Here is a 72,089-nt window from a genome sequence, read left to right as displayed (position 1 = left end):
ATACCTCTACCTATAGAGGCATTGAAGAAAATTCTCCAATTAGTTAATACCTCTTCAATGTGTGCTATACACTCTCTAATACAGTTTAAGGTGTTTCATAGGACCCATATGTCTAAGGATAAGTTAGCTCGTTTTTATAGTTATATAAATCCGATCTGTGATAGATGTAATTCTGAGGTGGCTTCCCTGGTAAATATGTTTTTATCCTGCCCTGTTTTGGAGAAATATTGGAAAGACATTTTTGATATCATTTCACTGGTAACGAGTATTGCTTTACAGCCACGTCATATTACTGACATTTTTGGGTTACCAATGATGGATTCTGGCCATTCATCTTCCTCACTTTGTCGTATGATTGCATTTGCTACATTAATAGCCAGGAGATTCATTCTATTTAAATGGAAAGATCCTATACGTCCTACTACATTTCAATGGTTTTCCCAAAATATGACATGTTTAAACTTCGAAAAGATTAGGAGTGGAACGATTGATCCTTCGGTTAATTTTGAAGAAACTTGGAGCCCATTTATCCAGCATTTTCATATGATGCAAGCTTTTCCGAACCCTTCTCAATAACTATAGAGGAGCGGAGTTAATGACATAATAATTGTTTTTAATCGATGAAATACGACAGCCCAGTTTTTGCTTAGTACTTGGTTAGTTTTTGTTTATTATTACCATTCATTTTGCTTTGTTACGTTTTTCAGTTTGTTTTTTTTGTTTCATATAATCAAATTTCTTTTAAATCTTTTTCATGTTCAATTGTTAAGAGATTGGGAGGTTCAGATTACATATTTTACTCTTTGTGTCTGTACACGTTAACTGTTATCATTGTAATCCCGATCTCTTTATATCATGTGCATAATTACTAATGTTATGTATATTAATTTGAAATTTAATAAAAAAGATTGAAAAAGAAAGAAAGAACATTTATCTGGTAGTTTAATTCGCACAAGTTACTCATGCTGTATTTATTACTTTGGCATTGCATTATCCATCATCAGCATAATTTATGTGTCCCACCTTTTCGGTCTCTGTACTTTCCTTGATGGTGATTTCGGGGAAGGATATGACGACACTAGATAATGTTGCATGGAGTTCTGAGAGTTTCTGTCATTTGAATTTATCTCCGGAATGAGTTATAAATACTCCTGCCATTGATTTATTTTGTTTTCAATTTTATTTGCTCGGGATACCACTGTTGTAATTATAAATTAATATCCAGTCGGTTTGACGGCCTGAATGTTCAGTGAAATAAAAAAAAATGACAATCTCTACTGTACTGTAGAGTAGATTGAAACTTTCTGAAAGCTCATTCGCTGGTTCGAAATTCAAACTATCTGAAGTAGAATTTAACTTCCTTTGTGAATGTCTCATATGTTTAATGTTTCGTAGAAACATGGAATTTGCAGGAATAGATTCATTAAATGTCCCCATTTTACTGTGAGAGCTGTTCGTTTAGATATAGAACAGAGCCAAATACAACATAGTAGGGGCTCTTCGGCCCGCGATATAAATAAACTTACTCCACGATCAATACGAATCCTTCCCTCCGACACAGTCCATAACTCTCCATTTTGCTTGCATCCATGTGCCTATCTAAGAGTATTTTAAATGCCTTATCGTATCATCCTCTACTACCACCACCGGCAGTGCGTTCCAGGCTCCCAGTACTCTCTGTGTAAAAAAACCTAACTGAAATATCTTCTTTAAAGTTTCCTCCACTCACCTTAACTGATTTCCTCTGGTATCGGACATTACCGCCATGAGAAAAAAGGTGCTATGTGCCCACATTATCTATGCCTCTCTTAATCGTATACACTTTTATGAACTCGCTTCTCATTCTCTCACGCTGCAAAGGGAAAAGTCCTAGCTCATTCAACATTTCCACATAAGACAAGTTATCTCATCCAGGCAGTATACTGGTAAATCTCCTCTGCACCCTCTCTAAAATTTCAAAATCCTTCCTGCAATGAAGCGGACAGAACTGAACACAATCATTTAAGTATGGTCTGACTAGAGTTTTATACAGCTGCAACATTACCTCGAGGCTCTTGAAATCAATCCCCCGATTAATGACAGTCAGCACAACATACGCCGTATTAAGCGCCCTATCAACCAGCGCGGCAACTTTAAGGGATCCATGGACTTGTACCTCAATATTCCTCTGTTCTTTCATACTGCTAAGAATCCTTCCCATTGACCTTGTACTCCACCTTCAAGTTCAATCCTCCAAAGAGCATCATTTTCCACGTCCGGATTGAACTCCATCAGCCACTTCTGCCCCCAGCTCTGCATCCTGTCCATATCCCTTTGTAATCGACGACAACCTTCTACACTATCCACAGCACCACCAACGGCGGTGTCATCTGTAAATTACGCTTGGTGATATTTTGCCCTGCATGCTCATATATTGTGTTTTATTTTGTGAAATGGGAAAAACAAAAGATGCATCATTAACCTGAGTTCGGTCCATCCGAAGGATTGATAGGACTGTCATTCGTCCAGACAATCACGCAAAGAAGTTCGGAACTAACAGATGAATGTGATTCTCGCTACACAGCTGTTCATGCCTTTCGCAGTTATATCAGCAGAATTTACGATTCTTCTTTAGGAACCAAAAAAAAACAAAGATTTCGCAAATTGTTTGATAATTAGTTCTTAAGTCGGATCTGTTCTGTAAAAAGGGTGCTTGCTTAGTCCTGTGATTAACAAAGGTTAACACAGTTGGAACCAGCCTTGACAAATCTATTGACTAAAAATGAAACGGTACTTCACGCGAAATCTATTTCTTCAGGTTCAAGCACATTACCGTCGGCTGAGCATCTTTGGACTTAATGGATGAACGTCGACACACGATTCTTCGCACATTATCACGCTGTATATTTGCATCCGACAATCTAGAACGCAAAGAACGGTAATTAAAATGGGAATTCCTTCCGATTCTTTCATTCTTCTTACTTGAGGATACTTTCCCCCAGAAATTGGTTTCTTTATACACTTCATCTGATCCATTTCAGTCACAATTTCTACTAGGGCTGCTTTTTTTACGGCCGTTATTTTAAGTAACAAAATAATGCAAGTAACGTCGATGGGATCGAATGCCGATAAATCCTAACGACCTTATTATCTACAACATAATATTTTGAAAGTTGGAATTGATTGGCTATTTAACAGCAGTGAATAAAACGAAATAGGTATAAGCGGAGCGGCCATTTTGGGAGCGGCCCTTCTTGGAGTGGACCAGTGTGAGAATGGGGCACTCGAGGCTTTGGCTCAAAAGGCATTAGGGAGAAGTGGCGGAAGCTCAGATAAGTCTCTGGTGAGTTTACTTCTGTCTTTTTTCTCTGATTTTTCCTTTAGTGCCAAGCTGGAAGAGTTAGAATGGTTCCAGAGTCAGCAGTGCGTTCACCTTGTGAGATGTGCGAGTTCTGGGAGAACTCCAGTCTCCCTGATAGCTACATCTACAGGAGGTGCATCCAACTGCAGCTGCTTGCAGACCGTGTTAGGGAACTGAAGACGCAACTGGACAACTTTCGACTCGTACGGGAGAACAAGGATTTCATAGATAAGAGCGACAGGGAAGCAGGAGGCAGGTAGCTGGGTGACTGTCAGGAGAAGGAAGGAGAATAGTCAGGAAGTGAAGAGTACTCCCGTGGCCGTTGCCCTGAATAACGCTTTGGAAACTGTTGGGGTGGGAGGAACTAACTACCAGGGTAAAATCGCAGTGACCAGGTCTCTGACACTGAGCCTGGTTGTGTGGCGCATAAGAGAAAGGAGGACAAGAGCAGAGCGGTAGTGATAGGGGATTCCAGAGTAAGGGGGGGCAGACAGGAGATTCTGTGGACGTGAAAGAGACTCTCGGATGGTATGCTGCTCCCGGTTGCCAGGGTTACGGATGTCTCGGATCGGGACCACAGCATTCTGAAGTGGGAGGTAGAACATCCAGAGATCGTGGTACATATTGGTACCAATGACATTGGTAGGAAAAGAGACGAGGTTCTGAAGAGGGGGCGATGTAGGAAGCTGAAAAGCAGGACCTCAAGGGTAGTAATTTTCTGGATTGCCGACTGTGCCATGCGCCAGTGAGGGTAAGGATAGGTTGACTTGGCAGATGAATGTGTGGCTGAGGGGGCAGGGGTTTAGATTTATTGATCATTGGGATCTCTTCTGAGGAAGTTACGACCTGTACAAAAGGGACGTGTTACAACGGAACTGGGGGAGGGGGCAGTATTTTTGCAGGCAGGTTTGCTCGGGCTGTTGAAGACGGTTTAAATTAGTTTGGCAGGGGGATGGGAAGCAGAGTGATAGGTAAGAGCATGGTGCATGTAGTTTACAAGTAGATGCAGCGTGTAGAAAGACTGTGAGGAAGGATAGGCAGTTGAAAGGGCAAAATTGCGGTCAGTTGAATAGGCTGCAGTGTGTCTACTTTAATGCCATACGTATCAGCAACAAGGGTGATGGAACTAGAGCGAGAAAGACATGGAACTATGACCTGGTGGCAATTACAGAGAGGTCTCTGTCACAAGGGCAGGAAATGCTGTTGGATATTCCGGGTGTTATATGTTTCAATGTGGACAGGGACTGAGGTCAAGGAGGTCGGGCAGTGCTTTTGCTGATCAGGGAGGGTATCACAGCTGTAAAAAGGGAGGATGTTCTGGAGGGTCGTCGACTGAGTCAGTGTGGGTGGAAGGCAAAAACAGGAAGGGAACGATCACTATTTGGAGCATTCTGCAGACACCCTTCCTCACCACCCACCCCCGACCCCAATAGCAGCAGTGACACTGAGGAGCAGATCGGGAGGCAGTGTAAGGGAGATAGATGGGGCAGAGTTTTTTCGGTGTGTGCAGGAAGGATTCCTGACATAGTATGTGGACATGCCGACTACATGAAAGGCCAGAATGTACCTGGCACTAGGCAATGACCCTGATCAGGTTTCAGATCTCTCGGTGGGAGTGCATTTTGGAGACAATAATCCAACCACATTGACCATTACCATAGCTTTGGAGAGGGATAGGAGCACACTATATGGGAAAGTATTTAGTTTCGGGGGGGGGGGGGTGTTATTATGATGCATAAATTGCCAATAGATGCTTTTGTGGAAGTGAACAACGGAAATGTGGAGGTTGTTTGGGCAATACCTGCATTAGGTTCAGGAGAGAAGGTTTTAGATTTTTGTATCATTAGGATCTCTTCAGGGGAAGGTGGGACCTGTACAGAGAGGATGGCTTACACCTGAATCCGAGGGGTGGGGGCAATATCCGTGCAGCCAGATTTTCTAGGGTTGTTCGGGAGGGTTTAAACTAGTTTGTGAAGGGGATGGAAACCAGAGGGGTAGGTCAGTGGAAGAAGTGGATGTGGAAAAGTCAGATCTAACATTTAGAAAGGGTTTGAGGAAGGAGGAGCAGAGTACAGGGTATAAAAGTAAAAAGGTGGATGGCCTGAAGTACATTTACTTAAATGTAAGAAGTATCAGGAATAAGGGTGATGAACTGAGAATACGATATCGTGGCTCTTGCAGAGACTTGGCTGACACAAGGGCAGGAATGGATATTGAATATTCCTGGACTTCCGTTTTTTAAAAGGGATATGGAGGGGGAGAAGAGGAGGAGGGGTGGCGATACTGGTCAGGGACACAGTTACAGCTGCAGAAAATGTGGATAATGTAGAAGGATCCTCTGTAGAGTCAGTATCGGTGGAAGTTAGGAACAGGATAGGAGCAGTTACTCTACTGGGAGTATTCTATAGAGCCCCACCCCCCATCCCCCGGCAGCATGGAGCTGAGGAACCGATTGGGAGGCAGATTTTGGAAAAGTGCAAGAATAACAAGGTTGATATCATGGGAGACTTCAACTCCCCAAATATTGATTGGCACCTGGTTAGTGCCAAAGGTTTAGACGGGGCAGAGTTTGGTATGTGTATTCAGGAGGGATTCCTGTCAAAGTATGTTGTCAGGCCGAATAGAAGCAATGCCATATTAGATCTAGTATTAGGTAATGAATCGGGTCAGGTGACAGATCTCTCGGTGGATGAGGATTTGTAGGACAGTGACCACCGCTCGCTAATATTTAGCATTGTCATGGATAAGGATAGGAGCAAAGAGGACGGGAAGATATTTAATTGGGGAAGGGAAAATTATGAGGCTATGAGGCTATAACTTGAGAGTGTAAATTGGGATGACAATTTTGAAGGGAAATGTCCTATGAAGATGTTGTCGATGTTCAAGGATCTCTTGCAAGATGATAGGGATAAATTTGTCCCGGTGAGGCAGAGAAAGAATGGCAGTGTGAAGGAACCATGGGTGACAAGAGTGGTAGAACAACTCTTTAGGAAAAAGAAGGCAGCATACTTAAGATGTAAGCAGCAAGGATCAGATAGGGCATGTGGAATATAAAGTAGCAAGGAAGGAACTTAGGAAGATGTTGAGGAGAGCAAGAAGGGGACATGAAAAGGCTTTAGCGAGTAGGGTTAAGGAGAATCCCAAGGCATTTTTCGTGTACGTGAAGAGCAGAAGGATGAAGAGTGTAAAGGTAGGACCGATTAGAGACAAAGGTGGGAGGATGTGCCTGGAGGCTGTGGAAGTCCGTGAGGTTCTCAATGAATATTTATCTTCAGTATTCACCAAGGAGAGGGGACTTGATGACGCTGAGGACAGTGTTGGTGAGGTTAATGTTCTACAGCATGTCGATATTAAGAGAGAGGATGTTTTGTAGCTGTTAGAAAATATTAGGACAGATAAGTCCCTGGGGCCTGACGGAATATTCCTCAGGCTGCTTTCCAGGCGAGGGTGGGGATTGCTGAACGTTGGCTCGGATCTTTGAGTCATGTCCACGAGAATGCTACTGGACGATTGTAGGATGGGAAATGTCCCTTTATTCAAAAATATTCGTAGATATAGTCCAAGGAATTACAGATCAGTGAGCCTTACGTCTGTGTTGGGCAAGCTGTTGGTAAGGATTTAAGAGGTAGGATCTATGAGAATTTAGAGAATCATGAAACTGATTAGGAACAGTCAGCATAGCTTTGTGAAGGGAAGATCATGTTTCACAAGCCTGATATGGTTCTTTGAGGAGGTGACCAGGAAGACTGATGAGGGTAGTGCAGTAGATATGGGCTACGTGGATTTATTAAGGCATTTGACAAGGTTCCACCTGGTAGCCTTCTTCAGACGGTCAGAGGGCATGTATTGGAGATTGGAGAGTATGGATTATGAGGAGATACTTAGGGAGCTAAGGCTTTAATCTTTGGAGAGAATGAGGATGGGGGAGGCTTGATAGAGGTATACAAAGTATTAAGAGGAATTGATAGAGTAGACAGACAGCGCCTCTTTCCCAGGGCACCAATGCTCATACAAGAGGGAATGGCTTTAAAGTAATTGGTGGGAAGTTCAAGGGAAATATCAGAGGGAGGTCTTTCACCCAGAGAGTGGTTGGTGCATGGAATGCGCTGCCTGGGGTAGTGGTGGTCAGATACGTTGGTCAAGATCAAGAGATTGTTAGGTAAACACATGGAGGAATTTAAAATAGGGGGATATGTGGGAGTAAGGGGTTAGATAGTCTTGGGCGTGGTTTAAAGGACGGCACAACATGGTGGGCCGAAGGGCCTGTATTGTGCTGCATTTTTCTATGGTTATATGGTCCTATAGGTTCTGGATAAGTTTGTCCCATTGAGGCAGGGTAAAGATGTACAGTAAAGGAACCATGGTTAACAGTAGACATAGAATATCTTGTCAAGAGAAAGAAAGAAGCTTGCCTCAGGTTCAGAAAGCAAGGATCAGACAGAGCTCTGGAGAGTTAGAAGGTAGCCAGTAGGGAGTTCATAAATAGACTTATGAGAGCTGGAGGGGGTATGAGGTCTTGGAGAGTAGGATTCGGGAAATCCCCAACACTTTGTTTCAGTATTCACCAGTGAAAGAGACCTTGATATTTATGAGGATTGCATATAACCGGCCGATGTGCTAAGGTATGTGGACGTGAGGAAAGAGAATTTGCTGGAACTTCTGAAAAGAATTAGGATAGATAAGTCACCAGGCAGTGCGGGATATATCCAAGATTATCACAGGAAGCGAGGGAAGATATTGTTGCTCCTTTGACGACAATATTTGCGTCCTCATTGACTGGCCACAGGAAGTAGTGACAGATGATTGCAGGGTGTCAAGTGTTGTTGCTTGATTAAGAAAGGGAGTAGGGACAACCCTGGGAATTACAGAGCAGTGAGTCTTCTTTCACTGGTCGGCATTACCGGAGAGGATTCTTAGAAACAGGATTTAAGGACATTTGGAGAAGCACAAGCTGATGAGGGACATTCAGCATGGTTTGTAAGGGGCAGGCCGTGACTCACGAAGCTGATTGAATTCTTCGAGGATGTAGAAATGCACATTGATGAAGGTAGAGCAGTGGACTTGGTTTACATGGAGTTTAGAAAGGCATTTGATAATGTTCCTCATGGAAGGGTCATCCAGAAATTCAGGAGGCATTGGATCCAGGGAAACTTGGTTGTGTTGATTGAGAATTGGCTCACACATAGAACACAGGGGGTGGTTGTAGACGAAGTGTTTTCTGACTGGAGGTCAGTGACCAGTGGTGTTCCACGGGGATCTGTTCTGTGACCCCTGCTCTTTGTAATTTTTATAAATGATTTGAGTGAGGATGTGGAAAGGTTAGTTTGTAAGTTTGCAGATGACACGAAGATTGGTGGTGTCGTGGATAGTGTAGAAGTTTGCTCTAGGTTACAACGGGGCATTGGTAGTATGCAAAGCTAGGGTGAGAAGTAGCAGATGGAATTCAACCCGGAAAAGTGCGAAGTAATACACTTTGGAAGAGCGTATTTGAAGGCAGAATACAAGGTTTCTTGCAAGACTCTTAACAGTATGGAGGAACGGCGGGATCTTGGGGTGCATTTCCACAGATCCCTGAAGGTTGATAGGATTGTACGGAAGGCGTATGTTGTGTTGGCCTTCATTAATCAGGATAATGAGTTCATGAGCCGCCAGGTATTGCTGCAGCTCTACTCTCGTTGGACCACACTTGGTGTTCAGTTCCGGTCGCCTCATTATAGTAAGGATGTGAAAGATTTAGAGAGGGTGCAGAGGAGATTTCCCAGGCTGCTGGAGAGCATATTTTATGAGGATAGTTTGAGCGAGCTAGAGCTTTTCACTTCAGAGCGAAAGGAGAGGAGAGATGACTTCATAGAGGTGTACCAGTTGATAGGAGGTATCGATCGAGTGGACAGTCAGAGACTTTCTTCCAGAGCGAAAATGGCTAACACGAGAGGGCATAATTTTAAGCTGAATGGGGGAAGGTATATGGTGTCCACAAAGATAATTTTTTTGCACAGAGAGTCGTGGGTGCTTGGAACGCACTGCCGGCAGGTGGTGGAGATATCACTTGGGCACATTTAAGAGACTCTTAAATAGCCATATGAACGGTAGAAAAATGGAGGGCTATGTGGGAGGGAAGGGTTAGACAGATCTTAGAGAAGGATAAAGTGTCGGCACAACATCTTGTGCCCAAGGAACTGTACGGTGGTGTAATATTCTTTTCTTTATCGATGCAATGATAGGTTATAATCCTTCTAACGTCAAAGAATTGTGGAGTTGCCCTGCTTATTGCAGCAAAGTAAACGTGAACTTACTTTTCAGAAATCTGGGAGTAAAACATCAGGAAATTACCAACATTTGCTTACTGTGATGAACAGAGAGATTGTTTCAATTTGTAAAGAGTTATGTGGTTATAAAACACAGTAGAAACATAGAATTGAGCAGTGTCAGCATCAATTAATGAAAGAGGAATCATCGTTGACCAATATTTCTTAGTTCTTCAACGACATGTCCAGATAAAGATAGGGAACGGAGAAGGTCCATTTATTGTATTTAGCTTCTAAAAAGGCGTGTGATAATATCCCACATAGCATGTTGGAGAAAAATGTTAGAATACATGGAAATAAATGTACAATATGAACATGGATGGAGAAGTGGTTCGAAGACAGCAGGCAAAGAGTGAATAAACATGTCTTTTTGAGGTTGGTTGGCTCTGATGTTCCAGGTACTACATGCCACAATTCCTGGAAACCTGCTATTCAAAATCTATTTCTAGCTGCCAAGTTTTATGTTATATTTCCAAATTCGCAGATGATGCAAACTTCGACGGGATTTTATGTCAAGAATTGAATATAGACGAGTATTATGAAGTTATAGAAGTTAAATAAATATACGGCAGATTCAGAGAAATATGGAAAATCTGAGGTCATCCACTTCAGTGGAAAGCAGAGAAATTAGAAATTTTGTTAATGGTAACAGTCATATAATCATGGAGTTAAACAGAAACAGCCCCTTCGGATTAACTTGTTTAGACCAACCGAGATCCCTCCCTTAATGAATCTTATTTGGCTGCATTGGCCCATATGCCTCTAAACCTTTTCTATCCACGACCCGTCTAAATATTCTTTGACGCTGTAATTTTACCCACCTCTACCACTTCATCTGGCAGCTAGTTCCATATACCCACCACCTGCTCTGTGAAAGGCTTGTCCTTCAGTTCCACACTAAAACTTTCACTGTAACCTTAAATGCATGACCTCCATTTTAGACTCCAGTGCCCTGTGAAAAAGACTGTGACCGATTTATAAATATGTATAAATCACCTCTCAGCCTCCTGGGCATCAGAGAAAACTGTCCCAGCCTATCCAATCTTTCATCATAACTTAAGCCCTACAGTCGTGGTAATATCCTTGTGAATCTTGTCCCCCTAGCTTAATTAAGTCCTTTCTATACTACGACGACAAGACTGAGCACAATATTCCAGGTAGAGTCTCACCAGCTTCCTATACAGGTGTAATGTGACTCTTATACTCACTGCCCTGTCTGATGAAGGCAAGCTTGCCATAGGTCTTCTGCCCCACTTTGTCTACCTGTGTCGCAAGTTTCAGGGAGCAATGTGCTTGTGCCCCCAGCTTTCTCTGTTCTACTGCCCTCCTCATTGCCCTGCCATTTATTGTGTTCATTCAGCCTTGGTAATGTCCCAAAATCATCACTGTGCCTGAAGACCTGGCGGAAGTTGCGGTTGGCGAAGACGTACAGAAAGAAGTTGAGGGCTCTGTTGGAGGAGGACAGGCCAATGATAACGTACCTGCAGTCCCAGAGCATGTATTTTTGGAAGGCCCAGACTGGACCACAAACATTTCTGGGTACACAGCAGATGACAAAGTTCAGATTAAAGAAGATGGGCCAGTGACACCAGAAGATAACACTGAACTTACTCATCAGAGAAATACAAAATATTTCGCTTATTTCTGATAGGTAACATGGAAAATGAAGCATTACGTATAATCCATGCCCTGGGAGTGTGAATGAGACGGCGTGGAGGGAACTTCGCTCTGTGTCTAATTCTGCGATTGTGTGATGAGACGGTCGAGAGGAAGCTTCACTCTGTGTCTGCCCCTGGGAGCGTATTATGAGACAGTGTAGAGAGAGCTATTTTACCGAACCCTTATATTGTATATTAAACTCTTTATTCCCAGTGAAAAACCAGAGAGAACTTTAATCAGGTACTGAAGACATCATTAATACAACAACACTAATTTATATTTGTCTCTGAGCCCTACTGAAGGATTATTCTCTCCAAATTTCCTGCAGGATTGCACTCAGGTATCCCATGATGAGACTGTGTGGAGATGCCCTCAGTTTAAACATTCACTATTGAAGAACTAGTTTCGGACACCAGATGGCGCCAGTGCAGATGGATATCTGCGCAGAACACGGTGCCGAATTTAACTATATCCTTTCTGTCTTCGCATGATCCATATACCTCCATTCTCTGCATATTCATGTGTCTAACTAACAGGCTCTCAAACACTACTATCGTATCTGCCTCCATCTCCTCCGCTGGCAGACTGTTCCAGAAACCCACTAATCTTTGTGTAAAAACTTACACCTTACACTTCCTTTAAACATTCCCCCTCTCACCATAAAACTATGCCCTCTAGTATTTGACATTTCTATCCTGAGAAAAGACTCTGTCTACCCAATGTATTCAAGAACATAGAGAACTACAGCACAATTCAGGCCCTTCGGACCACAAAGCTGTGCCGAACATGTCCCTACCCTAGAAATTACGAGGCTTACCCATAGCCCTCTATTTCAGCTCCATGTATCTCTCCAACAGTCTCTTAAAAGACCCTATCTTAACCGCCTCCACCACCTTTGCCGGCAGCCCATTCCACGCACTCACCACTTTCTGAGTAAAAACCTTACCCCGACATCTCCTCTTCATCTACTCCCCAGCACCTTAAACCTATGTCCTCCTGTTGCCACTATTTCAGCCCTGAGGAAAAGCCCCTGAGTATCTACCTGATCAATACCTCTCATCATCTTATATACCTCTATCAGGTCCCCCCTCATCCTTCGTTTCTCCAAGAACAGGCCGAGTTCCCTCAACCTACTTTCATAAGGCATGCTCCACATTCCAGGCAGAAGCCTAGTAAATCTCCTCGGCACCCTTTCTATGGCTTCCACATCCTTCCTGTAGTGAGGTGACCAGAACTGAGCACAGCACTCCAAGTGGGGTCTGACCAGCGACCTATATAGCTGCAACAATATCTCTCGGCTCTTAAATTAAATTCCACGATTGATGAAGGACAATACACTGTATGCCTTCTTAACCACAGAGTCAACCTGCTCAGCAGTTTTGAGCGTCCTATGGACTCAGACCCCAAGATTCCTCTGATCCTCCCCACTGCCAAGAGTTCTACTATTAAGACTATATTCTGCCATCATATTTGACCTACCAAAATGAAGCCCTTCCCTCTTATCTGGGTTGAACTGCATCTGCCACTTCTCAGCCCAACTTCGCATCCTACCTATGTCCCTCTGTAACCTCTGACAGCACTCCATATTATCCACAACACCCCCAACCTTCATGTCATCCGTAAACTTACTAACCTACCCCTCCACTTCCTCATCCAGGTCATTTATAAAAATCACAAAAAGCAAGGGTCCCAATACATATCCCTGAGGTACACCACTAGTCACCGACCTCCACGCAGAATACGACCCTTCAACAACCTCTCATAATTTTATTAAAATCTATAATATTTTCCCCTCAGCATCCCACGCTCCACAGAATACAACCCGAATTTATCCAAACTCTCCTTCCAGTTCACACCGTCTAATCCAGGCAACATCTTGGTAAATCTCTTCTGCATCATCTCCATTGCCTCCACATCCTTCATGAAATGGGGTGACCAGAACTACACACGATGCTCTAAATGGAGCCTAAACGTGGTTTTACACAGTTGCAACATGATTTCCTGACTCTTGCATTGAAAACACCGACCAATAAAGGCAAGCATTTCATACACCCACTTCACAACTACAATTGCTTGGCCACTTTCAGAGAACTATGGACATGGACCCCAAGATCCACAATACAAATGATTAGGGTCCTGTCATTAATTATGCATTTCCCCCTTACATTTGACTTCCAAAAATGCAACACCTCATACTCGCCTGGATTAAATTCTATCTGCCATTTCTCCACCCATATCTGTAACTGATCTATATCCCGCTGAATCCTTTGACAACCTTCTTCACTGTCCCCAGGTCCACCAATCTCCGCATCGTCTGCAACGTTGCTATTCCACCTATTTGCATTTTAATTAAAATCATTTTTTTATATCAGAAATAACAAAGGTCCAGCACTGAATCCTGCGGAACACCACCGGTCACAGAATTCCAGCCAGAATAACACCCCTCCAGCACTACTCTCTGTCTTCTATGGGCAAGCAAACTGTGAATAAAACTGCCAAATCATCGTGGATCCCAATGCATCTTAATCTTCTGGGTCAGTCTACCATGAGGGACCTTGTCAAATGCCTCACTGACAACATCCACTGCCGTACCCTCATCAATCGCTTTCGCAAACTCCTCAGAAACTTAAAAGACATGACCTGGCTCCCACCAAGCCATGCTGACTCTCCCTTCTCTCTTGCCTCTTTCACTAAGCTTCTGTAGATTGTATCAGGTTCTGGGGTCTTATCCACCTTATGTTCTTCAATAGACGCAAAACCACGTCCTCCTTGATCTCAGCATAACCTAGCACATAACGATGCCCAACGCCGGTCTCACTATCCTCTACTTCCTTCTTCTTGTGGAATGCCGACGCAATGTGCACATTTAGTACCTTACCTGCGTCCTCTGACTCAGTCTCAATTTCCTTCCTTATCCTTGAGTGGTTCTACCCGCTCTTTAGTGAGGCTCTAGTTTTTAATGTAAGTATAAAATGTTTTGGGATTCACTTAATCCCACTCACCAAAGACATATCATGAACCCTTTCCTCCCACAGGTGCTGCATAACCCGCTGAGCTTTCCAGCACATTGTATGACAATAACTTGTGTAATCACTATGTAAATTTTGACTGCAGTGCTAAATAGTCTTCATAACTTTGCAATAATCTAAACATGTGCTTTGTAATGGGGGTCCACGTGGAACGTTGTTGATAAGCTTATTCGTCCGCAGTGCTACGGACTGGGTTACTTTTAGTGAATGTCCCTTTAAGATAGAGCATAGTGATGTGTGTGTGTGTGTGTGTGTGTGTGTGTGTGTGTGTGTGTGTGTGTGTGTGTGTGTGTGTGTGTGTGTGTGTGTGTGTGTGTGTGGCGTGCTTATGTCAACAGAAGATAAAGGACGTAATGACGTTTTTGAAGCAGTCAGTTGGAGTCAGTCTGAAGGAGAGAGAGAGAGATAGCAGCCTTCTAGTCTCTATTGATGGATGAAAAACAGTAACTGTGGAGTCCACTTTCTCGTTAACCAGTAGGGGGAAACAGGTATTTGTCTGGGCGGCCACGTCTTGGATGCCTTTCGGGGTGGAAGATACTTCGGAACAAAGCAGTGGAGTTCACTTTGTTGTTGACCTATAGAAGGAAACAAGTATTTGTGTGGACGACCACGATTCTAGAGCCTTTCGGGGTGAGGAAGATGCGGTGGACTAGTCACTGCTGAGTAAACACTAAGGTGTCGTTTGGGTTCCAAAGTGGAACATATGGATTTCATAAATACACTCTATTTTCTCTCTACATCTCCGTCTTATCTTCAGTCAACGGTGGTTGTTGAAGAAGCCTTTGCTCAAGTTTCACCTTATAGCTTGTGGAACTGAAATGTAAGAATCATTCCTGGACTTGGAGTTTGGGAATTTGCCACACACACACGACGAGTTTAGTTTTTGCGATTAATATTTAAGGTTTAACATTTTTACTTCTAACATTTTTACTTTTATTTTTTCTTATTATGATAAGTAGCTATTAATAAAGTAGTCTTTAACACTGAATCATGACGGTGTGCTTCTTTTGTTGCTGGCTCGTAACAGCAATAAAACAAGGGAAGAAACACGTTCCGTTAAGATGTTTCTATCAGGGAAAGCAATATGGCCTTTGGCGCACGTTGGGAAATTTTCCCAAAGATAAATAAGGAATAGTTCCTTCCCCTTGTCGGGGAACGGAAGACCAAATCTAAGCTGATTGTCCTCGCAATTTGACCTCGTAGACTGTGAGAAGTTCTGACATATATCTGGAATTTGGAGCTATAAATAACCCCCTGGAGGAACTCGGTGGGTCAGTCAACATTTATGGAGGGAAATGAACAGATTACGATTCGGGTCCAGATACTTCATCCGGATTGAAGCAGTAGAATAGAGATATTCACTGTAAAGGAGTGAGCGAAAGAGGTGGAGCAAGAGCTGGTAAGAGATCAGTGAAACCAAGTGTGGTGGAGCCATGGGCAGATGGACGATGGAAGAGTGGAAATCGCGACAAACGCTAGGCGCTGATAGGTGGAGGCAACGTGGCCACTATACATTATGGAATCTGATAGGGAAGGAAATTGGAAAATGGAACCAAATAAGGAAGGTGAATGTATTTGGGTTGGAATACTTCAAGTCCGTCAACAAGTATAGCAACAGCACTCATGGACCTGACAGTAACCTGAAGAACAGAAATGGCAGATTGTTCCTACATTTTGGAATATGCCACAGGTCCACTGAGACTTCATGTTTGAACATGAAAATAACAGAGGCGATCTTGGCCTCAACTTGCGTTTCTAATTAGTTTCTACTACCACTTTTCCACAGATTGTCTAAAAGCTATCAGTTTTGTATGTCAGTAAGTTAATCTACTTTCACTGCCATCTGCCGGTGGAAATTAGTGATTCTTTGGGAGACGATATTCCTCTGGATCTCGGTGGTAAATGGTGACAATTTGTCTGAGTTTGTTCTCCGTCAACTCTATGTAAGTCTCCAAGAGGAAACATTCTAATCGTCTGCGATTTCAATCTTCTTCAGCTTCTTTATCACTTAATAAAATGACCTCTCATTCTTAAATCCGATCAATAACGTCGCCATGTGTACCTCAAGAAGTAGGACATAGAACATAAAACATAGAACAGGCCCTTCGGCCCACAATGTTGTGCCGACGTAGATAATCCAACCTACAGAATGCCATATCCTTCCATTTTCCTCTCATTCATGTGCCCATCCAAGTCCCTCTTAAAAGCTGCCAATGAATTTGCCTCCACCACCCAATCAAGCAAATTATTCCAGGCATCCTCCATTCACGAAAAAAAGTACCTCTCACGTTTCTTCTAAACCTACCCTCTCTCCCTTTAAATGCATTCCCTGGTATTGGATCGCTCAATAATGGGAAAAATATAATGTTTGTCCACCTTATCTATGCCCCTCATAATTTTATACATTTCCAACAGATCACCCCTCAGCCTCCGCCGCTCCAGAGAAAAGAACCCAAGTTTGTGGAGCCTCTCCTGATAGCACATGCCCTCTAATCCAGGCATTCTCCTTGCAAACCTCCTCTGCACCCTCTCTAAAGTCTCGACATCCTTCCTATAGTGAGGTGACTACAATTGCACGCAATACTGTAAATGCGGCCGAACCAGATTTCTGTGGAGATGCATCATTACTTCTATACTCAGTACCTCGATTAATGAAAGCAAGCATTCTATCAGCCTTCTTAACCACACTATCTACCTGTGTACTCACGTTCAATAAGCCATGAACTTACACCCCAAGGTGTCTCTGCTTTTCAACACTGTTAAGGGTCTCGACCTTCAGAGTGTACTGCCTCTTGACATTCGTCCTACCAAGGTGAAAAAGCTCACATTTATCCGGGTTAAACTCCATTTGCCATTTCTCACATCTGCAACTCACGCTATATCCTTCGCCAGTCTTCTACACTAAATCTACTAACCCACCCATCAACCTACTCATCCAGGTCATTGATGTACATCACAAACGGCAGAGGTCCCAGTATAGACCCTTGAGGAACATCACTACTCACAGGCCTCCAGTCCGAATAAGTCCCTTCAAGCACCACCCTCTGTCTTCTGTGGGCAAGCCAGTTCTGGATCCACACAGCCAATTCTCCACTGACCCCATGAATCCGGATTTTCTTGATTAACCTATTATTTGGGAGCCTATCAAATGCCTCATTGAAGTCCATATAGATGACACCCACAGTTCTACTTTCATCAATCTCTCTCGTCACCATGTCAAAAAGCTCAACCAAGTTAGTAAGACACGACTTGCCCCTGAAAAAACCCTGCTGGGTTTCCCTAATCAAGCCGTTGTATTCCAGATGCTGGTATATCCTACCTCTAAGAATATTCTCCAGCATTTTCCTTATATCTGACGTGAGACTCACCGGTCTATCGTTCCCTGGCTTTTCCCTTGTTCCTTTTCTTAAATAGAGGAAAAACATTAGACACTTGCCAGTGGTCCCAGACCTCACTAGTGGTAAAAGAGGACACAAAGATACTGGCCAAGGCCCCAGTAATTTCCTCCCTCACCTCCTTCAGTAACCCGGAGTATATTCCTGGGACATCCACCTTAATACTGTTTTGGAGACTTAACACTACTTCCTCCTTGACCTCTAAATGCCCTGACCTGTTTACGCCGTCAGTTCCAATTTCTGCGAACTGCATATCCCCTTCCTGGGTAAATAATGAAGAGAAATACTCATTCAGAACCTCACTCACATCCTTTGCATTCAAACATAGATTCCTTACTTTATCCTACCCTTTCCCTCGTTATCCTCTTATTACTTAAGTAGGTATAGAATGCCTTTGGATATTCCTTAATCCTCCTTGATAAAGACTTTTCACTGACCCTCCTGGCATTCCTGATTCCTTTCTTTAGTTCATTTTGGTCCTCACGTGCTCCATCTGATCCTAACATCCGAAGCTTTACATGCTGGTCCATTTTCTTCTTAACTAAGTTCATCGTTTCTCTGGACATCCAAGGTCCAAGGTTCCCTTATTTTGCCATTCATGTTCTTCCTTATAACCGGGACATACCTATTCTATATATTATCTATTTGATCCATCAACAGTTTCCATACGTTCGACGTGGATTTGCCAGCAAAAAAGGTGCTCCGAATTTACTCTGCCTTGTTCCTGCCTTATTCTTTATAACTAAACTTACTCCAATTTAAAAAAAAAGCCTCCCACTAGCTCCATACCTATCCTCATCATTTGATATCCCGAGAGTTAATGAGCTGTGGCCACTGTTTCCCAGTTGCTCACCCACTGATAGGTGAGTCACCTGGCCAGGCTCATTACACAACACCGTTCATCATAGCCTATCTTTCAAAATATTGATTTAAGAATTCCTCCTGGATGGACCTACCAAATTCCGCCCCCATCTATCCCTCTTGCTCTAAAAAGCTCCCAAGTTATATTAGGGAAGTTGAAGTCTCTCATGAACGCAACCTTGTAATTTTTACTAATTTCCCTAATGTGTTTGCATATCCGTTCCTCAATGTCCCGCTGGCTCTTGGGAGGACTATAGTACACCACCAAGAGAGTGATTGCACCCTTCGTATTCCTGAGTTTTAACCACATAGACTCTGTGTCCGAGCCCTCCACTATGTCTCTCCGGGGTGCAGCTAATATATTATCTCTCATTAGTATTGCAACTCCCCTCCCTAATTTACCCCTCTCTATTCTTCCTCAGACTTCGAAACCCTGGTACATCGATCACCCACTCCTGTTCCTCCCTCAACCAAGTCTCTGTATTGGCCACAACATCATAGATCCATGTAATGATCCATGTTCTTAGTTCATCAATCTTGCCCATAATACTCCTAGCGTTAAAGTGAAAACATTTGAAACCATTCGTACCATCAGATATGTTGTTAGGAAACTGCCTAATACTACATTGCCTGACATCAGCCCTCTTGCCCTTTCATTCACTTTCTGACCTGTTGGTTCTGTTCCCACCCCCCGCGAAGTTAGTTAACACCTTCCTCAGTAGCATTAGCAGACCTCCTGCCAGGATATTGGTTCCCCTCCAGTTCAGGTGCAACGCGTGACTCTTGTACAGGTCACCCCTTCTTCTGAAAAGGTTTCAATGATCAAAGAACTTGAAGGTCAGCCTCCTGAACCATCTCCCCAGCCACTCTGGTCTGTGCTACCATCCTGTTATTTCCTTCACTACTTCGTGGCACTGGGAGTAACTTCGAGATTACTATCTTGCATGTCCTGCTCTTCAGCGTCCTTCCCGATTCCCTGTACTCATTGCGCAGGACCTCTACCCCTCTCCTGCCTATGTCAATGGGACCAATATACACTGGGACCTCCGGCTGCTTACCATTCCCCTGAAGAATATTCTGCAACCGCTCCGAGACATCCAGGACCCTAGCACCCGGGAGGCAACACACCACCTGGGGTCTCTTTTTCGGTTGCATAATCTCCTATCTATCCCGCTAATTATGGGGTTACTTAAGCCTATCGCTCTGCCTGACTTCACCGTTGCCTTCTGGGCCTCAGAACCGACCACAGTGCTACTGGCCTGGCTGCTGCTGCCTTGCTCAGATAGGTCAAACCCCTCAACAGTATCCAAATGGGAATGTCGTTTTGAAACTTTTCTTAAGTTCATCCTTCTTCTAATTATCCCTTCATGACTTGCGTATTTCTGAAATGTTGTTTTCTTCGATCTCCGCTTTAACGTCCTGTGTCGTGTTTACCTTTCCCCCTGAATATTCTCTTTCTGATGACAAATCGTTCATGATTCTGATATGGTAGTTTCAGGTCTCTTGCCAAATATTTCAATTTAGTGGTCAACGCAGACACTTCAGTGCAGGGTCGAAGTAATTATGCCTTGTTGAATGTGTCGTATTGGGATAAAACTTAACTGCCTGCTCTCTCCGTTGGCTTTGAAACACCCATGGCATTTTAAGGAAGCTTGAGAAAGTTATAAACGGCTGAAATTTATCCAGCAAAGATAATCAGTAAGATATTTATCCAGTACTGAAAGCTTGCGCTGCAGAAGTTGATGGTGCATGGCGTGTGACCTTGAGAGATCTTTGCAAAAACCATTGTTCCTTCTTTCTAAATAAAAGTGCATGGAATGCATTGACGATTAGTTGCTTTTGAGTTTAAATGCGTTTTAAACACGAGTAAACACTAAAGTTAACACTCAGATTTATTCCTTGATCTTCGGCTCACAGGCAAATAAGGCTGGTGAATGGGAAGAACGATTGTCAGGGCAGACTTGAACGGCACATGTGGCACTGTTTGCTCTGATTCTTTTGTCTCGGAGAATGAAGAAGTGGTTTGCACCCAGCTCAAGTGCGACTGAGAAATACTGGTAGAAATTGGCACTTGGAGAAGGATCTGGATCGATATCGCTCGATGATGTGAGATGTCGATTGGCCGACTCCATTGAATGGCATTGCCCATATTCACCCTGGGGCCAACATAACTGCAACCACGAAGACGTCGTTGGTATCACTTGTTCAGGTAATAATCTGCAAAATGGAGCCGCTTGCATTTGGAATATTTCACTTTAGTGATGTGTGGAATTTGATTTACCGAAACACAATCGGCAAGAAAAGGCGAATTGAGGAGAACAGGAAGAAAAATAGAATCCACCCTTTCCAAGAAATTCTGGTAAATACTGATATGTTAGTTATTAAAATTGCGTTATGTATGCATTGACATACTTTATACAGCTGGTTTTAATGCATTTTCTTTATTTGTAGACTCAGAAGGATGAAAGCTGTCCGTCGCCACGTTGCTTCATGTATTGTCAGCATATGCGCATTTCTCAGTACAATATAGGGCACTTAATGGCCAAATCGGCTGCTTTGAATGAAACAATGATACGATGTCAGTGCTTGTTTTGCAATCAGAATTTGCCGATGGACGGAATTTGGAGAATATCAGCATGTTTAGCTGCAGAGGGACAGACTCTTATGTGTCATGCGTTACCAGAATAAGGATCAGGTGTCAAAAATAACTTGAAGTTTGAATAAAAACTGCAGAATGACATAATTTCCGGTCTGTTGTATGTTATTTTTATGCTCTGAGCTCTAGCGTGATGGGTCTTGATTAACATTTGCTGCGCAATGCGGGATATCACGTCTGTATACAGATTGCCTTTCAATAACATCGATCCATATTTCTATCATGTCCAAACATTGACAAAATCAGACTGAATAAACATCTTCTACCGAACATGCTTACTGTCCACTTTGTAGAACAAGGGAATGTGTACAGGAAACTCTCCCGCAACGTCCAGACCTACCCTTATCTATAGCCACTTGATAACGGCAGGCGTTATGGTCACTGTTCCCTCAATTTTCTCCAACTGAAAGGTTAGTCACCTGACCCGGCTCATTTCCCATATGTATGAATCAGTATGAATATATATATATATATATATATATATATATTCATACTGATTCATACATATGTATTGTGGCTACAAGAGTAAGCCAGAGACTGGTAATCCTGCAGCGATGAAACCCTAAAATTCTGTCCACCATCTTAGAGTCATGAGCATGACTGGTACATTCCATGTGCCTGAATATCAGTAGCTCTAACAATGCGGTAAAATGTCGACACCATCTTGTTCATAGCAGCGCGTTGATTGAGTCCAGCCATTCTCAACATTAATTCTTAACACCAGCATTATGCAAAGATTGCTTTGTGTGCGATCTGTAAGATGAATTGAATTTCTCGCCAAAGTTACAGCACATGTCAAACAAAGAAAATATATCACCAAGTCTTAGAGGTGCTGATACACGGTGCTCTCACCATGACAGTTTTCCTCCAAGTCGCGTTCAATCCTGTCTTGAACTTGATTGTTCAATAGCCTATGGACAAAATCCCAGAACATGCTTCGGAACAGCAGTTGGGCAACAGTTTCACTAGCAGGACCCATATCTATCTAAATATTTCCTGTCCGTGTACTTGTCCACGTATCTTGTAAATGGCGCACAGGCGGACTGACCTCAACATTGCCGAGGGCAGAGGGCATCTCTCGGACACTTTCTCTTACTTACGCTTGAACTAGGACCCCACTGAGAAGCATCAGGCCACTGTCTCCCGCAACATCACCGACGACATCACTTCCACAGATCTCCCCTCTACAGCCTCCAACCTCATTGTTCTCCAACCCCACCGTGCCCATTTCTACCTCCTTCCCAAGAAGCACAAACTAAACTGCCCCGGTAGGCCCATAATTCATTCCTGTTCCTGTCCTACTGAATTTGTATCCTTGTATCTCGACTCCGTCTTCTTCCAGTTGGTTCAGTTACTTGTCACTTATATCCGTGACATCTCGCATGTTCTCGCCACTTCAACAAATTTTACTTCCCTGGCACTGACCGCCTCATTTTCACCATTGAAGTCCATTCCCTGACCATATCTATCCCCCATCAGGAAGGCCTCAGGATTCTCCGCTTCTTTCTGGGTAACAGAACCAACCAGTTCCCCTTCAACAGAACCCTCCTCCGTCTGACGGAGCTGGTACTAACCCTCAATAGCTTGTCTTTCTGCTGTTCCCACTTTCTCCAGACCAAAGATGTAGCCATGGGCACTCGCAAGGGCCCCAGTTATGCCTGCATTTTTGTTAGCTACGTGGAGCCATCTATGTTCCAGATCTAGATAAGATAAGATAAGATAAGATAAGATAAGATAAGATATCTTTATTAGTCACATGTACAGCGAAACACAGTGAAATACATCTTTTGCGTAGAGTGTTCTGGGAGCAGCCCGCAAGTGTCGCCACGCTTCCGGCGCCAACATAGCACGCCCACAACTTCCTAACCCGTACGTCTTTGGAATGCGGGAGGAGACCGGAGCACCCGGTCCATCCAGAGGTCATCAATTCCATCAACTTTGCCATCAACTTCCACCTCGCCCTCAAATTGACTTGGTCCATTTTTGACACTTCTCTCTACTTTCCTGATTTCTCTTTCTCCATCGCGGGACACAGATTATCCACCTACATCTTCTACAAATGCCCTGAAACCCACAGTTACCTCGACTACACATCTTCCCACTCCGTCACTTGCAAGGACGCTATTCACTTTTCTTAGTTCCTCTGTCTCCGTCGCATCTATTCTCATGACGAAACGTTCCAGTCTAGAGAATCCAAATGTCTTTTGGCTATCAATGCAACCTTCACCGGCATCTGGTGTATTTCCCGCACGTCTGCCCTTACCCCGTCCTCCTCAGTTATAACAGGGAAAGAGTTCCCCTTGCCCTCACCTACCATTCTACGAGCCTCTGTGTCCAACATATCATTCTTCGCAACTTGCACCTTCTCTGTGGATCCCACTACCAGGCACATCTTCCCCTCCCCTCTCCGCTTTCCACAGGAATTTCTCTATCCATGAATCACTTGTCCACTCGTCCCTCCCCACATGAGAATCCATTGGTGTCCTTTATTGCATCCAGTGCTTTCGGTGCGGCCTCCAATCTGCGTGAGACCCGATGCAGATTGTTGACCGTTTCGTCTAGCATCTCCGTTCCATCCGCCATAAGAGCCAGGATCTCCCGGTGGTCAGCCAATTTATTTCCACTTACCATTCCCACACCGACATGTCTGTCCACAGCCTCCTTTACTGCCAAATGAGGCTTGACGTAGATTAGAGTAACAGCGCCTTAACTTCCACTGTGGTAGTCTCCAACCTGAAGGCATGAACATAGATTTCTGCATCTTCCGATAACCACTCTCCTCTGCCATACCCTCTTTGTTTACCCTTGTCCCACCGGCCCCATCACCCCTTCTTTTTCCCCATTCCCTCCCTCTCGATCTGCCCGTCACACACGCATTCCTCCCTCCGGTTCACCTCCTCACCTTTATCCCATTGTCCACTGTCTTCTCCTATCAGATTCCATCTTCTTAGGGCCTTTGTCACTTCTACCTATTGACTCCCATCATCTTACATCAATATCACTCTCCCCCTCCCTCACCTGCCGATCATTCCCCTCTCACCTCGATCAACCTATTATCCGGCAGCTCTTTCTCCACCCTTTCTCCTACTTTTTATACTGGCTTATGTTCCCACTTTCTTCTCAGTCTTGATGAAGGGTCTCGACCTGAAACGTTGACAGTTCATTTCCCTCCACTGATGTTGCCTGACCCGTTGAGCTCTTCAGGCATTTTGGGTGTTGCACCATATTTCCAGCATTTGCAGTCTTTCTTGTCTCCACCTTGTAAATGTTGTTAATGTACCTGCCTAAACCAATTATCATGGCATCTGATTCCATTTACTGACTATTCCCGGATGAAAAAGTTGCCCCTGAAGTTCCTATTAAATCTCTCCCCTCTCACTTTAAACTATACTCTCAAGTTCTTGTTTCCCAACCTTGAGAAAAAGACTGTGTTCATTCATCCTATCTTTGCCCCTCATAATTTCATACATCTCTATAACATCACCCCTCCTTCGCCTACGCTCCAATGAGTGAAGTTCAAACCTGCTCAATCTATCTCCATATCTCAGTCCATCTAGTACTGGCAATATCCTCGTAGTTTTCCTCGTTGCTCTTTCCAGCTTAGTGGCATCTTTCCTCCATCAGGCTGATCAAAACTAAACACAATATTCCTAATTCCTCCTGTGACCGGATATTTTTGTGTCTTCCCAAATCACAAAGACTTCCGTGTTAGTAAATGGACAGTGGAGATAATGACCGGGTGATTGAAAATAAGTTACATTGAATATGCAGTGGAAAGGCGCTGTACTGGGAACAGCCATAGATTCGAGAGATCGAACAACCTCCGTCTATGTTGTATGAAATATGAAAATGCGAGTCACTGGATAACAAATGTATTGGGAAGTGCTCTCCGAAATCTTGAAAATGACTACTTCAATAACTTGAGTACTCACTACTTAAATATTGACTCTCGTACTAAATGATGTTCAAAAATGAGCAATAATCCAAACATGTGATTATGGAAACATTTTCCATGATGTAACGTCATTTCAGTCAGCGTAAATCTGGCAGGAATATTGACAATAAGCATAGTAACTGAATTAATAATGAATGGTTAACATTGAATTAACATTGAATGGTTAATTAGAATGCAGTTAGTTCCTTCATGCTCGAGAGAGGTGGCCTGCGTGTACTGCCTGAATCCAACGACAAACATTTCAAATATGGAGCACTACCTTAGCACTATACTGAAGGGTCAGTTTATGAAGAATCATGAGTGGGTCTTGACAGGAGAAGCGACATTATCACCAATTAAACTGCGGCTGAACCTAGCTGAAACCATCTTACTGATATACAACCAATTGATTAGCCCATGGTATATAAGGTATGTAGTACACATGTGTTCTATGACGCAATAATTATTTGATTGAAAAGAATAGAATGATCAGTAGTCAAAGAAATACAACTGGAAAATGAGACTGGAACTGAGCATTAGAGAATCGGAATCAGAATCAGGTCTATCATCACGGACATACTGTATGTCGTGAAATTTGTCTTTTTTTGTGACAGCAGTGCAGTTCAAGACATAATGACATAAACATTGCTATAAGTTACAAAAATCAATAAATAGTGCAAAAGAGAAATAACAAGGTAATGTTTATGGGTTCATGGACTGTTCAGAAATCTGATGGCGAAGGAGAAGATGCTGTTCCTGAAACAATGAGTGTGGGTAATCAGTATCTTCTACCTTCTCTCCGGTGAATTCTTACCTGGAACACATTCTTAATCTTTATGAAGTCGCCGACACAGTCCACTGTGTTCGAATGCCGTTTTCTACCGCAGTAAAACGAGAGCAACAACAGGTTCCTTTAAGTTATCTATGTCAGGGCAAGCCATATGTCCTTTGTTGCATGTTGGGAAATTTTCCAAAAGATGCAGCCGGAATAGTTCCTTCCCCTTCTGGCGGATCGGGAGACCAATCAAAGCTACTTGCCGCATTTAAGCTCGTAGACAGTGAAACGTTCTGACACGTTTCTTGAATTTGGAGTTAAAACAACCTGCTGGTCAGGCAGCATTTATGGAAGGAAAGAACAGTGGATGCTTCGGGTCTGGATACTTGATCCGGACTGAAACAGTAGAATATAGATAGCCAGCGTAAAGGAGTGAGGGAAATGGGTGGAGCAAGACATGGGTGGAACCAGGTGAGGTGGACTGATGGGCAGATGGATGAGGGTAGAGTGGAAATAGTGGCAGAAGCAGGACGGTGATAGTTGGAGGCAACAAAAGGCCACGATAGATGATGGAATCTGATAGGAAAGCAAGGCGGAACATGGAACCAAATCGCGTTGGATATTCTTTGTTCTTTGGGAGGCAGAATTCCTCTGCATTTAAGCGTTAAATTGTGACAATTTATCTGAGTTTGTGCTCCGCCAACTCCATGTAATTCGAAAAGAAAAAGCACATTTTAAACGTCTCGTATTTCAAGCTCCTTCAGCTTCGTTATCATTTAATAAAATCACCTCTGATTCTTAATTCCAAACAATAAAATGACGATACGCATCTAAAGAAATCAAGCTGATGCGATTGTGTTTAGAGGCCGAGAGTCATAGAATCATAAAGCATGGAAACAGGCCCTTCGGCTCATCTTGTCCATGCTGACTGTGTTGCCCAGCGAGCTAATCCCATCTACGCGCGTTAGTCCTAGAGCTCTTGAAGCCACACCTATCCATTCGATGCATTTGGATCAAATTAATCGATCATGCTCTATATTGGTTGGCAAAGTATCCATTTCTTTCTGGGAAATCAATTACACGTTTTCTGTCACGACCATGCCCTCTTCTGGTAACATTAATCTGATCTTGTTTGTTTGTGTTTGTTGTCATGTCGTGTTGAAATCGTTCTTGGCTTCACCCTGCTTCTAATTGTACCTTCATGTCTTTTGTATTTCTGACATGCTCTTAGTTTGGTCTCCGCTCTGACCTCCTTTGTCTTGTTGACTCTTACTTCCTAATATTCTCTTCCTGAAGACAAATCTTCCGTGATTATGAATTGTGAGGCCGGTAGTTCCCGCCGTCTGCGATAAAGTCACTTCTTGTTTCTTGTTCTGTTTCAAAGTGGGCGGGTGAACAGCCACACTGGGGAGAACGCAAATGGTGACTACCCGGTCTCGGCCATTTTTGGGGTCAGGATGCCGACCGAATCACCAGGAACAAATTCATTTTTTATTGCTGTGATCGGAATAGACGCGCCTACCGCTTGCATTGTGTTAGAGTTTAGCCTGAATATTCCAGAGAAAAAGGCAACTCCACTTTATCGAAACAAAGATCTGTGGAGCTCCCTGTCGTAATTTTCTGAAGTTCAAAAAAAAACCTGTACAAATGCAAGTTGTCGTTGTATAAATGAAGCCATATTTCGCGTTCGGTGCAACATAAAAGGCAGAAAAATGTCAACTGATGTTCGAAGAGAAATGTTTCAAGAAAACTTTAAAGTGACATTTCTTCAGATTTTCTCAGTGTCATATGAATCTGAATTTTGAATTGCATAATTTATGTAAACCTTGTCGGAAATCAGATTAGAACTTGAATCCAACGCATGGGCCTGCACTTATGCGCCAACTGCACCATGAATCCCCTTTACAGATCTTGCTTGAGAAAAGTCACACCGACCCCAACCAGAGATTTGTAGATGAAAATGCAAGCGCATGTGCTGGATGTCTCTTTCTACAGATACTGCCTGGCCTGCTGAAAGATTTACAGATAACAATTACTATTGGCAAAGGCTGCACAGTAAGTTGAGATGATTCAGTAAAATAATCACTTATAAACAGTGTATGTGGGTCTGCACCCGCTCTTCTGTGAGAAAGCCAGACATGCAGTGGAACAAAGTAAGCAAAGCCAAAATCTGTCGTTATATAAGCAATCAAAGACGCCTTTCATCCTACAAAAGAAAAAGCAAAATGATGAGACTGTTCAGTGCAGCTGCCTCCAACTTCTGAGCTTTGTGCAAACACCACGATAATGTGCTTGTTTTTCTGAAAGCGCCTTCATTTGCACATTCCTGAGCACAGGATATCTGAGCTGTGTGAGTGCCTCAAATTTTCTGGAGGCCGAATTACCTGGAGCCCATGAGGGAATTATCTGGCAACTGGGGAGGATTTAGTACGTTGTTACATTCATACTCTACACAGGCAGTGTACGTTGAACTGGTTGCTTCGCACTCTCAGCAGGTGTCTGTGGTGAATAACCGCAAGATGTTCCAAATGTTAAGCGAAGAAAACACAATCTTCTGGTGCAGCTCGACAGGTCAAGTAGCATCTGTCGGGGCAAAGGGATGATTGACGTTTTAGGTCGACACCCTACATTGTCACTTTGCTTCCATTGATGGTGCTTCACCCGTTGAATTCCTACAACAGTATTTTGATCCAGATCCCAGCATTTCGTGTGTTTCCAAATGTTAAGTTAGATATATGACGCATATCAACTGCAGTACAGAGTGTATAATTCCATAACATGGCCAAACAAACATCGGAACACTGTGGGCATAGTGGATTAGAACTAACGAGAAGGGGAAACATTGGTAATAAGCTGGCGTTTTCCTGCTTCCAATTTACAGATTTTTTTTTACATGGGCTTTCTGACGTTAAGGCGAAGACATAATTAAAATTGTGCTTACAATTATGAAGGGGAATGGAGCGACAAGAGCTCCTGACCATGCAGCACGTAATAGCAACAAGAGAGACTACTGGAATTCTTTAGTCGGACTTTCAGGAACGAGGAGATATATACAAAATAGATACAACTAAGTGATATAGATAAGTGTATGCATAGTATCACATAGAAGTGATACAAAGGTAGCATAACTTTACATAGAACTTAAAGCGGTACAGCAGAGGAACAGCCCTTCGGCCCATAATTTATTTGTCAACAACGATGCCCAATGAAACTAATCCTATCTACACAGTGTCCATATCGGTTCTTTCCATACCTGTTCATGTATCTGTCTTAATGCCTCTGAAGCATTGCTATCATTACTGTTTCCACAACCTTCCCTGACAGTACGTTCCAGGCACCTTCCATTCTCTGTGTAAAAATCATCTTACTTTGAAAATCTCCTTTCTACATTCCATTTCTCAAATAAAAGCTATGTCCTGCAGGATTTGCCATTCCACTCTGGGAAAAGACACTGATATCTACCTTATATATGCTGTACAATTTTTTTTAAAAAAATGCTATTAGGTCGCCCCTCAGCTTCCAACGCTCCATAGAAAACAATCCAACCACATTATCCAAGTCGTTAACATAAATTACAAACATCAGAGACCCCAGTACTGATCATTATGCAACACCAAGTTTGGATCCAAAAATATTTACTTTGTCTGGGGGTTATCCTGTCTAACCAATTTAGCGAATTTTATCCCAGGATGTAACCATATTTGCCAATGATGGTCGTGTAGTTGATATTATCTGCAAGAATCATTTAGGCCTCTCACAAGGTTATATATAGGAGACTGGTCCAAAATACGAGAGTTCACGGGATTCAAGGCACTATGGCAAAATCGATTCAAACTTTGCACAATGGTAGAAATCTAAGGGTGATATTGGAAATATTGTTTCTGTTATTGGAAGCCTATGATGTGGTATACCACGAAAATTAATTCCGGGACTCTTACTATCTGTAAAGCTCACTAACCATATGGATATGAATGTAGGAAGTATCATTGGTAAGTTTGCAAGTGAAATGAAAATGAATGGCATTTAGTATTGAGGGAGATAGTCTTAGTTTCCAGACCTTTGTTGTTCAGCTGACAGAATGGAAGATGCTATTAATCCCGATACGTGTGAGGTAATTCACTTTAAGGGGAATAATAAGGGTAGGCCATACAGAATAAATGGTTCTGTCCTGGTGAGTATTTAGCACAGCGAAACTCGCTGTTATGTCCAGCAGAAATTGAGAAGTGTGGCACAGAAAGATAAGGTGCTGAAGAAAGCGTACCGGATAAGAGACATTTTAACCAGAGCATAGGATATCAGAGCAGGGAGGCTATGTTATTTCTTTATAAAATTTAGTTCGGCCAAATATTGAGCACTTTGTGCATTTCCGGGCACCACAGTATTGGAAATATGTACATATATCGGACGGAGTGCACAACCGATGGGCGTTGCACTGAGGAGGAGAGATTGGATCGAGATGAACAGAATTATTTGGAACATAGAAATGGTAGACAGTACGAAACCTTCTCCCGTGAAGTATTTATCAAAACCTGCAGAATTAAGTTTCAGTTAAAAGGGTAAAAGGTTTACATGACAGCTGAGCAGGATAGTTGTAACCTGAAACGCACTGCCTGAGCGGCTGATGGAGGAGGGTTTTCTTACAATATTTATTAGATGGGCGCTTTAATTGCCAATGCATTGAATATCTCGTTTCAAGCGCTTGGATGTAGGACTTTTGTGGATATGTTATTGATATTCGGCGTGGAAATGATGTTCCACATGGCCTTTTTATATGCTTTATGGCTCAAGGTCCAAAGACAGAATCTAGTTTGTTTGGATTACCTGGTAACATTGGAGAAGTTTACGTTACTGGGTGCACAGTACTGGACATCAAGTACTCGAAAAGAAAGGCAGGACAATTATAGGGAAAACTTTAAAAAATTGCTGGAGCTGTAGTTCAAGAATCAACCGGCCCCTTGTTACCATAACTTAGGCCAGACGGTTCAAGAAGGGGAGGAATGCTCAACAATGTTCCAGTTGTTGTTTTGACTAAACACTAAAATGGGCGAGGAGAACTAGTTTCAGGTGGACAATATTCAATACAGTAACCACCAATACTATCTGGTATTGATAGTTGTGGAGCAGAAAAAGAGGAGGGCATCGATAATTCTGTATGTAGCAGTAATAGATTTTAGTTCAGAAACAGGGTGAAGAACAGATGGACTAACAGATTCTCCTGATTATATTATATCGGGGTCGAAACATTTTGCATTTGGAACCCTGTAGCAAAAAGACGTTCATTTACGCCTTTATGATGTCCTGTACTGCCGAGTAATTCTGTTGTGTTACTGTTTACATTTCAAGAAGGAACTCTCTATCACCACTAATGAAATTGATCGTTTCTCCCCCTACTCCTTCATGGTTGCTAAGTTTGAACATTGAGCATACAACATAGAAGAACTACAGCACAATTCAGGCCCTTCAGCCCACAAAGCTGTGCCGAACATGTCCCTACCCTAGAAATTACTAGGATTACCCATAGCTTTCTATTTTTCTCAACTCCATGTACCTCTACAACAGTCTCTTAAAAGACCCTATCGTATCTTCCTCCACCACTGTTGCCGGCAGCCCATTCCACGCACTCACCACTCTCTGAGTAAAAAACTTACCCCTGACATCTCCTTTATACCTACTCCCCAGCACCTTAAACCTATGTCTTCGTGTGGCCACCATTTCAGCCCTGGGGAAAAGCCTCTGACTATCTACCCGATCAATACCTCTCATCATCTTATATACCTCTATCAGGTCCCCCCTCATCCCCCGTCGCTCTAAGGAGAAAAGGCCGAGTTCCCTCAACCTGCTTTCGTAAGAAATGCTCCGCATTCCGGGAAGCATTCTAGTAAATCTCCTCTGCACCCTTTCTATGGCTTCCACATCCTTCCTGTAGTGAGGTGACCAGAACTGAGCACAGTCCTCCAAGTGTGGTCTGACCAGGGACGTATATAGTTGCAACAATACCTATGCTATTAGATATGAACCGATTAGAGCCTTTTGAGGACTTCCGGCATCAGAACGAAAGCCAGCCCTAGCCCTTCAAAGATTCCCCTTGCATTTTTTTGCCTAAAATGGAAACGATGTTTGCTATTGGTGTATCGAATCATGTAATCTATTTAACTCTTTCAGGGCTCATTGCCAGCTATTTAAGAGTATTCTTTCGGTGATTTAATAGAGCCGTTCTCTGTTGAACCTAGCATCAAGCTGAACTACACTTTCTGCAAAGACCTATCCATCAAATTCTCCTTCGTCCATGCGCAATAAAGTAAAATGCAGCGTCTGCAGATATTGGTGTTGGTCCTGCAATTTCCAAGGTGTAAGTACCTCTATTTTCCACTTTCCTTGAACTGGACAAAGTTTCGAAATTTAAATTCTCCAGATGCTGCTTTTTTGAAATGTTATTTTTTTACAATAGTTAATTAGACCAAGGCTGAAGTATCTATAAATGGTATCTATGGTCGTCTCTATAGAAAGGTTTTAACTGCACTGGATAGGATGCAGAGGTGATTCATCAGGATGGAGCACTAGTTGGTATGAGGGGAGGCAGGATAGTGTCGGTTCTTTCCTTTGAACTGTATGAGGCTGAGGAGTGACCTGAGCCAGATATACAAAGTTATTGGCGGAATGTATAGGTCAGATTTGAGAAATCTCTGCGATTTGCATAGGTCAATGTATGGACGACTTAGGTTTAAGGGAAGGAGAAATAGATTTAGTCGGGATTTGTGGAAGATATTCCCAGTCGGTGGTTGAAACCAGGATCTCAGATACTGGAGGAATATTTACACGAGCACTTTAAACGCCATTGTATAGAGAGTTTTCGGCTTAGTTCTGGGAAATGGGATGAATACAGACAAGACATTGATGGTCAGCATAGACACGATGGGCGGATTTGCTGTTATGTGACGCTATTACTCTGGGAATCAGTCATATGAAATTCATCTAATTTATTGTTTTATTTAATCATACTTATGTCAATCGCTCTGGGGTTAATGCGCATAAATTCATCGCTCTGCATTGTTCAGAAAAGTGAGTAGATTTTCATGGAAATCTGTCCTTACCCATTCTTCTTTCTGTGCGGTGTTCCCGAATAATACGCCCTATACCTGTCAGCTAAGAAGGAATAAGCCTGATATTTCAGGTTGAACCGCATGAATCTGATTTCTTGTCAATTTAAAAGATGGCAGATCAAAAGAATGCATCATTTCAGTGCAATTTCCCATGTTAATTGCCCGAACTTTGAATCAAATGAAACAAGGATACAATAGATAGAGATGCCACTATCAGATGAATTATTTTTCTACAAGGTGACCACCGGGATATTTCTTCAGATTCTCGACAGAAAATCCAATCGATATTTAGAAATCTAATTTGTTTACCCGATTTTGTTCCGAGTAGATAGATAGGAAGCTCGAAACCTATGCAATCAGCCTCATAAAATGGGACGTCAAGGTGTCGAGAATAGAACGTCTGTCCTCTTTTGTTTTTTTTCATTTCATAGATTGTGGATATATACTCTGAAGAGTTAGATAGTTTTACCAAATCGATCAGAAACATCATTTCTTTGAGAATGATTTATTGTTAAAAAGCCGTTGCGATTTTCTGCCGGTTTCCTCACCATGACCTGCGAAGGTAAATTTGTGGGAGGAGTAAACTTATTGAGTATTGGAACATTCAACATATTGCCCTTTGCATCAGTGTCCCTCCAATCTGAATGTTATATGCCAGGAATGTGTTTACCATTTGCGTAGGGTCAAATTGCGGCATTTACCACATAAACAACCCGCCACTGCACCCCCTGACGAAATTACATGACCAATTTTAAAAAAACATAACGTTGTTGAAATTTTCTTTGTTTAATTCCTCTCATCTGATAAGCCTCTGAACGTTTTGCATCGGATATTTTGCTGAAATACTTTGTGGCCCAGGTAGGACTGTGGAGGTCGTGTGGAAACAAACGAACTTTAATCCAGTAACACATGTTTCGGTGCGCTCCTCCAAATCCCATCTGGATAGGGTTTGATTATCTTTTCTATCTTATCCCGGTTGACGAAATTCATTAATGCATGCCCTTGATTATGATGTTGATGATCTAAGTTAAAATAGTTCAAATGGCATAAGGTTATTTCCTGCGGCCAGAAAACAAGGCGCTGGAGAAACTCAGTTCGTCAGACAGCTTCTGACACGCTGATTTCCTCCAGCATCTTGTTCTTTCCTCCGATTTTAGCATCTGCAGTCTCTTTTTACGTGGTCTCAAATGAAGCGTTGTTGAACGTTTTACTTGGAATATTTAGCAATATTTCCATTAATAATGCAAATTAATGTAAACGGCCACACCAACTCTGTATAGAAGCCACCAATATCGGTTTCAAAACAGACAGAGTATTCCCTCACCGTCTTTAGCACCTGTTGTTAACTGAAACCCACTTCAATGACTGCAGGCTCCCCAAATGAGATAACGCCAATCTCTTCAACAGTGTTCCCTGAGTCAAATTTAAAAGCACGAATGACTTCTATACTATTGATAACAGCAATTGCTTTCCGCTAAGAATCTGTGTGTTTTATTTATAAGTAAAACATTACAAATGAGAGAATTCTGAAATAATGGCAGAAGATGCTGGAAATAATCTGCTGCATCTGTGGAGAGAGACACAGAGTGACCTTCATAAATGTGATCTATCCATTCCATTGCTCTCCAGCGAATTTCAGTTCGCGAGTCCACATATTACTTTGAGAATGAGATTTCGGTACAATATCAAAGAAATATTGCCCTCTTAAGTCAGAACATTTCCATTCAAAACTGCTTTGCATTGAGTTCAATACTTAGTAGTCAGTTGAAGTTTATTTCTTAGAGATTCTTGAAAGATCCTGCAAGATTCTACTTTGAAGTCTAGTCGGTGAAGACATATTTGCAACACTGCCGCATGAACGAATCGGCTTTTAATACTCGTTCAAGTGATGTTGACCTCACAGGCTGGACAAGCATTTAAGTTGCCATCCTCTGTTGTCCTTGATAAGGTGGTGGTTAGCTGCCTTCTTGAACTGCTGCGAACCTTAAGGTTCCAATCGATCTGTTTGGGAGAGGCATTTTGACCCAGCGATGGTGCAAGGAACTGCGATATATTTCCATGTCAGAATAGTTGGTGGCTTGGAAGGCAACTCCAAGCTACTGTCGTTCCCCAGCTTCTTCTGCCCCTTTGAAAATGACGGAGAATTTGGGCACAGATATTACAAACATATTATGTCGAAACATTTAGAATGAGTTAAAGATAAAGACAATATTGTAGCAAAGTACGAAAGAAACAAACTGCAAAGCATGATTACTGCAGAGAGTGTGTGAGGAGACATTAACTACATAGAGGTAGGAAAACGGCTGTTCAAGGATGGAGTTTCGAAATAATTTGGGTTTTTCTGATGAAGCCACAGTTATTAAAGGGAAGAAAGCAGCCGATTTTGGGACTGTCCTGTATTTTTTTGTTGCTATTTAAAACGGGGACGTTTCACAGGCTGCTTTTCTTCTGAGTATTATAAAATATCCAGGATTTCCTCAATGGTGCAACGTCTATGTAGTTAATATCTCCTCACACACTCTCTGCAGTAATCATGCTTTGCAGTTTGTTTCTTTCGTAAATACTCAGAAGAAAAGCAGCCTGTGAAACGTCCCCGTTTTAAATAGCAACAAAAAAATACAGGACAGTCCCAAAATCGGCTGTTTTCTTCCCTTTAATAACTGTGGCTTCATCAGAAAAACCCAAATTATTTCGAAACTCCATCCTTGAACAGCCGTTTTCCTACCTCTATGTAGTTAATGTCTCCTCACACACTCTCTGCAGTAATCATGCTTTGCAGTTTGTTTCTTTCGTACTTTGCTACAATATTGCCTTTATCTTTCACTCATTCTGAATGCTTCGACATAATATGTTTGTAATATCTGTGCCCAAATTCTCCGTCATTCTCAAAGGGGCAGAAGAAGCTGGGGAACGACAACAGCTTGGACTTGCCTTCCAAGCCACCAACTATTCTGACATGGAAATATATCGCAGTTCCTTCCTCAATAAGAGGAAACATCGGTTGGAGAAGTTGAATTTAATCCACAGAACAAACGTTGAAAATATATTGTTTTTCCAGTGTAAGGCTGCGGATAAATCCTCTAGAGAACATTTTGCACAGCTGGGGTTTTATAATATTAATCGTTTGGAAGGCATAGAACACAAAAAATATCGCTGAATAACGCAGTTTAATAGGTTAACTGTATACGATTTTGCAATCATTTGACACATCGCTGGAAGACAGAAATTCTGCGCCCAAACTTCATCACGTGTTGTAATATGTTATACAATATATCATAACTGCACCAGTATATATTGGAACACACAGAAACATACAATATAAGCCCTTGGTATTTTCACTGGGACCGGTAGCATTCGTGGAGAGGGAAACAGAGTTTACGTTTCGTTATTGTCCATCTGAAATGTTAATAATTTTTCTGTACTTTTGACGTCTGAGCTATTGATTTATTTCTCAGCATATTTTGTTTTTGATGTCAGCTTTCCAGCAGGTAGTTTATGAGTCGTTCCAAATGTGGTGCCCTGTTTCATATCGATGAAGGCAATACGGTAAATGTTATCGTATTTCAGAAACAGTCTTTGGTTTGGCAAACGAAGCCAACAAGACTCAGTTTGGTTAGACGGATGTCACTCACCCAGTTAAGTCCTGGATAAATCACCGGAGCAGTTATTAAGTCTGAGAGTTTATATTTTCCTGACATAGTGTGTTTTTTACTGATCCATGCGAAATCTGCTGCACTCGCAGATAAATATCCTGAAACTACTTGGCTCTGTAATTCTTTGCCTGAAATTCCTTGGAATGGACAATATCCCAGCACCTAAACATTTCTGACCACAGTCATCCCATAATGACGGATTCGTCCATATTCTAACAAGCCCACCACAGTATTTTCAGGGTAATATAGAGAGATGACGTGATTGTCCAAATTTAGTTTGGACTTGGTTTAGATATAAATGTGTCCCTGTTCAATTATAATACATGTTACGAGTCCATATTTGTAGAATTAGAACCACTGTTATCTGATGTAATGCCATGACAACTTCCCAAGTTGCACCTTCCACACTCTCACTGGGATTCTGATAATTCATCCAACTGAATGTTTCTTTCTCTATTCCCATATTGTTTCTGCCATAAGCTTTCTCATATACGATGTCTTGTCCTAAAACACTGGTTGGGCTTCTCGCAGCAAATGTAACAGCATTCCGATCCGTTGCAGAACCTGTCTAATATTTTAAAACTACTCAACATCTGTGTGAAAATACTCTATTATGGCCATGGGTTCATGGTTCATTGGATATCGTTTACCACTCATGTCACTTGGATAAATGAAATAAGCTAAAAGTGCAATGAATTCAACTTCAATATCTGATTATTAATTTATACCGTACAGCCAAGCAAAGGTGTGCTATTTGATAAACTTTATTCCACCACAGGACAAGGCTAAGTCACATTGTGTCAATGGTGAGTTGGTAAATTCCATCCAAAACTGGCTTATTCACAAAGAATAGAGTGAAGAACAAGAAGGATGATTGCGGGCTGCACCCAGAACTCTCAACGCAAAATATGAATTTCACTGTCTGTTTCGATGGACATATGACTAATGAATTTATCTTATGTTTTATTGACTAGAAGTCTGTGCCAACAGTATTCTCTTAAGGGATTGAATGAAAACTTCCGTGGTCAAGTTTACACTTGATACGAAAATTTTGAAGTTCCGGGTAGCGAACAAGTTTGTTAGTTTGAGAGGCCATATGTGAGAAGAAAGCATACAGGAAACGGCAGGACCTCAGGAGCATTGATATACAGAGGGATCTTGTGGCTCAGGTCCATAGCTTCCTGAAAGTGACAAATCAAATGGGTAGGGTGCGAAAGAAGACTCGTGGTAGGTTTGCCTTGATTGGTCGGGGCATTGAGTAGAAACTTTGGTAATTCATATTGGAGCCGTATAAAACACTGGTTGCTCCATATTTGGAGTAACAAGTGTAGTTATCGTCTCCTCACTACAAGAAGGATGTCGAGGCTCTGGTAAGGGTACCGGAGACTTTCACCAAGATGTTGCCTGGATTAGAGAGCATTATCTATCAGGAGATAAGATAAGAAATCTTTATTAGTCACATGTAAATCGAAACACACAGCCAAATGCATATTTTGCGTAGAGTGTTCGGGGGGCAGCCTGCAAGTATCGCCACGCTTCCGGCGCCAACATAGCATGCCCACAACTTCCTGACCCTTACGTCTTCGGAATGTGGGAGGAAACCGGAACAGCCAGGAGAACGTACAAACAGCGGCCGGAATTGAATCTGGTTCGCTGGCGTTGTAATAGCGTTGCGCTTACCACTACAGTGCAGTGACTGCAAACTTGGATTGTTTTATCTGGAGTGTCGTAGGCTGAGAGGCAATGAGATTACGGTTTATAAATATTCAGAGTCGTTTTCCCAGGGTTGCAATGCCAAATGCTGGAGGGCAGTCTTTGAGGTGAGATAGGGAAATTTAAAGGGGATTTGTGATGTAAGTTTTAACACAAAGAGTGTTAGGTTTCTAGAACGCAGGTGAGGTGGTAGAAGAAGCTACATTCGTAATGTTTAACACGCATTTGGACAGATACACAACAGGCGATTAGTAGAGGGATACAGATTACGTACAGGCAGATCGGATTAGTTTAATTTAGCATAATGTTTGGCGCAGTCAAGGTATGCCGGAGGGCCTGTTCCTGTGCTATACTATTCTCTGCTGTATGAACTATAGCCCAACTGTTGGGCTAAAGTGTGGAGTGGCGAACATACTGAAAATTATATCAAAGGATGCAACGTCCAGTAGGATACTGCAAATATTGGTGCTTGTATCCCTACAATTTGAAATCGATACAATCATTTGACGGAGGAAATTACGTTCAATATTTCCATTTCTGCAGATGACTGGGTATTATTATCAACTGGGGTTGGGTTTGATGCAATTAAAAATCTAATGAGAAAGATGAATATGATATGGGAAATATTCAAAAGACGGAAATGTGGAATATTTTAAAAATGATGATACTGGAAATACTGGTGTTGAAATGGTCTTTTATACAAGTTACTGGAAGCTAATATTCTGGTGCAGTAAACAATTAAGAAGGTTAATGCTGGCTGTCCGTAATTCCTAGAGGATTTTCTTAGGAGTAATTATGTCTTTCGATCTTGTTGCATCGAGAGTATTGAGTAGCCTTTTGGTATGCTTACCTCAGAAAGTGTATATTTTCCATCGAGAGAACTAAACAAAATATCACAAAAATCGTTCCTGGATTTTTGATTTTGATCATAAGAGATTGTGTTGACTTGACCTGTATTGCCCAGAGTTTCGAGGAATGCAGGGTGCAGTCATTGAGTGCTACGTCTTTACAGGACAGAGTGAAGTCGGATCTGCTGTCCCAAAGCTCCAGCTACCGGGTTCAATCCTGACTTCCAGTGTTACCGGGATGGAGTTTGGATGTTATCCCTGTGACTGCGTGGGTTTCTTCCGGGTCTTGAGATTACACCCACAGCAAAAACACATGATGGTTACTCGTGAAATACTGTAAATTATCCACATTGGAGTAGAGCGGTGTGAGAATCAGAGTGATATTGGTGAGTATTCGCGAGGATGGAATTGATTGGATTAGTCCCAAAACCGATTTAGGTTCGACTGTCCGAATGGCACCCTAGAATGTCCAGAAAAATATCAAATATGAATATGAAAAGAAAATTGATCCCAGTATCTGGTGCTTTTCATAATGCATTCTGCACAAAATGGTTATTTGGTCACTACAATCCATACACCATGGAGGGCTAGAGAGAATTGGAACTAAGCGAGGAAGTCTACCAGAATGGAACTCACAGTAATTGTGATTTTGTCAATTATGACTCCTTCTGAAGTCAATGCTTTCTGCTCAGCCACTAACGCAATAACCCTGTTATTACATGTACCCCTTCATTTCTACCCTGTCCTCTGACTCCATTGTTTTAGTCCTTTGCCGCCTTGGAATTGGAAGTGGGCTTTTATTGCAGACACATTTACATTCTTATTAATTGAGCAGTGGGCACACTGGAAATCAACATATTCAGTGTGCCTTTAACCATCTCATAATCACGAATAGGTCAACGAAAGGATGTGTTTTATTCAGAGCTGCAGCGCAATATGGGAAGGAAAACTATATTGTCTGCAATTTAGTCTTTTACACGTAGTGGATTCAATCGGAGATGAAACACAGAACATAGAACATGTTTAGAGAAGTATTGCTGCTAAATTTCATCTCCTGATCTTCACGAAAGGGGTAATACTAATGATGTACCACTGACATAAGTCCAAACTACCTGAAGGACTGATTGATGCCGCAAATTCTGAAATATATTTGGGAATTAGCAGCAAAATTACATTTCATACTTTCTTTACTGATCTGGTCATGTCTTCCCCCGTTGTGCTCTGCAGTTTTCTCCATTCCTCATGAGTTACAGATATTCATTGTTTTCATAATCAGTTGTTGATATATAGAAATAGAAATTTAAAAAATACAGCTCAGTACACGCCGTAAGCCCACAATATTCTGCCGATATTTTATCCTGCGCTAAGATCTACCTAACCCTTCCCTCCCACATACCACCCCATTTCTCTATCATTCATGTCGCTAACTAAGAGTCTCTTAAATGTCCCTAATGTATATGCCCCCACAACCTCTGCCGGCAGTGTATTCCACCTACCCAGCACTCTTTAAAAACTTATCCCTGGCATCACCCTTATATCTTCGTCCAATCGCCTTAAAATTATGCCCCTTCATGTTAGCCTTTGTCGCCCTGGGAAAAAGTCTCTGCCTGTCCATTGCATCTGTGCCTCTTACCATTTTATACAGCTCTATTAAGTCACCTCTCATCCTCCTTCTCTCCAAGGGAAAAGCCCCAGCTCACTCAACCTATCCTCATAAGACATGCTCTCTAGTCCAGGCAGCATCTTGGTAAATCTCCTCTGCACCCTCTCTAAAGCTTCCACATCCTTCCTATAATGAGGCGACCAGAATTGAACACAATACTCCAAGTCTGGTCTGACCAGAGTTCATGAGTGCTGCCACATTACCTCGCGTCTCCTGAACTCAATACCCCGACTGATGAAGTCCAACCTTCCATTTGCATTCTTAACAACCCTATCGACCTGCGCGGCAACTTTGATGGATCTATGGACGTGGACCCCAAGATCCCTCTGTGTTTCTCCACAATAATAAGAATCCTGCCATTAACCTTGTATTCTGCCTTCAAATTCGATCTCTCGAAGTGCATCACTTTACACTTTTCGGGTTGAACTCTATCTGCCACTTTTCAGCCCAGCTCTGCTTTATATCTATATCGTGTTGTATTCTACAGCAAACCTCTACACTACCAACCTTTTTCTCATCAGAAAACCTACTAACCCACCCTTCCACATCCTCATCCCAAGTCATTTGTAAAAAATAACACTAAGAGGAGGGGTCCCAGAACAGAATCCATGCAGAACACCACTGGTCACCAACCTCCAGGCGGAATACGCTCCATCTACCACACCCACTTCTATGAACGAGCCAATTCTGAATCCACACAGCCAGGTTACCATGGATCCCATGCTTCCTGACTTTTTGAATGAGCCTTTCATGAGGAACCTTATCAAACGCCTTAGTAAAATCCATGTACACCACATCCACTGGTCTAACCTTCATCAATGTGCTTTGTCACATCCTTAAAGAATTTAATCAGGCCCGTGAGTCACGACCTACCGCTCACAAAGTTATGCTGACTGTCCTTAATCAGCCTGTGCTTCTCCAAATGACCATAAATCCTGTTTCTGAGAATCTTCTCCAAAGATTTGGCCACCACTGATGTAAATCTCATTGGTCTGTAATTCCCAGGGTTATCCTTACTCCCTTTCTTAAATAAAGGAATAACATTTGCCACCCTCCAATAAGCTGGCACGATACCAGTGGCCAGTGAGGACGAAAATACGCAAACGCCGTTCGAAAACGCTGAAAGAGCAAGAAGTAACAAGGGAGGACAGAACATATTTATTGATAATTTATTCGTGTAAATTTCGTCTGGTTTAAGCGTTTTGTTTTTTTTTAAGACTATGAGTATTATTTGGTTTCTGGTTCTATAAACCGACTTTGTCTTTTTTTTAAGACTGGAGAAGTGAGAATGGAGTGACCGGGTGAACCTTGTAACGAACCTGTGTATGGTACTTTTCATAATGCATTTTTTACAAAAGGATTATTTTCGTCACTACCAAAAATATACCATGCAGTGTGGGAGGGAATTGGTTCTCAGTGTAAGTGGAGGTAGTTTACTGGAATGGAACAGACAGTAATTCCGCTTTTGTCTATTTTAGCCCCTGCTGAAGTCAATGTTTTCACCTCGGCCGCTAACGCATTTACGCTGGCATGACATGTCCCGCTTCATTTCTCCCCGTCAGGAATACTCCATTGTTATCGTGTTTTGCCGTTTAGTTATTGGAAATGGGGTCTTTCTTGCAGGTGCATTTACATTCTTATTAATTGAGCTGTGGGCGCACGTGAAAATGAATTTATTCAGTGTGATTCCAACCAACGCATGACCTCGAAAAATTCAATAAAAGGAATTGTTTCAGAATTGTAGGTGCAGCGCAATATGGGAAGTTACAGGCAAATTATGTTGTCTACAATTTCGACTTTGACACGTAGTCATAGAGTATTTAATCGGAGGGGAAGAGACAGCATTCTAAAATGTTTTATAGCAAGATGTAACAAGCGAGTGCAAAACGAATTTTTAATTATCAATTTACGAGTCTAATTTTAGCTTGACCATTTTTTAAAGAGTAAGAATATTATTTTGTTTTAGGTTTCATAATCCGACTTTGTCTCGTTTTGTTTTAAGATTTCGGAGAAGTGAGAATGGTGGGACCATTCCAACCTTGTGTCGGAGATTTACAGATTAAATACGGACGTCAGTGGATGCCCGTCTGCAGCAGTCAGTGGAATGCACACTATGGAGAAATCGCCTGCAGACAGACTGGATGCGGTTCTTACGATGCAGAACTAATCAGACCTATTTTAGCCGAAGACGGGCCCGTTTTGTTGAATAATTTTCAGTGCATGGGAACTGAAACTTCATTGTCGGGGTGTTCGTTCACTGTTTCAAAGCAGGAGGACTGCGAATCTGGGGCGATCGTGAACATTTTTTGTAAAGGTATTTACGCTTGTAATTTATTAAGTATTCTCATTAATCTGCTTTGTTCATTTGCTTTAAAAGGTCCAATAGGTTTTGCATATTTGTCACAAAATGACTTTCTTACATCCATTCTGCAGTCATGGTGGAAAAACAAACAACTGATGCCTTGTACTGCGTCCAGGAACGTGGCATCTGTTTTCAATTTCATTTTTAAATTGATTTGAGAAAATTTATTCGTATTTGATTCTTCCTTTTCACTCTCATCTAATTTTCTTCATGAGTTTACCAACTTCATTTTTTCTGATCATTCGAATGTCGGTTAATATACAACACTAAAATTTCGGCCCTCTTTCAAATATAACTGAACTGTTAATCTGGAAAAGTACTTAAATGGCCGACCTTCAAGTTTGAATTTTTTTTTTACAAAGGCCGAAGCAAAAAGGTCTGGTTGTAGATCACGTGCACCGGATATATGTTTCGCAGTTCAAACTAGACGCATTACATGGGGCGTTCTTGTTTGCTCGTCAAGCTCAGCTATTTTTAGTCAGTATACTGGTATAATCTGCATTACGTACAAAAATAGTCAGTCCTTTACCATATTCTAGATCTGATTGAGTACTATTTTTGGGCACGTCGATCCACTAGGCCCGTTGATATCCAGAAATGACGGAGAGGCAGGGTGTTCAAATCGATCGACTCTGAAACACGCACTGAAACACAGAAAGTGGTGAATCTGATGAAACCTTGAGGGAGTGCAGCGCTCCAAAGCTCTTTCGATGTTTTAGAATTTACCCCATTTGTGTATTCATAACATCAAAAATCTATTTGCTTTGGCATTGTTTATAATGTTATCTTCCATTTCTAATTAAAACCTCTCACTGTTTCCATTGGTTACGGATTGAGATCATTATTTTCTATTTATAGCTCAAATAGATAGATGAAATTCTTGTCTTAAACCTCGGATTCCTGTTTCAATTTTGCAGTACTGGAAGAAGAATAACTTGATATTTTCTTTTCTTATAAAATAGTTGCAGAGCGCCTGGTACTGACGGATGGAGGCAGCCCCTGTGCTGGCAGAGTGGAGGCCAGTAATTCCTTACTTTATTTGCTAATTGTCTGTGGTCGTAGATGGGGTATGAATGAGGCTCAAGTTGTGTGCAGCTACCTTGACTGCGGTGACGCTGTATCTGCATCCGGAAATTCACAATTTGGTGATGGAAAATGGCCCGTACTGCAAGCAGAATTTCGCTGCAATGCAACCGAGACTAACCCCTGGAGATGTGAAAGGAGAGCCTTGGCTCACACTAACTGCTCGAAGGAAAACGAAGCAGCCGGGGTTATTTGTTCGGGTAATTTCTTGTTTATGATATTTTAGATAATGTTGGAACATTGCGGCATCGCAAGACATAACTGGACAAGAACTAATCCTATTAAATTAGCACACGCTCTTCAAATCAGTATTACGTGTAACATTTAAGTGAACATTTTACTGTTCGTGTAATTAAACAAATCAGTCTCTATGCAAGTTGAAGTTATTTCGCTTGCAATATAATATATGGGAAGATGAAGTTGTGGATAAAACAGACATTAAGCACAGAAGGCATAGTGTCCACAGAATAGCATGATTAACCTTACAGTCAATGTAAAGAATAAAAGACAGTTACATAATATAAATAACGCATATCTGCAATACTTAGTGTTGTCTGATCACTATGAGCGATGATCTCTGAATTTAACGAAATTCCGCATTTGGCAGTAGAAATAGTTGTGAAGGCATATACATTAAGTAAGAAGATACATAAATGTTTGATAATTCTCAGAGGCCATGCATATTTTCATTCGCAAAGCAGTAAGTGGGAATTTGTTGATGTTCATGGATTTACACTTTTGAATCCTGGACTCCTTGATAAGAGGTGAACCGCTGCAATGCATGTGGTAAAGAAAAATATATAAATCCCTCAACCAGAGGTTAATGAAGAACAGGATCTTAGAAGTGTTATGGATTCACTTACATGCAAGGTCACTCATAGATTTTTGAACACCAAATAATCATCTCGTTTAAAGCCTTAATGAATGGCACTGCCAATATTTTGATACACGAATATTACCTGTGGATCCAGTTGTTGTAACTAGTTCAGAGAATACAATATGCAGTGAATTCTTGGCAATTATGTCTTGAAATAAACAGAAATGTTTTAATTTAATTGTCATATCATTTTGGGAACTCCATGTTGTCACTTCTATTTTTCACTTTGAGTCGAGCTTGATTATTTATTTCAGTTAATTCAGTGAAGAGTGCAGAAGAATTTCGCCAGGATGTTGTCTCTGTCAGAGAGTATCAGCTGAAAGTAAAGGTTAGACAAAGCTGGATTGTCTTTTTTCTGTAATATCGGCGACTGAAGGGCTGTATATAAAATTATGGGAGACATCGACAGGGTAGATAGGCAGATTCGTTTTCCCAAGGTGTAACTGTCAAATAATGGAATGTGTGGATTTAAGAGGAGGGGGAAATGTTAAAGGAGATTTACGAATCAGGTTTTTGTTTTGTAAAGGGAGCGTGAGGTGTTTGGAAGGCGCTGCTGGTGAGATGGCTTTTAGACAAGCAAATGCACAGTCAGGGAATTGAGGGCATCATGGTCGGCATAGACATCGTGGGCCGAAGGGCCAATTCCAGTGGACACTTATTCCATAGGACACTCTTCTGTGTTCTATGTTATTTCACTGCAGTTCTGAAGAGAAAATGTGCACACGATCAAAAGCTCTGATGAACTCTCATAATTCGGATATATATGTCATAAAATACGTTGATGAATGATTTTATAGATGTACATAGCGATTGAAGCAGTCATTTTGTAGATTACAGTCTTTTTCTTGAATCAATTAATATAAATTTTCAAATGGCAATACATCTATCTTGTTCTATTATCCTATTATATTGTTCGGAGTTGGGTGAAGGAAGTTCTATTGATACCATAAAAACACCCTGCGCTGTCTTCTTGTCGTTGAATCATTCCATGAGAAGAAAAGGTAAAGTGCAGAAGGAAAAAAAAAGAAATCCAGAGCATGTTCGTCAAAACAATTTTGTTCATAGAAAGATGAATAAAATGTAAACCATTTAAAGAAGTTTAAAAATAACTAATTAACGGTGAATGATTTTAACCTGTGTCCAGCATGTTTGATAGATATTTACAGTTGAATCGCATCAACATTTCTCGTTTGTAATTATTAATCTAAGCATTTTTCCCTTGAAAATCTTTTTATCTTCTGCCAATATAATGCAGGGCACAGAAAGCCCAGACTGGTTGGGGGATCGGATGGATGCGCTGGGAGATTGGAAATACAGCATGGCGAGACTTGGGGCACCGTGTGTGATTCACATTGGGATTTGCAGGACGCACGTGTGGTGTGTAGATTCTTGAAATGTGGGGACGCTATAACAACAATCGGAGGGGCATATTTTGGAGATGGCAGTGGTCCCATGTGGCAGGATTCCTATGAATGTCGAGGAGATGAGACCATACTCTGGGATTGTGCAACTACACCAAGAAATGAACACAACTGCACGCCTGGAAGTGCTGTAAGCGTTGTTTGTTCAGGTAGGTGCTTCATTGATTTATACAGCTGAATTCAGGTAGTGGAGAGAACTGACAACAACATTTGTAAACAATGTATTAATCTCGATATCTTTGCTCTTTAAATGCAAACTCTTGTAAGGAAAGCGAATGAATTAAAATCAAAGAGGCAGGCTACAACAGCATTCTGTCGTGTTTGGATGGAGGGGCGCTGAAAGTGAAGCTGCAATGGTCCATTCCTGTCACATTACGTTATTATTTAGCTCGGCACTGCCATTTGCAAATTTAGGTTACCAGGTGCTTCTTAGCCAAACCCAATGGAAGTGAAAGCAATAACATTTCTCAGAGACGGATCCCAACTATAGAAATACCGTAAATACCTGAGCTGACAAAATCTTTTATAGTCTTCACAGCTTCGGCCGTCTTGTTTACATGGATGAAGTCAAATTACTCTACTTCACACCCAAATCCCAAACAGGTCGGCGACAGTGTCCTTGCCTCTTCACTGAACGTGGATCATAACTAATATCGGTACACCATCACCATCATTCACCTGTCTCTAATTACCCTCACATCAAACAGTTTATTTTCAGACTTCACTTATTTCGTGTAATTGAAGTTTGCGTCCAATGAACGTATTATAGTACCAAGCTGGCGTACTTTTCTTGGTGATTCGTGAAGTATTCGTAATTTTATTTCTCTGTAGGATTTCCCCTTACACTGATTGGCTGCATTGGCATTTTATCCTGAACTCACGTTGTTATTTTCAGGACGTTATGAGTCACCAATGGTTAGGCAGCTTCACGTGGCATGTTCCCTTGTTAGTAAAGATGATACAGTGATTTTCCTTTTATTAACCATGCAGTCTCAATTCGCAAGTCCCCAGAAAATGTGGTATCCCATGGCTTCATGCAGCATGACCTCGGCTTCATTCCGGCATGGACTGATAATCAACAATCAGACCACAAAAACGAAAGTAAAACCTCCTCTCCAACAACGCAACAATATTACCTCCAACGTTTGTCATTCAGTGGTGTTTTCATAAGCTATTATCACACTATTAAAAGAGACACAAGGGACTGCCGATGATGGACATCTGCAGCAACACACAAAAAGCTGGAGGTATTTAACGAGTCAGGCAGCATCTATGGAAGGATGAATAATACAGTGATGCTGGAGGAACTCAGCAGGCCGGGCAGTATCCGTAGAGAAGAGCAGATGGCCAACGTTTCAGGTCAGGGCCATTCTTCAAGACTGAAGATAGAAAAATTAGAAACCCAATATATAGGAGGGAAAAGCAGAACAGTGATATCGACGTTTACCGCCTGCTTTCCTCCACGGATGCTGCCTGGCCTGCTGAGTTCCTCCTGCTTCACCGTGTTTTTCATCCAGATTCCAGCATCTGCAGTCCTTTGTCTCTCAATATATGGAAGGAAATGGACAGTCGACGTTTCGCGTCGTGACCCTTCATCTGGACTAAATGAAGGGTCGCGACCCGAAACGTCGACTATCCATTTCCCTCCGTAGACACTGCCTGACCCTCAGAGTTCCTTCAACTTTTTGTGTATTATCCCACCATTGACTAGCAATTCCAACCACAGAAATACTTTGGCTCCAATGCAGGTCAGTGCTCGAAATACTGCCTCACCTCCTGACATCTGAAGGTACAACTCAGACCATTGTTGCAACACCATCCATTTTGTTGTACGAATGCAGTTCCAACAACTCTCAAAATACTCAACAGCATCCAGGCAATGTAGTCTAATTCGTTGGAACTCCATGCACCATCCGAAACTAGATCTAAAGCAACTCTCAAACAAACGGTATCAGACAGGAAGTTCGGATGGTGGATTGGTGCAGGTAAATACAACAAGATATACTTTCACCTCCAACTTGAACATTATGGATCCTGACAGAAAACAGTCAGTCGCTCTTCAATTGGCGTTGATCTGGAACTCCCTGCCAGAAGCAGCGTGAAGGCACCTTGGATTGCAGAAATTCAAGCAGGCGGATCACCATCACTTTGTCAAGAGCAGGAATCAATAGCGCATTCAATAGCTTTGCCAGCTTCTCCCAGTTCCATCTCAAAAAGAATAAAAGATCTCCCCAAACAAGGAGACTTTTATTACTTGTTACTTATTATCTTCTGACTGCTGTCTTTCTGTGGGGAAGTTTTGGATGCTGCTTTGCAGTGAACTTATGTTTTGTGAACGAAGTTGTGGCCCAGATTCCAGAATTCTGCCAAATGATTCCTGGTTTTATTCCCGCTATCAGTTATCTATTCTCTGCCTCATTTGTTGTTCAATGAACTTCAAAGCAGCCGGGAGGAACAGTAAATCTTGTACAGTGCAGATGCGTTATAGGCTTCCTGAATTATAATGAACAAATTCAGATAAAAAAGAAAATTTCCAGCACCTTTGTTTCAGATTTCAAACATACACGGTATCATATTTTGATAATTTGGGATTATTATCCGCTCTCTCCATTTACAACTTCTTGATGTGGTTATTCTGTTCTTTTATTGTTCCATGAAGCCCTGGTTTACCATTATATATTACTTGATACTTCAGTCTGTGAGCGGTGCTGGTAGGTTATCTAATTATAGTCAGTTCCTTACTGCCGTTGATCAGGTGCGGTAAGCCAACATCTCGTGCCGTGGGTGTCGTTCCAATAAAGAGACCTGCAAATCTATTGGGCAACAGTTTTCATAGTTTTCTCCGTTCATGCCGTCCATGAAGGGACAATAATATATATCCAAGTCATAATGGTAGCCGATATTCCCGGGAAACGGTGACAGTGTTCCCATACGCGCTAGTTATTTTTGTTGGTAATGCATGCGGGTTTGCAATAAACAAGCAGGAAATTGCAGTGCCTTTTCTGGATGACAATTTTTAGTCACATGGCCACAGTGGCGCGGAAAATGTATGTGTAACTTTGTGGATGTATTGCTAACAAAACATTGTCCTAGGTGATACCGATCTTCTGTCGTAGTGTTTGGAGTTGGAATAACATATGGGAACGGAGGATATATTGTCGCAATCCACACTTCCTAGTCTGAGATAGTGAGTGTCCCTCAGGAGCATACGCTGCCAGTGAGCTAATCTTTTACATTTTTCATTTGGTTGGTTCAGTTGATTTTCACATCAGTAGGTTGATGCGCTGAACTGGGAAATTGTAATGCCAGATCATATTAAGTTCAGGTATCTTGTCCCTATCCAGCTGGAAATAGTTTTATCCTGGCACTTTTGCGGAGCACATCTTATTTACCAACTATCAGTCGAATGCTGAATGTTGTGTTTGTCTATCTGCATTCTCATTTATGTTTCATTATTTAGTGGTTGAGCAATGAATTGACGATTATACGATCATTAGATGTAACCTGGTGATGAAAGGAATGTTATCAATGAAACTGTTGAAGATAGCTGGACCAAGGACTCTGTCATATTGCACTCCTGCCGTTAATTCCTGGGGTGGGATGATTGACCTCCAAATAACACAGCCTTCTTCCTTCGTGGAGGTGTGACTCTAAACGTTGGTACATTTTCCTTTGGTGGTTGTTTTATGCCACGGCAGCCAGGGAGTTACTCTCACTTTCCCTCTGGTTTTCATCTCTGATCACTTTGGGCAAAGGCTGCACTGATACCGGCTAAATAGGCTGGAAATCACTGTGAGCAATTTATTTGTCTGTAACTACTTATGACTGGACATGACACGGAAGAGGATCTTCGATTTGTTCTCTTGGTTACAAGAATATATACTTACTGAAATTTCTTTGATATTTGCTTTACAGCATACACATGCACTTGTACTGGATCTTCAGCAGTTTGACGCAGTGTTTTTCCGTTGGAGTGGCCCTGCTCTGTTGTGCACTTCTACATCCCTCATAAACTCATGGTTGATCTTTTTTGCTTGGCATATAATGTTAGGCTGAAATAAATATGTCGAGCAAGGCGTTTGCAGATATATTGGCGCATTGTGAAAGTCGATTTTGACATGACATGTCTGACCCAATGGAACATGCACCAGCTCAGTTTTATTTAATCTTGAGTCTCATTTGACACTATTAGTCAATTTCCTTCTGCTGCGTTCAACTTTTTCCAGCCATTCATGCTCTTGTCTTCCTTTCACCTTACTTTATCTGATTATAAACTGTCTGATGTATACACAGTCCACAGCATACACAGACCCCACAAAGCACATTCTACACACAGCCGACAGACACTTTATACACCCCACTCCAAACATACCACCCGATAACCCACACACACAATGCACAGCCCGTGCACACCCTGCCCCACTCACACCCATATATACATCTAACACACACCCAACTTCACACACAAACACCCCACCTCCCCTCACACATCGTCTCTCACACACATTCCACATACACCCTACCACAATATGCTCCTACCCCACAGACATCCCACGTATGCATCCCGTACACCCCACATACACCCCACACTCATCCCACACATATACCTGTCCTACACACATACACTGTCCCACACACACACAGACACACCTCACACATATTCCACACACACACATATTCCATTTGGACCGTAATATCATATTTATATTCAATTTCACAATATAGGAAAAGTAGGAAAATGCAATTTTTTGTGAAGCACATCATTTTTCAAGTGGAATATTGGCTGTCATTAACACTGCTTGTTTGGATCTATGTTGGTGATGGAGAAGGAAGCGGTGGGAGTATTAGTCGAAAAAGATCTGTGCAGAACAAGAGAGAGGATGTGTTGCTGTTAAAGGTAACCAATTAACTGGGAAATTAGTGCTGATAATGTTCAGGAGTTGCAGTCGTTACTAATGCAGTAATTCGTCTTGCAGTATTGCCACAGGTCGACAAGAGAAAGGAAACAGCTAACGATAACTGGGGCAAGAACTCTGCCATATGGAATTACTGCCGTGAATTCCTGGAGGGATGAATCACCTCCAAATAACACATCCTTCTTATTTCGTGGACTCCAAACATTGCTACGTTTTATTTTGGTGCTCATACACGGTTCTTTTACACCACGACAGCCAGGGAGTTACTCTCACTTTACTCCTGGATTACATTCCTACTCATTTTAGGTGAAGGCTGCACTGATCCTGCCAAAGTAGTCTCGAAATCACTGTCAGCGATGTAATCGTCTGTAACAACTTATGACTGGACTTGACGAGAAAGATCTTTCATTTGTTTTCTTGGTTACATGATTACTTACTTATGTCAATGTATTTTATATTTGCTTTTCAGCATGCACATACACTTGGACTGGAACTTCACCAGTCTGACTCAGTGTTTTCCGGGAAGTGTGGCCCTGCTCCGCCATGCCCTTCTATATCCCTCAAACACTCATGGTTGATCTCTTTGCTTGAAATGTAACTTTAAGCTAAAAATATGGCGAGAAAGGCGTTTACAGATTGTCGTGGCGTTTTATAGATGACCAAATTGAGATAACGTATCTCATCCAATGGATCAGTTTTATTTAATATTGATGCATGTTTGACACTATTGATCAATTACCTTATCCTGCGCTCAGCGTTCAGCGGCCATTCATGCTCGTGTATTCCTTTCACCTTTCTTTCTCTGATTATTAAAACTTGGTTTTATATTTAGCTTTCCTCGGTTTTGATAAAAAGAAAATTATAATGGAGCTAACATTGACTTTCCCAAGCCCTGGTCTACTTGTTCAGTACTCGCAGCATCTTCTGATTCCATTTTAGCTTTTCATGTTGGGCCGTAGTTTGGTATGGATTTGATAAACACTCAGCAGATGACCTATTTCTTCATCCATTACAATATTCCTGTTATCTTCCACGCGTCCTTTACTTTATCCTGCCATTTGGACAAGTGAGTTTCCTCTTGCATTACTCAAACAACAATTCTTCTTTGCAGTGACGCTGCAATGGGGCGTTTCTTTTGGCAGCATTAGACAGACGTGCAGGACTTATCTTTGAAGATGACCACGTATGGATAAGACGTTTAGATCTAAAGGCTATGCAGAGTTTTTCTTGTTGAAGTCTACTATTTTTCTGGGACAAGGTTTTATCAAGGAATGCATTTCCAAATGGACCATATAACAGCTCGTTTTTTTTTTCTTTCTTTTTACTTCAAAGGTCAAAAAGGGCCGCGGTTAGTTGGTGGCAAGGACGACTGTTCAGGTAGAGTGGAAATACTAAGGGGCGAAACCTGGGGAACGGTCTGCGATTCTTACTGGGATTTAGAGGATGCGGCTGTCGTCTGCAATCATCTCCGTTGTGGAACTGCGATATCTGCGCCTGGAGGAGCATTCTTCGGTGAGGGAAATGGTTCGATATGGAACGATATCAATGAATGTCGGGGCAACGAGATGCGTTTGAATGATTGCCCAATTGCATTATGGGGACAACATCCATGCACACACAAAAATGACGCCAGCGTTATCTGTTCCGGTAGGTGATTTGCCGTTAAGTATCAGGCATGATTATAATAATAATAACTCGCTTGCAGGAATTAACGCTGGACTATGAACATTGTCGTTTCCAATGTGTATTAGAATACTATTGGAGTTATACCACTACAATGGTATCATCTGCAACTTGTAGATGCAGTTAGAGCCGAATCTGGCCACACAGTCGTGAGTGCATGATTAATAGAGAAGGTAGCTGAGAACTCAGTCTGGTGGGGCACCATTGTTGAGAATAATCTAACCGGAGGTGTTGGTGCCTATCCTTACTGATTGCGGTCTATTATTCAGTAAGTCAATGACCCAGTTACAAAAGGAGGTGTTGAGTCCCAGGTGTCCGAGTTTGATGATGAGTTTGCTTGCAATTATAGCATTGAAGGCGGAGCTGTAGTCAATAAACATTAGTCCAACATAGGTGCCTTTGCTGTCCAGATGCTCCAGAGTTCAGTGTTGAGACAAGGAGATTCCGTATGCTGTAGACCTATTTCGGCGGAAGGCTTATTACAGGTAGTCGAGGTTGTCTGGGATGCTGGAGTTAATGCGGACCATGACCAACCTCTCGAAGCACTTCATGATGGTGGATGACAAAGCCTCTGGGTGGTGGTCATTAATGCACGTAACCTTGTTTTTATTAGGTACGGGGATGATAGTGTTCTTATTAAAGTGGTGGTAACCTCAGATTGACGTAGGAAAAGGTTAAAAATATCTAAAATACCACCATCATCTGTTCTTCAAAGGATCTAAAAAAATGGCCAGGGACACCATCTGGGCCATTTTGAATTATTTCCCACCGCTATTTCTGATGATTTCATGTCAGGTATTTAGATTTACTCCCTCCGTATACTTTAATAGGTCTGAGGACAATTTCCGTATTCTCCTTTATTTATGATTGCATCCCACCCCTGACGGCCGTGCAGCCTGCACGCAATGGAGTGTACTCTGTGGTCTCTGTGCTCAAGAGCCTTGAAACGAAATACCCTGAAGTGCTCTTCATCATTGCCGGTGACTTCGACCAGGCCAACTTCAAGAAGGAATTGCCAAAATACTAGCAGCCTGTTTCCTGTCCCAGCAGGGGCCCAAATATGCTTGACCATAACGATATAATTATTAAAGATGCCTACAAAGCCATCCCAGCCCGGTTGTGAGTTCAGAACAACTGCAGAAAGTTTTTAACTCACACCACAATGTAAATAAAATTGGTTTAAGCACAATTGTTGTAATTATATAATAGTCTTTCCTGGGCTGTAATTATTGAGTGATCCCAGACTTATGAAATAGAAGGCCAAGCTGTCTGTAAAATGTAACATAATATGGCAAACTGTCGATGCGATACAGTATAATGTACTTGAGAAACGAATTAAAGAAAGACTGAAACTAACAACCAATTGAAAGATAATATAAGTGAATACTTCATAACACAACAGTCTGAAATCATACGGGTTATTTTCTGAGAAGTACGAATCTTCTCATCATTAATATATCAAACAATATTACCATGGGGGCAGAGAGGACAGTATGGAATTCTGTCTTTTGGCATACCTCAAACTAGTTATAAAGTGTTAAACTTGGAAGTTCCCACTAGCACCTTTCCATCTCCCTCGGTCTCAATTTTCTGGGAGGGTGCACCTCAAAGCACATCTTTGAAAACATCCAGGACAACGTCCTTACGTGCCCGGCGTCAATTTTCATTTGATAAGATTCACGTGAAACGACATGCGACACCAAAGATGCTGTGCAATGGAAACCGATTGGCGTTCACACAATACTGAAGAAGCCATTAAGAAAGTGTATGCTAATTTTCTTTCTTAATAAAACCGAATATTGCAGAGGTCCATGCACTAATTATAAACTTTAATAACGAATTATTTATTTTTAATAATGGAATTAATATCATCTATTTTAACCTGATTCTTTAAATATACATGGAAATTAACGAAATATAGCAATACGAATTGTCACGAACCAGCAACAAAAGAAACACACTGAGCATAATTTAGTGTTAAAAACTATTTTATTAATCACTACTTATGATAATACGTAAAATAAAAGTAAAAATGTTAGTATGTTAGAATTCAAAAATGTTAAACCTCGAACGTTAACCCCAAAACTAAACTCGTCGTGTGTGTGTGTGACAAAGTCCAAAACTCCCAGTTCCGGAATGGTTCTTAAAGTTCAGTTCCGCAAGCCATAAGGTGAAACATGAGCAAGGGCTTCTTCAACAACCACCGTTGTTTGAAGATAAGATGTAGATGTAGAAAAACATAGAGAGAGTACATCCGAAATCCAAATGTTCCACGATGGAACCCAAACGACACTTCAGTGTTTACTCGGTAGTGACTTCCTCACCCCGAAAAGCATCCGAACCGTGGTCGTCCACACACAAATACCTGTTTCCTTCTACAGGTCAGCAACAAAGTGAACTCCACCGGATTACTTCCTACTTCCATACATGGATTTCAGTGGCAAACACAGTTATTGTTTCTCATCCATCGATAGAGAAAACAAGCAGGCTGGTGTCTCTCTCCCTTCTCTCTCTCTCTCCTTCTTCTTCTTCTAACCTCTTCAACAACGTCATTACGTCCTTAATCTTCTATTGACGTAAGCACGCCCCACACACTCAGACACACACACTCTCTATCTTAAAGGGACTTTCACTGAGTCCGTAACAGAATGCAAGGGAAATAATTACTATATTCAAATAATGTAATCATATAATAATAAATGAATGACGAACAGACTTATCATGTTAAGTACCGAATCTTCATGAGGAAAAAATCAATAATTACTAAGTGTATTATAATTATTTATAATGCACACGTGATAGTATTTCATAATCAAAACTGCAGCATTTAGTTTTGCCAATGATAAACAATAATTTCCAGGTTATGAATACAACAAATTAATTGAAATAATTCAAACCCATATATAGAAATTGAACTTCAGGGAGTTTTCATCGTAATTGCAACGTCGATTTTTTTTTCAGTGCCTCTGTTGTGCATATATGAGCCGAAACGGACAGATAAGGTGTTTAACAAATCAAGTAAGGACAACAGATTAGCCTGACCAGAGGCGTTTAAAGCAGAGCTGGCCGATGGTCATCGAAAGGCACAAAGATTCTGATATACTCATTGAATTAAGGGACAACATAAGAGTCAGACAGCGAGAAGACAAAATAAGCAGATTTACTTTCGTAAAGGAATGAATGATGGAGGGAATTCGGAAACGGGGTTCCGTGAAAAAAGAGTCCCTTGAATCTAACACATGCCTGTACACAGAATAATGAAAGGCAGTTGATAAAGTTATTAGAATTTAAAGTGGCATGTTAGCGTTTAATTCACCCAGAATAGATCATAACAAAGAGGAATATTTTCTCCAGCTGTGTGAAAAGATGCGTTGACTATCTCTGTTCCTATTTACAACTTGGAGGGAGCCAAGCCTTGTGACGGATTAAAGTACTGTAGAAGGAATCAATAAGGTATTATTAGAATCTAGTTTTGTCTTCAGGGTGCAGTTTTGAGAGAGAGGAGTAAACAACATATATTGGCAGCTATGTCTTTGCTTATGTTCTGAGGACATATTCCTGGTATCACCCCTTCGGGCTTCATGAATCTCCGGCCATCCATCTTTCCGAAGGAGCCTGAATAATCACGTTACTTGTCGTCTATCAGTAAATAACTTCCCTTTGACGACGGCAGTTCGGACATATACTTTGGTTAAAAAGTTAGCTGTTCATTCTGTTTCTTTCTGATATCGACTATGAAGTTTATTTGCACCAGTTTGTAAGTTAATTAATTTTGGCCTACTTCGGCTCCCCAATGATATGGACGTGTAACTTCTGGTTACAATATGCTGCTGTGAAATATTGAATGACATGGATTACCCTGTTATATTTTTACAGTTGATCGTTGGCAGTTGCGACTGGCTGATGGACAGGGCCGTTGCGATGGCCGAGTGGAGGTTTATTACGCCGGCGTCTGGGGCAGAGTAACTGACGGGCTGTGGGATTTCAAAGATGCAGATGTGGTATGCAGACAGCTGAGCTGTGGCTCCGCAATAAATGTTTACAACCACTCGAAGTATGGAATTGGGAAAGGACCAGTGTTAATGAACAATGCCAGTTGCAATGGGAGTGAACCCCACCTCTGGAACTGCACGTTCACGCAACATAATCATTTATCTGTCGGTGATGATGTTGGCGTGTTTTGTTCTGGTATGAACGTTTTTTTTACTTCAGAAAATATCTGTTCTGTACATTCATAAGATAAGATACCTTTATTAGTCACATGTACATCTAAACACACTGTGAAATACATCTTTTGTGTAGAAAGTTCTGGGGGCAGCCCGCAAGTGTCGCCACGCTCCCGGCGCCAACATAGCATGCCCGGAACTTCCTAACCCGTACGTCTTTGGAATGTGGGAGGAAACCGGAGCACCTGGAGGAAACCCACGCAGACACAGGGAGAACGTACAAACTCCTTACAGACAGCGGCTGGATTTGAACAGTCGCTGGTGCTGTTATAGCGTGACATTGATTTCGGACAATGGCAACCAACGGTATAATCCATGATTGGAAACAAAAAATAAACAAAACAACAAGAATTGCTGGAAATCTGAAACAAAATCGAAAACATTGAAAACTCTCAGTAGGTCAGGAAACATCCGTGCAAACGTAAACAGATTTAACGCTTCGGGACAAAATCCATTCATCAGAACTGGGAACGTGAGGGGAAAGGTTTTTTCAGCTGCAGATTGGCTGGAGTTGGTATGGACAGGATCAGAAATGGTTTCGAAAGGGGAGGGGCGGGTGTCTTGGACGAATCCGATGTTAGAACAGTACGGAGCAGGAATAGGAACTTCGGCCCATGATGTTCCATTACATTCCCCGGTTGATTATGTGCCTGTCTATATGCCTCTTAAATATTACTATCATATCTATTTCCGCCACTTCTTCTGGCAGCGTGTTCCAAGCACCTACCACTCTCTGTATCAAAACTTACTTTCACAATCTCCTGGAACATCCCCCATCATCGAACAGCTATTGATAGTCCACCCTTGTAAAAATACTATGACTATCTACCTTATCTATTCCACGGAAATTTATACACTTCTATGAGGTCGCCGCTTAGCCTACGACGCTCCAGAGAAAACAATCTAAGTTTGTCAAGCTTCCCCTTATGACTAATACTCCCGAATACAGCATCCTCGCAAGCATCTCCTACACCCTCTCCAAATGCCTCCTTGTGCTACCAGTAAGGCAGTGACCAGAACTCCACACAATACTCCGAATGTGGACAAATAATGTTTTATACAACTGGAAAATAACCTCATATTTTACGCTCAACACCGCGACAGATGAAGGCAAATATACAGTACATCCTCTTCATCACCATAGCTACTTGCGTTGCCACTTTGGGTAGCTGTTGATTTGCACCTAAAGGTTCATTTGTACATCAATGCTCCTGAGGTCCTGCCAATTACTGTAACTTTCCTCTTACATTTGACGTCGCAAAGTTCAATACCTTATTTTTGTCTGAATTAAATACCATAGAACCGTAAAACCGTAGAACACTACAGCACAGAAAACAGGCTATTCGAAACTTTATTCCGCTAGTCCCATTGATCTGCATGCAGTACATAACCGTCCAGACCTTGACCATCCATGTATCTATCCAATTTATTCTTAAAACTTAAGAGTGAGCCCGCATTTACCACGTCAGGTGGCAGCTCGTTCCACACTACCACCACTCTAAGTGAAGAGGTTCCCCCTAATGTTACCCCTAAACCTTTCCCCTTTCACCCTAAAGCTATGTCCTCTCGTACTTATCTCTCCTAATCTAGGTGGAAAGTGCCTAGTCGCATTAACTCTGTCTATACCCCTCATAATTTTGTAAACTATCAAATCTCCCCTCATTCTTCTATGCTCCAAGGAATAAAATCCTAATCTGTTCTATCTCTCCCTGTAACTCAACTCCTGAAGACCCGGAAACATTCTCGAAAATCTTCTCTGCACTCTTTCAATCTTACTGATATCCTTCCGATAGCTGGTGACCAGAACTTCACACAATACTCCAAATTTGGCCTCACCAATGTCTTATACAACCTCACCATAACACCCCAACTCCTATATTCAATACTTTGACTTATGAATGCCAGGATGCCAAAAACCTTCTTTACAACCCTGTCTACCTGTGACGCCACTTTCAGGGAATTATGTATCTGAACTCCCAGATCCCTTTGTTCCTCCGCACTCCTCAGTGCCCTACCATTTATTGTGTATGTCCTACTTTGACTTGTCCTTCCAAAATGCCACACCTCACACTTCTCTGCATTAAATTTCATCTGCCATTTTCTGGACCATTTTTCCATTTGGTCCTGATCCCTCTGCAAACTTTGGAAGTCCATCTGTCATTTCTCTGCCAAGATTTTCAACTGCTCTATATCCTGCTGAATCCTTTGAAAACCGACTTTACTATCCAGAAACCTACTCAACTGCCCATCAACATTTTTCAACCAAGTCATTTATATATTTGAAAATCAGAAATAACAGGGGCCCCAGCACTAACCCCTGCGGTGCCACACTGGTCACAGACTCCAGTCAGCATAAGCCTCCTCCACCACTACTCTCTGTCTTCTATATCCAACCCGATTTTGAATCCAATTGACCAAGTCTCCATCGATTACACGCGCATTAATCTTCTACCTAAGCCTACAATAGGGGACTTTGTCTACAGCTTAACTAAAAGTACTTGTATTTAACGTCCACTCTCATCAATCATCTCTGGCACCTCCTCAAAAAACGAAAGCAAGTTTGTAATGCATGATCTTGTCGCACAACGTCATGCTGACTATCTCTAATAAATCTATTATTTTACAGATGTGATTATATCCTATCCATAAAATTCGTTTCCAATAATTTCCCAACCACTATTCTAAGTGTCACTGGCCTATAATTTTTGGTTTGTTTCTATGGCCCTTCTTGAACAGTAGAACATCGTTGGCTACGTTCCAGTCTTCTGCGCAGTCGCCTGTGGCCAAAGAGGATTCAAAGATCTAAACCCAGACCCCAGTCTCCACTTTTGCCTCTGTCACTAACCCAGTATAGATAACATCTGGCTCTGGGGATGTATCCACCTGAATCTTCTTCAAGAGTCCAAAAACTCCTCCTTCAGGATATCAACATGTTATAGAATATCAGCATACTGAACTCGCCATCCTCCACGTTCTTCTCCTTGGTGAATACTGATGTGAAGTACTCGCATAACGACCTCTTCTGGTTCTAGGCATAAATTCCATTACTAGGCCTTAAATGGTCCTAACATCTCCCTAGTTACCCGCTTATTTTAATGTATGTAAAAATTGTCTTTGATGAACAGCACTCATCAAGGACATTTCAGACCACTTTCACCCTCCTGATACCCCGTTTACGTTATATCCTGTTTTCTTTATATTTCCGAAAGGCACTGTCCGACTTCCTAAAACTTACATATGCTTGCGTTTTCTTTTTGACTAAATTTGCAACATCGTTCATCATCCAAAGTTCCCCAACTTTTCCATAGTTGTCTTTCTTCCTCACAGATACTTGCTGGTCCCAAATTCTGACGAGGTGGCCTTTACATCTCGCATGTCAGATGTGGACTTATCAATTAATAGCTGCTCCCAATTTCTCTCTCGTTCTTTCCTAATACTATTGTAATTAGACTTTCCGCAATTTAACATCTCTCCTGAGGTCGAGCCTTATTCTTATCCATAACTATCTGAAAACTTACGGAGTTTTGACCACTGTTCCCAATATACTCTCTCACTGAAATTGAATAGTTCGGCTAATGAATAAATGAGGGCAAATAAAGAAAGCTAAAACAAATCAAGAGACATCTTCTCGCAGTGAAATGAAAGTCAGAGCTGTTGCTAAACGCAAATCAATGAGAATAGTGCTGGAAATGAACAGCAGATTGGACATTGTCTGACGAGCAAGAATAATTTTACAGCATAAATGGTCTGTACCGATTCACATAGAAACGGTCAGTTTCTTGAAAGAGTTGAAATGGATATTGTCTCCCGAAAGATGCAAAGCGCGAGATGGAAGATGCGGTGTGTTTTCTCAACGTTTGTTTTTAAACGTTGAATTTTATTTATACAGCATGGTAACGGACCTTTCTGGCCGATCGAGTCCGCGCCGGCCATTTAAAGCCGTTGAATGTGAGAGGAAACCAGAGGAAACCCACGCAGACACGGGGAGAACGTACAAACTCCTTACAAACAGCGACGGGAATTGAACCCTGATCGCTGCCGCTGTAATAACGTCACGCTAACCGCTACGCTGCCGTGCCGCCCTTATGTTGGGACTCCTCATTAAATACAGCAGGAGGTTGCATTTGGGTAATTCAGAGTGGATATAAGATGGAAAATTAAAGTGCAATGAAACAACAAGCTTAGTTTCGCCCTTGTCAGGTTCACTCATGTGTTCTGCAAAGTGGTCAGCCAAGCTGTTTGGATTCTCCCCTGCAGAGGTGACCACATTGTTAACACCGAGTACAATGCACGAGATTGATAGAAGTGCAATTGATTCGCTTCTGGAACTGGACGTACTGATCAAGTCTCTGGCTGTTGGGATGCTACAAGCTAAATGAACAGGTGTTTGCATTCCTGCGTCCGTATAGGGAAGTAATTTGGATTCACAACCACTAAACCAATAAAACCGCCCGTCCTACTCTCTCACTGGCAGCAGTGAGATGATGAGACGGCGCTGGGTCGGGATTTAAACATTCAGCATTTACATTGGCTCAGCAGTACCATGACTATGCAACTTGGTCGTGTCCCGAAGGACAAACCTGCAACTCGACAGAGACGTAAAATAAGAAAAAAAAATGCCTTACAGTTGCCCAGTCCACTTGTATGCAGCTCTCAATGATAGTGGTTGTGAGGAACTTTTATCCCAGTAGAGACAAAATGCGGACTTAATACTGAGCAAACCCTTGATTTTTACGTGGCTTGAGTAACAGCCGAATCATATTCTACAGTAATCGTGAATTACGTGATTTAGCACTAATCCGTTCTACCATCGACATGGTTAGAGCACCAATCTGATCTCACTAAGGTGCAACATAGGATACTAAGAGCTGTAGTAATAACAGATAAATGAAGACAAATGGTGTACTCTCTGGTCACATCAAGGCTGTGAATATGTGAATAATAAAACCAGAAAAGGGAAGAAAATACTTAAGAAAGTTTGCATTCTGAAGAAGTGCAGGGAATTCCTGAATAGAATCGAACACCATGCGACCACTAGCCGATATCCCCAGCTCCACGAGGAAAGATTTTCTGATGCGCTGACCACAGTGGGTTGAAGGCACACCTGAAAGAAACCACACAGCAATACCCTATCCCTCTCTTTTCCCATAAATGGCTAATGACTGCTGACTTTGTATTAAATAGTTTATGAAATTGCACACGATAGATATCTGTTCAGACAACACGATTGCGAGCTTTACTCAGACTGCTTCCAGAAAAGGAATGTTTCTAATTGGTATTATTTCGTGCTGCAGATAATATTCCTATAAGACTGGTGGACGGTGGAAGTCGTTGTGCCGGAAGGGTTGAAGTTTACTACAACGGAACCTGGGGAACCGTGTGCGATGATTCTTGGGATTTAACAGATGCCCACGTTGTCTGCCAGGAACTGAATTGTGGGTATGCTGTTAATGCTACGGTTTCCAGTTGGTTTGGTCAAGGTTCAGGTCCTATCTGGCTGGACAACCTGAAATGTTCAGCGAATAATTCGGCCTTGTGGCAATGTCTTCCCAGATCATGGGGCGAGAACGACTGCATTCACAAAGAAGATGCTGGAGTTATATGTTCGGGTGAGCAGTGACTTAAGACATACATATCTTTTTACTCTATGATTAAGTCCAACTTCGATATTCTCTGGTAGGCGATTTCTGTCATGATAACCGTTGAAATTGGTATTATGTTCTGTTATTGCAAAACCACAAACACAAAAAATGATACGATCTATTAACGGCAGAGAAATCGTAGAATATATTCTGGGCGAATATTGCACTATCCATTTGGCTCAATGGATTACGCTCCTGCATGATGTAAAATATCGTAGTTTCAGATCTCTTACCAATGATTTCAATAACGGGGTCAACGCAGGCACTTGAATACAAGGTCGAAGTAATTCTGTCTTGTTGAATGTGTCACCTTGGACTGAGACGTTGCTTCCTGCACTCTCAGTTGGCTTTGACACAACAATGGAAGAAGCTCGGGAAAATTATAAACCGCCTGAAATTTATTCAGCAAAGACCAGTACTAAAACAATTTATCCGTTTATCTAGTTACGACCTTATTGGCACTGAAAGATTGCGCTGCACAAGTTGGTGGTGCATGGCCTGCGACCTTGAGACACTTATGTAAAAACTATCATTCCCTACTTTCTAAAGTAAAATGCATTGACGATTCGTCGCTTCTGAGTTTCAAGTACATTTTAAACACGATTTCGTAGCATAGACGAAGAGCAATATTCTATTCGTATGGTTAATTATTAGCTTGTAACTAAAGCCAAGACTCAAATTTATTCTTTGTCTTCAGATCACAGGGATATAAGGTTGGTGGATGGGAAGAATCCCTGCCAGGGCAGACTTGAAGTTTTCTTTAACGGGACATGGGGCACCGTTTGCTCGGATTCTTTTAACAACGAGAATGCAGAAGTGGTTTGCGCCCAGCTCAACTGCGGCTCCGCAACATCTGTGGAAAACAGTGTGGTATTTGGAAAGGGATCTGGACCGATCTGGCTCGACGATGTGAGATGTCGCGCGGATGACTCTCTTTTATGGCAATGCCCATCCGCACCCTGGGGTCAACATGACTGCAACCACGAAGAGGACGTTGGGGTCATTTGTTCAGGTAATCATTTACAAACGGAGCCACTCGCTTTGGAATACTTCACTCAAGTGATGCGTGGAATTTGTTTTACAGAATCTAAGCCGTCGAAGAACCGAATTGAGGGGAACAGAAAGGAATCGATTCCGTACCCAGTTGCGGAAGATTCTGGTAATTACTAATATGTTAATTATTAAAACCGCGTGTTAAGTATGCATCGACGTATTTCACAGAGCCAATTTTAATGCATGGTATTTATTGTTGTCTCAGAAGGATGCAAACATGTCATTTAATGTCAATACATGAGCACTTTTAATTGCAATATAGGGCACATAGTGGCAAAATCCGCTGCTTGGAAGAAACAATGGAACAATGTTCGTGATTGTTTTGTAATCAGCAGTTGCTGATGGACGGCATTTAGAGAGTATCAGCATGTTTAGCTGTAAAAAGACAGACATCTATGTGTCAGGTGGTACTAAATTATGGATCGGTTGTCCTACGTGACTTCAGGTTTGGATAAAAGTGTACAATGACTTGTTGCATGTCATTTTTATGTTCAGAATTCTAGCATGATGGGACGTGCTTGTCATTTGCTATGCAATGTGGACTTCCCTTATCTGTGTACAGATTTTCTTTCAATAACATCTATCCCATCTATATATCGCATATCAGCATTAGCAGCCTCAGACAGAGTCGATATCTTCTTACCGGCATGTTGACCGTCCACTTCGTTGACCAAATGTAACCAAAAACAGTTAGAATCCCTGAACAGTAACCACATGACTCAGTAGAATAGGTTGAAAGTAAGAGCAGGGTAAGTAAAGTAACAGATACACTGAGAGTTAATTTTAAATTTGTACACGTCCGTCTTTTATTTCAGACCTGAGGCTCGTGGCAGGGTTCAATAATTGCTCTGGAAGGGTTGAAGTGCTCTTCAGTGGAATGTGGGGAACGGTATGCGATGATTCCTGGGATAGCCACGATGCTGCAGTCGTCTGTAGACAACTAAACTGTGGAAAACCAGTCTCGGCTTCCGGCGGGAAGTTTTTCCCCCAAGGAAACGGCACTATTTGGATGGACGAGGTTAACTGCAAAGGAAGTGAGCACTTCCTGTGGGATTGCCAATTTTCTGCAATGGGTCGTCATGATTGTGGACAGAAAGAAGACGTCGGAGTGATATGTTCTGGTCAGTAATCTAAACACTGGGAACCTTTTTGTCAATTCTACACATTGCCTTGATCTATATTAATCTCTGCACCACAACCCTACAAGAAACGCACTGTCTTCATGTTCGGCCTCTTGAAATTAACTATTAGCCACCGCACTCCTCAGATGCTTGTGCCAAACCTCTACTTTCTTCATTTCATGTTTCCACCTCTACATGCCTTCCTTTTTAGATTCTTCTTGCCCCCTATTTTTAACCTGGTGTTTGATAATCTGTCCTGTTACCATTTTACCTTTCATTTGTCCTCTTATGATGCGGTTGTTTTTCGATTTGACATTTTCTAACTACGTTGAACTCTGGAGGAAGAAGAAGCAACAGTGTGAGCTTCGAGTGTAGACAACGCTAACTGAAGTGGGTATTACTTCAAAATGTGAAATTAAAATGTAACATTAGAGTGACCAGAGTTAACATCAAAAAGCCACAAAAGGATGGAAATGCTATTTAATGTAGTCTCGACAATTTCTACCAGATCTGATGGCTGCATCCTGACGTAATGAAAGGAACGCTATGTCTTGTCATATTTATTGTCTTTATTTCAGGTCATCAGCTGAACGCTGCTCCGTTTAGTTACTTCAGAGCCTTCGTTTACGTTATCCCTTGCATTCTGGGTTCCCTTCTGGTCGTCGTTTCACTTTTTCTGGTCAGAAGGCTACGAAGAAACTTCCGGAATGGTTGGTAAATCTATTATCATAAACTTCCATGAGCAATTGGTTCATCTTATACATTCCTTATTAAATGTCAATTTGAACGAACTGAGAGTCTACAAAATACATAAAATAGACTATAAAACGGGACCCAGAATATTGTAGTCTGGGCAGTGTAGGTGTAGATTATGGATCTCAAATTTCACTCCAATAATCTGACTGGAGAATACAAGCTGATAGGTCCACGCAGTTTGGAGGTACTGTTGGATGTGATGTATTTCCGGTCAGATGTTGCAGGAGAGCCCGTCATCTCGCTCTGATGGATGAATTAAAATGCTCCGGAAGGTAACTGGAAGATTATTGTGCAAAATAAAATATTATGGGGCTGGGAACGACATTGCAGATTGATGCGCATAGGAAATAAGCTGATTAACAGAAAACAGTCAGTGGATATAAATGATTCTCTGTGATTGGGATGATGTAAGGAATGTTTGTCACTGGGAATGGATCCTGAGCTTTGCAATTCATATGTGAATTCGATGAAGACGTGACTGTTAATTCTCCTTTATGACACAAGGATGAGTAGGAAAGTAGGTTTTGAAGACAACGCAACGAGTTTATAAAAGGGGAATAGGATAAGTAAACCGACGAAGATCTGGGAAGTGGGACATTATGTGGGAAAATATGAGATTATCCACTCCAGCAGCGAGAAGAAGAAGAACTACATTGTATAAGTGTGGAGAACTTGGAATCTGAGGTGCAGACGGCCAGGTATCTAATGAGGAAATATTGATCAGGCTGAACTTAGATCCGCTGGAGTTTAGGCAGTAGCTGGTGTTTTGATTGAAACAGAAAAAGTTGTTGAGGGTGGATGTAGAGAGAATGTTTTCTCTTGTGCTATAATATAGTATTGGCAGTCATTGTTTAAACCTAAGAGTTTGAATTTGAAGGTAACTGCTTAAAGTTAAGAGCTCGCTTTCCGAAGAGACGATGGAGAAGGTGCTTAATTTCAGATGGTGGTGAGTGTTTCGAATACTCTTCCGGCAAGGTGGGGGGGGGGGGGGGAACATAGTCTACAAATATTTTAAAGGCAGAGGAGGATGGCTAATTAAGAAGGAAAAGTGTGTGTGTGTGTGTGTGTGTGTGTGTGTGTGTGTGTGTGTGTGTGTGTGTGTGTGTGTGTGTGTGTCTGTCTGTGTGTGTGTGTGTGTGTCTGTGTGTATCCTGGAGAGAAACAGTGGTGGAGGGTCTGGTGTGGCTCCCAGAGCGGAAACTGGAGATTACAATCAGATCAGACATTGCTTTACTGAATCATAGAGCAGGCTCAATTGGTCCAGAGACCATCTCCTGCTCCTTATTTATATCGTCCTGTGTAGCTAGAAGCAGAGGTGTTCTGCGCGGTGCCGCAGGCGCGTTTAGCTTGTGTCATTAAAAGTGATTACCAGTTCATGACCACTCTCTGGATTGCAGGAGCTTGCATTGCGTGTGTTCAATGGGATAAATCAATAGAAGGGATTACCAATTTTTTGTTCGCTCGGAAGGTTATTCACCCAAACGACAAATATCAAGAGAATATAGAAACCCCACAGCAGGATAGCAATGACAGGAACCTGGTGATCTGGTTCGTGTCAGATCTATAGGTCCAGCCAGAGCATAGATCCAGGAGTTGATTTTCTCTTGAAAGTGTTCCCAGGCCGTTCCACTGAACATATTGAGACAAAGTGGACATAGAGAAGTCAGAACGGCCCAGAGTTACGTAACCACGTGGGAAATGCATTTACGATAACAATATCAGCAATGAATAAACGCTTAAAGGAACACATGCTGCTCGACCTTAAGGAAAAGAGAAAAATGACAAGCGATATTGCTGTCTACATTTGTTCACCTGATATTTTCCCTTCTTGCTGTTTCAGGCGATGGAAAATGGCAGCCCTCTATGACTGGGTTTCCTGAGCCGTTTTATGAGGAGATCAGTATTCAGGAGTATGGGGCAGAACTCGGTAATTATAATTAAACTGGATATACGCCTTATGTTTCAATGTAAATGCATTATTTTTTAAATTGTTTTCGTTTCCTCAGTAGATTCGAAATCTATCAGCTCGGCGAATAAATTGGAATATTATATGGACAATGATTTGCATGAACACAAAAATGAAAACACAGAAGGTAAGATTGATCGAAGTTCTATCCCACGATACTCCCGTCGGAACAGAGCGAAATAAAGTAAGTCATTTCCTCAGAAACAGACACAAGCACATTACGAACACATCACAAATAAAATAATTGAAATAAAATGAAACAAATACCGAGATTAGGAAGTTAAATTAAAAGAGAGAATGAAAATACTGAGGAATCTTATAGGCAGGTATTATCTACAGAAAGAAAGCTGAGGTAATATTTCAGGTCGAAAACCTTTCATAAGGAGTCTCTTAATCGAAATACAGACTGTTCATATTGCACACTAATCACATTAATATGGACAGTGTAAAACAGATGATTTACGAATACATTTTTGGTTCAAAGCTGCACATTAACTGCTATGTTATTGAGATGGTTGCAACGGTGCCTTATTGTAGACTTTGAGACACCAGTTACTTACCACACCCTCCCCCAAAAAAACTCTCTGCATTCCGATAAAATGGATGATATATTTAAAGACTGGAACAAAGAAATTCTCACTTCTTCCTTCGGGGATTGCCTTATAAAGGCGCGCTGTCAACATTCTTGCCACAGAAGAGTCAAGAACTACCTCTAACAGGAAAGATAGAAAATCATAATTTTGATATGCAATAACTGTATCATCGCAAAATATCCTACTATCATTATTACCGTGGTCAAGTGGACGCGCCATAAAACATAGAACATAGAACAGTACAACGCAGGAACATGCTCACGGTGTTTTCGAACTAACTGAACTCGTAATTAAATGCTTAAATGATCTAATTCCTTCTGCCTACACAGTCTCCATACCCTCCATTCTCTGAGCATTCATGTGCCTATCCAAGACCCCCTGGAATGTTTGTGTCCTATTTCCCTTCACTTCCATTCTTGGCAGCACATTCCATGCACCCACCACTCCTTATGGGAAAAACAGGTCCTGCACATCCCCTTTCAATTTACCTCCTCTCACCACAAATGCATGCTCTTTTGTATTAAACATTTCAGCACTAGGAAAATGATACCAGCTCTCTATCTATGGTCCTCATAATCTGAAAAATTCTATCACGTCTCCCCTCAGACTCCTCATCTCCAGAGAAAACAACCCAAGTCTGTACAACCTCTCCTCATGGTACATACCTTCTAATCCAGGCAGCATCCTGGTAAACCTCTTTTGCACCCTTTCCAAAGCCTCCACATCCTTCTGGACGACCAGAATAGAATGCAGTACTCTCGATGTTGTCTTACTAGAATTTTATAAACTGAAATATAATTTCTAGACTCTTGAAATCAATGCCTCCAATAATGCTATACGCCTTCTTTACCACCCTATCAACCAGTGCAGCCACTTTGAGCGATGGACTTGGAACACAAGATCCCTCTGTGCATCAACGCTGGTCGGGGTCTTGCCATTAACTGTGTACTGTCCCTTTAATTTGATCTCCCGAAGTGCAACACCTCACATTAAACTCCATCTGCCATTTCTTCTCCCATATCTTCAACTAATCTATAAATTGCGGTATCCATTGGAAATCTGCGATACTATTCACAACACCACCAATCTTTGTATCATTTTCGAACTTACTGACATACCCATTCCATATTTTCATCCAGGTGATTTATGTGCATATCACAAAACAGTATAAATCCCGGTACTGATCCCTGTGGAACACTACTAGTCACAGGGTTCCAGCCAGAATAAGTCCCATTGACCATTATACTACGGGTAAGCCAATTCTGAATCCAAACGTCCAAGTTACTGTGGATCACATGCAACTCTGGATGAGCCTCCTATGGCATGAGGACCTTTGTCAAATACCATAATAATTCCACGTAGACAACATCTGTGACTTTACTTAATGAGTCACCTTCCTCACCTCCGCGAAAAACTCAATCAAGTTAGCAAGACACGACTTGCCACACGTAAAACCACGCTGTTCTTGATTAGGTTCTGGTTTTCCGAATGTTCATAAATCCTTTCCTAAGAATTATCTCCAATATCTTCCCTACCACTAATGTGAGACTCTCCGGTCTATCGTTTCCAGATTAACCCTATTTACTTTCTTAAACAACGGAACATTTGCTGTTAGCCAGTCTTTTTAGATCTTGTTTGTGGTTGGAGAGGACACGAAGATCTTGGTCAAGGTCCCAGCAATCTCTTCTCATGCCCTTACGAATACATGGGGTATCTCCCATCAGGCCCTTGGATTTACCTATCGAATTTAATACTCTCGTGCAAAGACCATTCTCATCTTTATCTATAGCCATCTTAAAACCTAACGATTTGTGGTCGCTTTTCTCTAAATGTTCTCACACTGAAAGGTTAGTCACCTGGCCAGGCTCATTCCCAACACCAGGTCAAATATAGCCCCTCCTCTCGTTGGACTATCTACATACCTATTTATAATACCTGTAGGTACTGTGGCTACAAGAGTAGGCCAGAGATTGGGAATCCAAAAGCGGTGAGACACCCAAAGTCTGTTCACCATTTAGGAGTCATGAGCATGATTGATACATTCTACGTGCCTGGATATCAGCAGCTCTTACAATGCTGCTTAATGTCCACAGCAGTTCTGTTGATTGAATGCCACCAGCCTCAATAGTAATTCCTCGCAGCAGCAGAATATTGTGATATCACCGTGTACGAAATGCAAAATGGATTGATTTTCTGTCCAAGGTTACTCCGACAGCAAATTTGAAACAAAGCAAACATATCACCATCTACTATGGCTGCTACAGCAGCGTACTATCAACACTACAGTTTTTTCTCCAATTGGTGTGTAATCTTATTTTGAAATTACATTGCCACCGTTTGCCTTTGGACAAACAATGTTTAGAAGCAGAAGTTTCGCAATAGTTTCACTTGCAGGACTAGAGATATTCAACGTCAAGGCTCACCACAAGGTTTTCAAACGCAATTAGAAATGGAAAAAACATTCTTCACTTGACAGTAACGTCCAGATATTGAAAATGAATGAATAAATAAAAAAAAATAAGTATCGCCTTATGTGATGGGCATGAAATCGATAAAATAACTTTCACGCTTCCAAAGTGAAAGCAGAACTCATCAATATTTAGAACCAAGATCTCACTATTTACGACGTTGAAACGGCATCGCAAATTACTAGAGGTACTCATCATGTCAGGGAAGACTTGCGTAGAGATAAACAGTTTACCTTTTAGAGCGATGATCCTTCATCAGCACTTCCATTGAGGGTTTATCAACTTAATCATGTTCCTGTCTCAACAATTTCTGCCTCACCTGCTGACGATCACCAGCATTTTCTGTCCTTTTTCTCGGTTTGCCACATCTGCACTGTTTTGCTCTCTAAACACATTGAACGATTTTGTCGCGAATACACTGAATAGTAGTTTAACTGGCTGTTATCTTCACACAATTTAATATATTGTGGCTGCAGTGTCGACAATATCCTCAGAAATTGTCTCTCACTTTTTAGGATCCCTTTTGCCGCTTGACAAAGATTTAAGAGAAGAATACGACGATGTTGAATAATTGTGCTTGAAGATATGAGAATTACAACCATTTAATTATGTCCTTTTAGATTTTGTAACAGCTTCCCATTTTTACGTGTGTTTTGAATTTCCGTTGATGGTAACATTGTGAATAGAAATTAACGCCCAGTGGGTTTTGCAGTGAGATCTTTCCATGTATAAAGAATACTCTTTAACAGTTTGGCAGATGTCGGAGGTTTAGAATAGAAAATAGCTTTAGTCTGAATTGAAAACTGTTGGGTAAATCTCTCGCTTTTTTACACAGCTCACCTTCTTGTGAGTTATATTTGGTGGGATTCATTCATCCAACTGTGGCACTTTTCGTCCTATCGCTTTTTTAACATGTGGATGCTTCTAGGAAATACGTCTGGTGAAATATCGCTCTTCATTTTCATCTCTTTTTTAAAAAATAAAAGGGATA

General features: G+C 41.8%; 1 protein-coding gene across 1 annotated transcript; it reads left to right on the top strand.

The window, feature by feature from the left end:
* Positions 1–47,954: 47,954 nt before the first annotated feature.
* Positions 47,955–68,220, top strand: LOC127571920 (scavenger receptor cysteine-rich type 1 protein M130-like). Its single transcript, XM_052018668.1, has 9 exons — positions 47,955–48,033; positions 52,923–53,237; positions 57,150–57,461; positions 62,794–63,115; positions 63,846–64,156; positions 64,992–65,315; positions 65,894–66,025; positions 67,912–67,998; positions 68,081–68,220. The coding sequence occupies exons 1-9, from the start codon at positions 47,955–47,957 to the stop codon at positions 68,218–68,220; spliced, it is 2,022 nt and encodes a 673-aa protein (XP_051874628.1).
* The last annotated feature ends 3,869 nt before the right edge of the window (positions 68,221–72,089 follow it).

The sequence above is a fragment of the Pristis pectinata genome, chromosome 6, assembly GCF_009764475.1.
Source record: "Pristis pectinata isolate sPriPec2 chromosome 6, sPriPec2.1.pri, whole genome shotgun sequence".
NCBI lineage: Eukaryota > Metazoa > Chordata > Chondrichthyes > Rhinopristiformes > Pristidae > Pristis > Pristis pectinata.
Note: the sequence above shows the minus strand (reverse complement) of the source record. Positions and strands in the feature narration are given on the sequence as shown.

Excerpts from the sequence above, each read along its gene's own strand:
- LOC127571920 (XM_052018668.1), top strand. The coding sequence starts at position 47,955 with ATGAATAATACAGTGATGCTGGAGGAACTCAGCAGGCCGGGCAGTATC. Across the intron at positions 65,316-65,893 it reads CGTCGGAGTGATATGTTCTG|GTCATCAGCTGAACGCTGCT; the intron begins GTCAGTAATCTA and ends TCTTTATTTCAG. Across the intron at positions 66,026-67,911 it reads ACGAAGAAACTTCCGGAATG|GCGATGGAAAATGGCAGCCC; the intron begins GTTGGTAAATCT and ends TTGCTGTTTCAG.